General features: G+C 38.9%; 8 protein-coding genes and 1 pseudogene across 10 annotated transcripts in view; 6 read left to right on the top strand and 3 right to left on the bottom strand.

The window, feature by feature from the left end:
* The window catches only part of LOC117613915 (cytochrome P450 71B36-like), a 1,792-nt gene extending 703 nt beyond the window's left edge, over window positions 1-1,089 (top strand). Inside the window, exons 1-2 of the mRNA XM_034342530.1 lie at window positions 1-253; window positions 339-1,089. The exon at window positions 1-253 is cut by the window's left edge and continues 703 nt beyond it. Coding sequence (XP_034198421.1) covers window positions 1-253; window positions 339-962 — 877 coding nt within the window. The 3' untranslated portion in view covers window positions 963-1,089. The remainder of the gene's footprint in view (window positions 254-338) is intronic.
* A 24,443-nt stretch (window positions 1,090-25,532) lies between these two features.
* On the top strand, window positions 25,533-27,370 carry LOC117632443 (annotated as a pseudogene).
* Window positions 27,371-27,645: 275 nt separating this feature from the next.
* On the bottom strand, window positions 27,646-31,073 carry LOC117632434 (myosin-9). The gene is made up of 5 exons (XM_034365907.1): window positions 29,283-31,073; window positions 29,104-29,180; window positions 28,835-28,946; window positions 28,549-28,665; window positions 27,646-28,162 (listed from the first exon to the last, which is right to left on the bottom strand). The coding sequence occupies exons 1-5, from the start codon at window positions 30,687-30,689 to the stop codon at window positions 27,806-27,808; spliced, it is 2,070 nt and encodes a 689-aa protein (XP_034221798.1). The 5' UTR covers window positions 30,690-31,073; the 3' UTR covers window positions 27,646-27,805.
* A 1,669-nt stretch (window positions 31,074-32,742) lies between these two features.
* Window positions 32,743-36,527, top strand: LOC117615404 (E3 ubiquitin-protein ligase RGLG5). 2 transcript variants are annotated; one of them, XM_034344482.1, is made up of 13 exons: window positions 32,743-32,818; window positions 33,229-33,617; window positions 33,936-34,020; window positions 34,118-34,258; window positions 34,361-34,474; window positions 34,602-34,699; window positions 34,803-34,882; window positions 34,999-35,104; window positions 35,214-35,341; window positions 35,430-35,619; window positions 35,711-35,767; window positions 35,884-36,089; window positions 36,200-36,527. In XM_034344482.1, exons 2-12 carry the CDS (start codon window positions 33,357-33,359, stop codon window positions 35,962-35,964), a joined length of 1,341 nt encoding a protein of 446 aa, XP_034200373.1. In that variant the 5' UTR covers window positions 32,743-32,818; window positions 33,229-33,356; the 3' UTR covers window positions 35,965-36,089; window positions 36,200-36,527. The 2 variants fall into 2 exon arrangements, with proteins under 2 accessions (XP_034200373.1, XP_034200372.1); XM_034344481.1 differs by lacking the exon at window positions 32,743-32,818 and adding an exon at window positions 33,044-33,116.
* A 214-nt stretch (window positions 36,528-36,741) lies between these two features.
* LOC117615402 (protein GLE1) lies at window positions 36,742-44,078 on the bottom strand. Of its 2 annotated transcripts, none has more exons than XM_034344478.1 (15): window positions 43,650-44,078; window positions 43,371-43,538; window positions 43,106-43,267; window positions 42,718-42,838; window positions 42,094-42,242; window positions 41,475-41,646; window positions 40,713-40,917; window positions 40,477-40,586; window positions 39,998-40,068; window positions 39,404-39,485; window positions 38,942-39,016; window positions 38,341-38,418; window positions 37,560-37,691; window positions 37,320-37,445; window positions 36,742-37,234 (listed from the first exon to the last, which is right to left on the bottom strand). In XM_034344478.1, coding segments are annotated over exons 1-15 (1,890 nt in total). In that variant the 5' UTR covers window positions 43,652-44,078; the 3' UTR covers window positions 36,742-36,997. The 2 variants fall into 2 exon arrangements, with proteins under 2 accessions (XP_034200369.1, XP_034200370.1); XM_034344479.1 differs by having other exon boundaries at window positions 37,320-37,442; window positions 43,650-43,926.
* A 2,010-nt stretch (window positions 44,079-46,088) lies between these two features.
* LOC117615403 (glycosyl hydrolase 5 family protein-like) lies at window positions 46,089-49,612 on the top strand. Its single transcript, XM_034344480.1, has 4 exons — window positions 46,089-46,615; window positions 47,507-47,754; window positions 48,069-48,589; window positions 48,768-49,612. The coding sequence occupies exons 1-4, from the start codon at window positions 46,187-46,189 to the stop codon at window positions 49,211-49,213; spliced, it is 1,644 nt and encodes a 547-aa protein (XP_034200371.1). The 5' UTR covers window positions 46,089-46,186; the 3' UTR covers window positions 49,214-49,612.
* Window positions 49,613-49,797: 185 nt separating this feature from the next.
* Window positions 49,798-51,396, bottom strand: LOC117616556 (cytochrome P450 86B1-like). The gene has a single exon (XM_034345911.1). The coding sequence runs from the start codon at window positions 51,394-51,396 to the stop codon at window positions 49,798-49,800; it is 1,599 nt and encodes a 532-aa protein (XP_034201802.1).
* Window positions 51,397-53,356: 1,960 nt separating this feature from the next.
* Window positions 53,357-56,705, top strand: LOC117616547 (protein SIEVE ELEMENT OCCLUSION C). Its single transcript, XM_034345898.1, has 7 exons — window positions 53,357-53,524; window positions 53,929-54,021; window positions 54,102-54,545; window positions 54,752-54,863; window positions 54,947-55,068; window positions 55,393-55,881; window positions 55,981-56,705. Exons 1-7 carry the CDS (start codon window positions 53,357-53,359, stop codon window positions 56,599-56,601), a joined length of 2,049 nt encoding a protein of 682 aa, XP_034201789.1. The 3' UTR covers window positions 56,602-56,705.
* A 2,580-nt stretch (window positions 56,706-59,285) lies between these two features.
* LOC117616533 (protein SIEVE ELEMENT OCCLUSION B-like) lies at window positions 59,286-62,972 on the top strand. Its single transcript, XM_034345875.1, has 7 exons — window positions 59,286-59,901; window positions 60,027-60,149; window positions 60,308-60,759; window positions 60,869-60,969; window positions 61,060-61,199; window positions 61,474-61,965; window positions 62,111-62,972. Exons 1-7 carry the CDS (start codon window positions 59,350-59,352, stop codon window positions 62,762-62,764), a joined length of 2,514 nt encoding a protein of 837 aa, XP_034201766.1. The 5' UTR covers window positions 59,286-59,349; the 3' UTR covers window positions 62,765-62,972.
* The last annotated feature ends 6,962 nt before the right edge of the window (window positions 62,973-69,934 follow it).

Here is a 69,934-nt window from a genome sequence, read left to right as displayed (position 1 = left end):
TGGAGCCGACTACTTTCCGTCTTGGATCGGGTGGATTATAGACAGGGTTTCCGGGGTGCATAAAGAGTTCGATAGGATTTCGAGTGAGTTGGATGGTCTTTTCCAGCAAGTGATTGATGATCATCTCAGGGCTGGGACGGAAGTGGAGAAAGATCATGAAGACATAGTTGATGTGCTGCTTAAGATAGTGAGGGAGCAAACTGGGTTTGGAGCTGCTCAACTTGGTCATAACAACATCAAGGGAGTTCTCTTGGTAAGCGCTGTAAATTATCTTACTTTTTTTTTTAGGGTTTGATTTTGATGGAATAATTAAACTTACTTTGAAACTTGCAAATTAGAATTTGTTTTTAGGTGGAATAGATACCAGTGCAATTACAATGGAGTGGGCGATGGCAGAGCTAGCTAGGAAGCCGAAACTAATGAAGAAAGCCCAAGAAGAAGTCAGAAGATGCATTGGAAACAAAGGAAAAGTCACTGAAGGAGATACAGACGAGCTTCAATACCTCAAGATGGTAATCAAAGAGACCTTCAGACTGCATCCTCCAGCTCCATTGATTCTGCCAAGAGAAACCATGTCCCATTTCAAAATCCAAGGTTATGATGTCGACCCGAAAACACGGGTGTTTGTTAATGACTGGGCAATTGCACGAGACCCTGAGTCTTGGAAGGATCCAGAAGAGTTCGTTCCAGAAAGGTTTGATGGCAGCTCCATTGATTATAAAGGGCAGCATTTTGAGTTTTTGCCATTTGGAGCTGGTCGAAGAATTTGTCCTGGGATGTACATGGGAACAACAACGGTAGAGCTTGGACTTGCAAATCTTCTCTACTGGTTTGATTGGAAATTGCCTAATGGGATGAAGGAGGAAGATATCAGCATGGAAGAAGCTACTGGCCTTGCCCTCACCATCTCTAAGAAAACTGTTCTCCACCTTGTACCCGTGAAATTATCTCTGGAAACATAAGGTAGAGGAGCTTCTCTACATAACTTAGGATTTGGGATGTTCTTTGTTGCTTGTTGTTATGATTATATAAAAAATAAAAAATAAAAACTACTTTAGGAAAGAAAGATTTGATTGGGTTGATGATAAAATATCGGTGCTTTTCCATGTGCGCTTGTGTTTCTGAATGTTTAAGATTTTATTCATCCAATAAACAAAGGAAGAATAACAGCACAAAAGAAATTTCAAGAGAAAAGCAATACAAGGCAAAGATTCATTCAACTGTTAAAACATCAAATAGACAAGTCCAAGTAATTTCCCTTTCCATTCCAATTTTGATGCCATTTTTCTTTTTACTGTTCTTATTTTGGAAGCTGACAATAAATACACAAAATTAAAAGTATAAAGATGGGGAAAAGGTGATAATCAAGGAAGTCCAGAGCGACTGACCCCTTCAAATTTCAGCTCAAGCACTGCCATGTCAGCATTACTTAGAGCATCCACAATGGTCGTTCAATAGTTCAATGCAATAATTCAATTATTTTGGTATATATTGAATTGAACTACAATTTTATTTACAATGGTATTGTTCAATAGCTTCATATCAATAGTTAATTGCCGTATTTTTTCTATTGCATTGAACTAATGCATTGAAAAATGAAAAATAAAACAACCATTGTAGATGTTCTTAATGGCATAATCCATTAATTGCTGTATTTTTTCCATTTTTACTTAGCATGTGGGCCCATCCTATGATTAACCTATTGAAATTGCAATAGAAGGTTCATCATATAACATAACACCTTTTATTGCGATTAACTAAATCACATCATTATAAGTCAATGCAATTTAAAGCAGTTGGTGAATGATTTTTCCTCTGCTTTGGCTTCTAGATCATGTAACCAAACACACAAAGCCCCTTTTTTCGGAGGACGCGTGTTAATTCGAATGGTATATTTAGCACTTTTAATTTTGTTTTATTCTATTAAAAATTAAAAGAAAATTGGTAGTGGAAATTAGACTTTGATAAGCTTTCGTGCGAATTTGGGTAGTAAGAAAAGGAATCCTAGAGACGTTCTCTGTACCCCTTGACATGCGTACTTCCACTAAACATTTATATATTTTTTGGTCAAACCACTGACATCAATTTAACACTGTTAGCTCAAAGAAAAATAAGATACAACCAAGCAATTTAAAGAAACACATCAGCCAGTCGAGGCCCCAGCCACCCACCTCGCCATCAGCAAAGTCTCCGTCCTCTCCTTGCCGCCATTGAAGCCTCCCTCCTTTCTCTCTTCAAACTCCCCCATATCCAGATCGATGCCCTTCGTTTTGATTCCACTTGATTTATGCAGCAGACTAGATTACCAAAAATAAAAAAAGAACCTGTTCCCTTGGTTTTGCAGACTTGATTATCCCCAAAAAAAAGAGGATATGCAGACTTGATTATCCAGATTATGATGGTTCAAATTGATTTTCTCTTGCTCCTTAGAGTTGTGCAGGCTGTGAGAATGTGAAAGTGAAATTGTTTCATATTGGAAAACTAAACAAACTATAAGAGCATCTCCACCCATAAGGAGTAAGTCTAGGGTAAGGGCAAGCAAGAGCTTCCACTATTCACGTGAATAGTGTCAGCCTTGCCATTTGTGATTCTATCCATGAGGGCTAAGTTTAAGGCAAATACTATTCATTGTACTTTATTTCCTATTTTTTTTATACTTTAAACCATTAATTTTGATAATTTTTTGTAATTAATTTTCGGACAAGATTTTTGGTTGTCACGTGTCCATTATTTTTCAGAAAAAATTTTCGGATGAGAATCTCGGTTGCCAAGTGTTTATTCCAGATAAAATTTCTAGATATTCATTAAAAAAAATTATAATATCAGATTTCAGATAAGATTTTCACCCTCTTAAATTGTGCCACGTGTCCCATGTCAGTGGGAAGTGAATAATGTGAGTGGAGAGTAAAAAATATTGGAAGGAGAAGAGTTTGTATGGAGAATTGATGTGGAAAGTGAATAATGTGAGTGGAGAGTAAAAAACATTGGATTGAGAAGAAATTGCATGAAGATTTGGTGTGGAAAGTAAATAAAATGGTTAGTTATTTATAGGGAAAAAATACAGAATATTTTCGATTTTTTTTTTTTGCAATTTTTTTACCAAAAAAACGAGGACCTTAGGATTTTTGGAAAAAAACCGATCGGAGCGTCCCAGTTGCAACACGTGGCACATGCCCGTTGGATTCTGTCTAACGCATAGCCCTACGCAACATCATTGAAGGTCTCATTCGTGAGGGGAAACTAGACAAGTATGTGCACAACCTTCCACCTCCCCCGACCCTCACCAACGGCAAATCAACATGATTTTCACCATTAGTGGTGGTCCTACATTGGTCGGGACCTCCAATAACTCCATCAAGCACTATGTCTGCTCTTCTTAAGCACATCAGGTCTTCAGCACTGAGCACGGACGCTGCCGAAGACGATCTGAAAACAGCCATGCCGATGCTTTGGTAAGACTAGCTTTGGCCGTAGAGCAGGGCATTGGTTGTAACATCCACATGGAGTTCCTAGACCAGCCCAGCACTCAGATATAAATCATTTGTACCATTGACCACAGCCCCACTTGGATGGACCCCATCCTTCAGTTATTACAAAACCAGACACTGCTTGCTGATCCTGCTGAAGCATGGCGTGTTCGTTATTGCTTCGCTCGATACCCAATCATCAATGGTGCTCTATACAAACGCGGCTTCAACCTCCCCTACCTTGTGTCTGACCCCAGAGGAAGGTAACTATGTCCTTCGGGAGATCCATGAGGGCATCTACGACAACCATTCAGGTGCTCGCTCACTAGCATACAAGGCAATTCGATAACGGCACTCCTGGCCCTCACTTCACATCGATGCCCAGGCCATCACCCAGAAGTCCGACAAATGCCAGTGGTTCACCAACATCCCACAGCTCCTTGCAGAACCATTGACTGCCATGGTCAGTCCTTGGCCATTTGCCCAATGGGGACTAGACCTCATCGGACCTATATGCTTGAGGGCAAAGGCTAGTTAAAATACGCAGTTGTCGCAGTAGATTACTTCACCAAGTGGACTGAGACCGAAATCTTAGCTACCATCACTGCAACTCGCATCGAAACATTCGTCTGTCATATAAGCCGGAACATCCAATGCCAATAATACACACATTTCGAGATACAAACCCTTAATTAATATAAAATTACTTCGAAGCGAAAATCACAAATTAAATACTTAAATCCCCAAATTCCCAGTACGTGCACGTTGAAGGAGGTATCCTAAGGTCCGATTACAAGTTTAGGAATCGTTCATGATTGTACGGTTATCGCTAATCCACAAACTTTGCATTAATGAATCTGAACATCCGGGGCTCCGATTCATAATCTGTGAAGTCCTACACGGTCCTAGGAATACCTAGAACAACATATTTTAATTGAAAAAAGATCTAACGGTCAGAACCTATCGAACCTGGATAACGCACAATATGCGAAAATCCGTTCGACAGTCAAACGACGTCCGAATTGAGATCTGCGAAATTCTACGCACTCGTGACAACCTAAGGATCTCATCGGGTCAAATTGTAACTTCACCTCCAAAATCACCCCGTTTACCGTACGAACTTGGTACAAACTTAAAGGGACCAGTTTCTTTGACCAATCGATTTTGGATCGAGCCCAAAACTTGGGCAACATCATAATATGGTGGGAGTAGCCGTTTGTTGAGTTTTAAGTGAAATTCAATTATTAAAGGTATTCAATGTCCAACCACTCTATTTACAGTACGAACTTGTTACGAACTTAAAGTGACCAACTTCCTTGACCAATTAATTTAGGATCGAGCCTAAAACTTGGTTACCAACATAATATGGTTGGATGAGTCATTTGGTGAGTTTTCAGTGAAATCCAATCAATAAAATTATGCAATCTTCCAACCACTCGCTTTACAGTATGAACTTGGCACTAACGAGAAAGATACGATTAAAATACTAAAAAAGGCAAAATCGTAATTTGGTAAAAGTCATATTTTTATATCTCTTTCTTCTCTCTCTCCGGGGGCGTCTCTCTCTCTCTCTCTCTCTCTCTCTCTCTCTCTCTCTCTCTCTCTCTCTCTCTCCAACACAGCCCTCATTCTCTCTCTTCAATTCTCTCGATTCCGATCACGGCAAGGGCTGAACCGATACGATTCGACTAGTCTTGAAGCCACGAACCCGACCCACCAATTTTTCCGGCCGGAAACCTTGAAATTCACCAGTGATATTGATTGGTTTCTCAGGTGGTTCAAGACAAAGCTACGGCCGATTCCGGCCGCCATCTCCGGCAACCAAGGTATGATGTCTCATCTATTCTTCACGCTCTAGCTGTCTGTTGTGTAGGATTTGGACAATAGTCGTGTTTAGAAACTCGATTTAGAATTTAGGTTTTGGTCAAATTTCAAAGTGAAATTCCGGCCTCTTCCGCTTGTTTATCAGGGTATGTCCAAAAACAAAAGTGGCTCCAATTGATGTCTTGAATTTAAGGTAGGAAGCTTGCCCTTGATTTTGAGATTTTCTGGCGGGTGGTATCGCTTTGGATACCCATGCGCTACCCGTGCTTGTGGCTGTGCGTGGGCAGAGTGGTTGAGCTATTTACTGTCCTAAAATGATCTCCCAATTGTCACGAGCATGTAGGTGCACTCGGATTCCAATTTGGATACCGTTTGAGCGTCGAACGGATTTCGCCTAGTGTGCAATTTTCGGGTTCGATAGGTTCGGACCGTTGGATTGAACCCGAATTCAAGTATGTTGATCTAGGAAATTCCAAGATCATATAGGATTCAACGGATCAATAAATAGAGTCCCGGATACTCCGAAAATGCCAACCCTAAGGCTAGGTTTATGGTAACCGTCTGATCGTGCGATCGTAATTAATCCGACCATCCGATTGAGACCAAACTCTTGGGACACGTGTTCTAGGAATATTGGAACCTTCAGGGACTCCTGAATTTGTGATAGGAGGTCATGGGTCATGCGGGCCCGATTGACCAAATTTGGGTTGTTTGACCCCTAGGTTGACCGTGAGTCTTTCGAGGTAGTTTTACCCTTTGAGGAGTACTAGAACGACCTTATTAACGAGTCTCGAGATGAAGTCAAATTTTTTTACTTCACGCGCCAACGGTAAAAAAAATTTGAATTACCGTGCACTAACGTCACAGCCTTCAGGCTGAAGTCCAAGAGAAGCTGGTGGGAACCAGCTCTTACTCGAGCCTGGTCTCTCATGCTGGAGGCTGTTTGGGCTTGTCAAGGGGGCCTTTTGCCCGGTTTGGGTGCACCGGTGGAGTTTTTCTAAGAGCAACTCCACCCATTTGCCCATTACCATGGCAAGGGGGCCTAGGTAGCCACTATTCACGTGAATAGTGGTTGCCTTTGCAAAAAACATTGTGTGTTTCCACCCGTTGCCATGGCAAAGGGCAATTACTATTCATTTTTTTGTTTTTTTCAAATTTTTTTTTACCTTAATAATTAGTTTGGATAAGATTTTCGGGTTCCTACGTGTCAAGACTATTCATATCTTATAATCGTATAAAATTTCCGGATAATATTTTAGGTTCAAAATTCAAATTTCAGATAAATTTCAAAATTCAAATTTCGGATGAATTTCAAATTTTAAATAAGATTTTCATCCTATCAAATCAAGCCACGTGGCATCTTTATCTGGCCAAAATTTTCTATAAAACCAGAAGCTCAGTTCATACCTCTCACACCACATCTTTTCTATATTTTCATTTCTTAGAGTTTAGATTTCATATTGGAAGATTTAAGGAGATGATTGGAGAGGCAAGAGCGAGAAACAAATGAGAGAAGCAGTAGACAAGATGAAAGGCAAAGGTTGCAAAGAGAAGAAGATGAACAAGTTGTCATAGCAGTGGCTTTGCTTGATGAAGAGAACCAAGGTCGCCGTCGTGGTTCACAAGTCTGCCGTGGTCCGAATGTAGACAGACATATGCATTCTCGAGGTAAGAATCTTTTGGAAGATTATTTTGCAAAGGCATTCTCGGCCGTGGTACTCTGATGTTGATTTTCGAAGGCGATATAGAATGCAACCCCATTTGTTCAATAAAGTCATGCATGATATTTGCAATTATGATGCATACTTTGTTCAAAAGTGTGATGCTGCAGGGGTTTTGGGACTTCTTTCGAAGCAAAAGCTTACAGCTGTTATACGAATGTTGGCGTATGGTTCATCTGCTGATCAGATGGATGAGATTGCCCAGATGAGGAAGTCCACTACGTTGGAGGCCTTGGTAAGATTTTGTGATGTGATCGAAACTCTGTACACTAGGGACTACCTGGGCAGACTTACTTTCAGGGATCTCCATCGGCTTCTACAAAGAGCCGAAGCTCGAGGATTTTCAGGAATTATTAGTAGCATCAACTGCATGCACTGGCAATGGAAGAATTGCCCAACTGCCTGGCAAGGAGATTACGGAAATAGAAAAGGCCAAAAAAGTATCATCCTTGAAGCCGTTGCTGGCTTTGATACATGGGTTTGGCATGCCTTCTTTGGAGTTGCCCGATCTCAAAATGACCTCAACGTGCTGGGTCAATCCCCGGTCTTCAATGATGTTTTGAGAGGTCAAGGCCCGAATATCACCTATTAAATCAACAATACAGTCTACGAGACGGGGTATTATCTAGCTGACGGCATCTACCCGAGGTTGACCACATTTGTCAAATCCATTTCGAATCCCTGATCCCATAAGCAAAAATTATTTGCTTCCTATCAAGAAGGATACATGAAAGACATTGAAAGGTGTTTTGGCATCTTCCAAGCTCAGTGGTTGATTATTTAAGGTGCGGCGCGTATGTTTGATGAGGAGGTCCTGAGAAGTATTATGATGACTTGCATCATCTTCCATAATATGATTGTGGAGGATGAGTATGATTACGATACTGCAGAGGTGTATGAACCGGATCCCATGAACACGGCCTTGATATGAATTTATGAAAGGCCCATGGGGCTAAGTGGAGAACTATTTCAGCCGAATCCGTTGGTTAGGGATGGTCGTTTCATGACCCGTATGGTAGATCGATATACAGAGATGCAATCTTCGTATATTCATGAAAGGCGTCAACTTGACTTGATAGAGCATCTATGGGCGGTGATAGGCAATAACGGTGAATGATGGAGCATAGATACTTTGGTTAGGTTTTATTTAGTTATGGTTTGGTTGTGTTTTATTTTTTTTATTTTTTATGGTTTGGTTGTGGTTTGTTTTTATTATTGTGCTTGGGTTGTATTTTATTATTATTATTTTTATTATGCTTTGGTTGTGGTTTTTCCTTTTAATTATGTTTTGTTTGATGTATGGAATATGTTGAATAAAAAGGTATTTTATTCAATGGAGCATAGATACTTTGTTGGATGAGTTTGTGATGTCTTGATCACGAACCCGGTGTGCTTTGTTTATTAAATAAAAAAAGCCAATACAAGTCATTAAAAATTACTACTACTAAAATAAAATACATGAATTACAACAACTTTAACACAAAACATGAAAAATACAAATAAATAAAAGGTACGCCAACAACTTTACATAACTGAAAGAAAGTCAAACTCTTACTGCAATTGCGGTCAGTCTCGATAACTCTTTAGTTGCCGCAACATACTTCCTCATTCGACTACCACAAGAAAGAGAACGACTACCACAAGAAAGAGAAGTGGAAGAAGCGAGGTAGAGGAACTGGTCGACTCATCAGGCTCATGACCTGAAGACTGCAGGTTCGAATCCTGTCCCCGCCTAATAAAATAACTCAAATTACTTGAGATGCATTTGTAGGTATTGGTCGGTTACAGCTGGTGTATTTCTACACGCCATAGATAGCATGATTGGGAAAGAGTACAGCTGATTTATCACCCTTCAGTTGAAGTAGGTTTTATTTGTGACGAAAGTTGTCACAAATAAAACCTATCGTTACGAACAAATGGCATAGAAACCCTTTACCCACATCTAAGCTAAGGATTAATGGTTTTGATCATTTAACCAATCCGTGTTGCTAGGTCCATCGTCACGGAAAAGTCTTCTTCTCATAACATCCCTTCATTCAAGCTTCCAAAATTGTTTTGTTTCAGGGGATATATGACTTGTATCCATGGCCATGGTTTCCCGATCCTTCTTGTCAATGAGTTCTTTGTGCAAAAACTCCCTTTCTTGTACAAATTTTGCTCGAAATGCCATCTCGTTCTCTTGGTGTTTCCGCTCCATTTCAATTCTTATGGCGCTCTGCCTTGCAATTTCCTCCAAAATTTTTGATGTATTACTGCTAGAATTACTCCTTTTCTTCTCCTTCGCAGCTTTTTGGCCAATGAGTCTCGGCTCATTTTCGATGGGTGAGTCTTGACTCATAGGAGTATCGAGAGGTGAATCCGATGTCCTTGAATCATGGAGTGACGTCTCGTTTAACATAACAGCGGGCCCGTGAGAATAATTATGAAGCGTTTGCAATTTTTCACCACCTCTCAACATTCATGATGGTTGAAAGTTTTGTTGCCTTGCCCAATTGCACCAAACCACGTCTGTGCTTGAATCATCTATTAACCCAAAAAAAAAAAAATTGGAAATGCAAGAAATATTTAAAATATATTGGATATGCAAGTAACATAAAAAAATAATGGAAATGCAATTAACCTTACAAATATATTGGAAGTGCAACAAATATTAAGAAACAATTAGAAATGCAAGAAGTATTAACAAAATATTGAAAATGCAAAAATATTAACAAAATATTGAAAATGCAAGAAATATTAACAAAATATTGAAAATGCAAGAAACATTAAAATATATATATATATATATATATTAGGACATTAAACTTAATCAAACGAAAATTACAAAATATTTACCTCGCTACTAAGAGTTCTCCGCTTCTATGGTTGTCCCTCGCTTTTGCCAAGACATCTCTCCATTTTTCCAACTCTTTATTCATAATTTTCCACCTACTAGACAATGCAATTTTCGTACGAGTCGACCCCGGAATTTTTTCACAAAATTCGGCATGAATTTTTTTCCACATATGACAAAATTTCATCTCATTGCCTGACACGGGACAAAGATTAATTTGGACCCAAGACTCGGACAAGAAAACATCTTCCATTGTCCTCCACGCCCCTCCGGTTTCCAATAGAAGCAGCCATAAGGATAAGAAATAAAAATACAATTTGAAAGAGAATAAAATGTTGAGTAAAGAGTGAATAATTGTAGCAGTAGAAGAAAATGTATGAGGATTGGTGTTGAAAGTGAAGGGTATTGATAGGTATTTATAGAAGAAAAAAAATCAAAATTTTTTGGTATTTTTTAAAAAAACTTTTGAATTTTTTTCATAATTTTATTGCCAAAAAAAGGCCAACCGTTGGATTGGAGGAGGAGAAGCAGATCGGAGCGCCCAGGTTGCGACACGTGTCTTCTAGCCGTTGGAAAAGAGCAGGGTTGACATCAGTGCATGCGGGTGCAAATTTTTTTTTTTACAGTAAAATTTGAACTGCGCGATGACGTCATCTTCCCCTCGGGCTCGAGCTGGGGCGAAACTTGTCTTCGGGCCAGCCCGTCTTTGTGGGTTCCACAGCCAGCTCGGGCAAGGGTGGCCCACTAGAACTGTGTTTTTCGTGCAGCCCCCCCTCTGCCTTGAGTCGGGCTCCTTGGTGGACTTGCTCTAAAAGGATGCATAAGAAGTTTGGTTACTCCCCCAATTGCCAGTTGATTTTAAGTGGAACTTCAACTTCCTTCATGGTATCAGAGCAGATTTGCCCATGTGTGAAAGCCCAATGGCCACACGTGCTCCCAGTATCAGAGCCATTAAGGGACTAGTGTGATCCCAGGCCCCCACTTCATTTTTTCTAATTATATATATACACCATATATGATATATGATATTATAATATACTAGTCTCTCCGCACGCGCTTCAGCGCCTGCGAGAAGCATTTTTTTATATAAAAAATTAAAATTTATTTTAGAATTCAAAAAGAAAATTGGTAGTTGTGTTCCATAAAAATAGGATCCATTATCTAATTTTTCTTTTAATTTTAATTTTTTTAATATAAAAAGTGTGAATTTACAATATTATCCTCATTTAATTAATAATTTCAATTCTTAATATTTGCATTAACCAATGGCATTTTCTAGTATTTTGAATGTTTTGCCATTATCTGTTTTTTGCAATTAAGATCAGCTCATGAATAAAAAAGAGCCACTGTATTTAACTCAAAATTTTTTGATTTTCTTTTGACTTTTTATAATATTTGGTAGGTATATAATTCAGATCAGCTCCTGAATCAAAAAGAGCTACTGTATTTAACTCAAATTTTTTTTTACAAATATAGCGACTTTGGAATACCATTTTCTAAAATTTACTTATTTTATTAAATTAATAGTTTGATCATTATTTGAAGGTTCACCGTCGGAATTTACTGGACTTTCTGGTTGACTCTTGGACTCAGAGTTTTCTTTTCCCATTAAATTAATCAAATCTTGTTTAATTTCTAAATTCTCGGCTTGTAACTTGTGGCTCATTTGTTTTAATTCTACTATTTCTTTTTTTTTTGACTAATTTTACTTCTATTTGCAAATCCTGTAGAGTTACTTCTTTCTTTCATTCTATTTTTCTAAGACAGTGTTCAGACTTATCTTTGAGGGAGCTTGTTGACTTGGTTCTTCCTGACCAATGACTTTTCTTAATTTTTTGAAATACTCATATTTTAATTCTGGGTTTTCAACTTTACTAATTAAATCAATTAATAATTCTTCTTGTTCCTCTTGTTATGTAAAGACATTAATTGACTTAGTTAGAGTTTTACAGCACTTATCGTTACAACCAAATTGGATTTTCGGGGAACTTAGTAGGGAATCTGAGGAGTTGTAATTTACTGAGCTTGAGCTTGCTACTGTGACGTCGGTTTCACTAGACTCAGAGTTTCTTAATTCTAAGACTTTAATTAATTTGTCTTTTTATTCATCCGTGATTTTCAACTGCTTTATTGTGTCTTTTACTTTACACTTATTAGCATAGTGGCCATATTTTTTACACTTCCAGCACTCAAATTTTCTTTTGTCAGTGGACTTTTTAGGTTTGTCATTTTTTCCTTTTCCACGTACTTTTGACCAATTTTTCTTTAGGTGGTATGTCCTTTTACTATAGAACTCATCATTATGTCGGAAGAATTGTTTCCTACGTGAATAATGTCTTCGTTTACTAGTTTGTCGGTCATGATGACTAGTTTTGGCTTTTCTGGAAGGAGGAATGGATGCTAAATTATATTGTTCGCAAAAATTTCCTAATTCATATTTGGCTGAATTCCTTTCTGACTGAATTTGTTTTCCTATTTTCATATCAACTCACATTTTCATTCCTACTTGGTTAATTGTGCTAATAATATTTCCATAAGTTAAATTATCAGAATCTATATGACCTTGATCATTACTAAGGACTGTTCTTTTTTTTTTATATTTTTTTTTATAGGCAAATAAATTAGGGAGACCATTAATAAATTTTTCTTTCCAAAAGGGTTGATTACTATCATCTCTAAGCATGACTCTGGAAATGAAAACATCTTTATACCATCTGAAATCACTTAATTTGGCACATCTTAGATTACTAAGTTGATTATGAATTCGGGCTGTAGTGTTACTGGGTGTTCCTATGAAATGCTCAATTATTGTGTATGATAAAGTGTTGACTCCATCTTCTATTCCTCTTCCTAATTGTTTATCAAAAATAGGAAGACCTTCTTCATTAAGTTTGACTACATGAATAATTTGTCGTTTTGATTCTTCAGTTAATTGTTTATCCCACCAAGAACGTAAGGTTCCGGTGAATCCTGTTTCTAGGAGGGGAACAATATCTGACTCTCTGAAATTTTGATTTGTTATGCAACTGTTGGCTACCATGGACATATTTTGAAGTTTATTAAGGATTTCTTGTTCAGAAAGGCCATCTATATTCCATTCATATAATTTATCAGAGGAGACTGAGAATTGACTCTGGGAATTTCTTTCTTAAAACTGAATATCTAGAGGGGTTGGTCTAGGATACCAATTTTTTGTTAGACTAGTAGGATTGACTTTGTCTCTTAATTTATTAAGTTTCAGATTATTATCAATTTCTAAGGTTTTAAAGGCATTTTCAATTTTTGATAAATTACTAAAATCTGTCTCATTGCTGGTTATAGACTCGTCATCAGAAGAATTGACTAAATTGGAGGACTCAAGAACTTTAAGACTAGAGGACTCAGTTTTGTCTTTAACTGGTGTAAGTTGTTCAAGCATTTCTTCTTTTTTTCTTTTTTTTTTTGGTGGGTTTTGTCGACTTCAGATCTTGGAATTTGATTAAAGGTTTTTCTTTCTGAGACTTGAGTGGCATTTGCTGGGGAACTATTTTAACTCTTTAGGCATGTGATGACTTTCAACAAAATCAAGATAGAAGACTTCTGACTTAGTGCTTTCCATAAAATTTTTCCATTCATTAAAAATTTGTTGTCTTTGTTCTTTACTTGGGTAAGCTGTATGATAAGCATTTCTTCTTTTTAGATTTTCAAGGGCATGTAAATGATCATCTAAAATTTTCCAATTAATTTTGAATTCTTTCCTAAGGGCTCTTAACTGGTTGTCTACTGGGATGGCTTTTGCTTCAAAATCAGTTTGTGTGGGAGAATTTGGGGAATCTGATTTTTCATCTTTTCTTATAACAAGGATGGTTGACTTGAGAAGTTTTTCTTAAGGACTCTAACTTTAAATCAATTAATGTTTTTTCTAACTCTAGATCTCTTTCTAGAGTAGAGAAGGATGTTGTAAAGGAATGTCTAGACGGGACATGTCTTTGAGATTGACTAGGTGTTGGAAGTTGGTGTAGTTGGATTGAAGATTTTTGAGTTGGTTGATTTCCAAAGTTAATTTTAAATGTGCCATCTAAAAATTGTTGGATGTGACAAGACCCGACCCAAATTCTGCTTTGGAATCCGAGCTGAACCCTGTGCATGTCCGAGACCTAGCGGATGTCGGGCATGAATGACCTAATTGCCCTTCCCTACAAAGCACGATAAAATAACAAGGTTGACTCCTACCGAAAAAAATCGGCAGAGTCTCCCTTGTAATTGGATCAATACCAAAACATTTACACCTGCCAAACAAGCATATATACACAACCAACTGCCAGCATACGTACATATACATTCCAACAGTTACATTCTAATTATAGGGCAAATTATCAGAGCGACAACTAAGAATTTACAAAGGAATCAATCCTTTTACAAAACAAAAAGTCATGCATCAAAAATGAAAGCGCGGAAGGTGGAAAACGGCCCGGTGGTGGATCACTGTGCACGCCAACTGCCTGGGGGCGCAAAACTTTAAAATTGTGAGTGGACCTAAAAACAAATTTTTAAGAAAAATAGCATAAGAACATACTAGCCCCACTGTAAAAAAAAAAAAAAAACAGTTATACAAACTAAATTATTCTCTTTAATACTGAAATCAATGCACTCATATAATTATACATATATATGCCAATCATACTCATGGTCAACATTAATTTCTTAAAAGCATTTAAAACAGTTTAAAACTACCACCTAGGTGTACCCCTTTTGTAATAACGCAAAACAAAAATTCTTATTTAATTAGTAATTTATTTTGAAGAATGACAATTTTGCTCTTAGAATATTTTATTGAGAAAAAAATTGACTTTTTGATCGAAAAGGAATTTGACAATTCCACTTACACCATTGCGTAGAGCACGACGAAACGAGTCCGTAGACACGGAGTGGACTAGAATCGGAGCTGTAACGAAGAAAATACGGTTAAAATACCATGAAGGGCAAAACGGTAATTTGGACAAAAATCAGATTTTTATCTCTTCTCTCTCTCTCTCCTCCCTTAGTTTCCTTCCCTCTCTCTTTCTTCTCTCCTATTCCAACTGCCCGTCGCCTTCCAGGGATCACCAGCGCCGCCACGGGCCACCACCGGCCACGGAACCGGTGGCGTTCGAACCGCCGCCGTCTCCCCTTCCTTCCCCAACCATTCCCCGCCTGCGACACGAGCGGCGCTGGCCGGAAAATGTGAAAAACCGACCGGTGTTCACCAAAACTTCAACTTGCTCGTTCTCCCTCAATTCTTCTCCAAATTTATCGAGTAAGGTACGGATTCTTACCTATTTTCCATGCTCTAGCTGATGGTTGGATGGGTTTGCATCAATTTTGACCGCAGATAACCCAGTTTTCGAATTGAAAATTTGGCCCAGTTTCGGCCTCCGTGATCGGCCACTTCCGGTCAGTTTTTGGGGTGGGTCTAAGAACAAAAGTGGCTCCAAATATGGTGTTTTACCTAGGGTGGGAGTTTGGAGCCGTGGTTTTAAGTTTTTTCGGCGAGGTGTAATCGCTTTGGACACCCATTGCTGCCGGCGCCGGCGCGTGGGTGAGGGTAGTGCAGTGGCACTGTGTGTTATTGCGATCCTCAGGTTGTCACGAGCGCGTAGGATTTCGCGGATCTCAATTTGGATACCGTTTGAGCCTCGAACGGATTTTTCATATTGTGCGATTTTCGGGTTCAATACTATTGAACCGTTGGATCGTACTCAATTTCAGATATGTTGTTCTAGATAATTTTAGAATCGTGTAGGATTCGACGGATTGTGAATCGGAGTCCCGGATACTCCGAGATCGCGAACCCTGGGGCTAGAGTTTAGAAATTTTACGATTACACGATCGTGGTCAATCCGATCGTCAGTTTCAGGCCAGACTTGCCGGACATGGTTGTTTAAATGTGAGGAACCTATAGGAACTCTCAGATTAGTAATTGGAGGTCGTGGACCCCACGGGATTCCGTATCGACCAATATGGAAGTTTATCCCTTAATGAAGACTCGGGTCTTTTCAGGCAGTTCTAAACATCTGAAATGCCTAAGTGGGCAGAAAAGTGACTTTAAAGTTAGTGCACGCATTTCGAGAAGCCGGGGGTCAGAATTTTTTATTAAATATTTATACCGAGCAGTTTATTTAATTAAATATTCGTGGTTGTTTAACTAGGCACCCGGGACCAGGCAGACCCGCAGGAGGGACCTTCAGAAGGTCTAGTTAGCTCGGACCAGAAGTGAGTGGATTTTATATAAATGAGTTTCATTATTTGATCTTGAATAAGTTTTATTGATTGTGATTTTTCCTAGCATGAATTGTGAAGTTAAATATCTTTATTTTTATGCTGCTTAGTTGATTATGCTAAAGAGATATAGAAAGCAGAGTTTGAGATTTGTATCAGATAAAATGGCAGCATAGTTTCAGATTTAACAAAAATTCAGCTATTTATCAGATTTTTCAGAAACCTTATATTTTCTTATGACAGCAGAGTTCTTGATTTAATAAAGATTCAGTTATTCATCAGACCTTTCAGAAATATTATTAGATTTATATACTATAGTTTCTCAGAAGTTTTATATTTTCTTAAACCACCGTGGGTACCCAGTACAGAAACAGTTTGTTTTCAGTATTTGTGCCTTCAGATATGACGATGTCTACAGACATCCAGTTTACCTTCAGTTTTGTCAGTGCACTTGACATTTGCCTCATGAGTTTCGGGGACTCCCGGACCGTGAGTGCCAGGATTGCGGATCAGGCTGACTACGATCCCCTGAATCCTGCCAGTTTGCGGCTCGGGTTGACTTTGTGTCACCGAGACCTGCCAGGATTGCGGATCAGACTGACTACGGTCCCCTGAATCCTGCCAGTTTGCGGCTCGGGTTGACTTTGTGTCACCCAGACCTGCCAGGATTGTGGATCAGGCTGACTACGGTCCCATGAATCCTGCCAGTTTGCGGCTCGGGTTGACTGTGTGTCACCGAGACCTGCCAGGGAAATTGACGGATATCAAGAATTGACGGAATAAAAAGGGTACACCTAAGTGGTAGTTTTTAAATTGATTTCAGTGCTTTTATGCGAATTTTGATTACAGTGATTTTATGCGAGTTTTCTCGATATTGAACATGTTTTGCATCTGCGTATATACTTATGTGAATGCTTTGATTTCAGTATGAACAGGAAAAGTCTAGTTTGTATATATTTATTTTTCAGTGGGGGTTAGTGTATTTTAATATTATTTTCTGAACCGTTATTTTTGTCCACTCACATTTTTCCGAATGTTTTGCGCCCTAGGTTGTAGCGTGCACATGGAATCCACCACCGGGCCATTTTGTCTTCCGCGCCTTCTTGTTTACAAAAGTGTTGTTTTGTAAAAGGATTAACTTATCTGTAAACTATTAGAATTGTTCTGATATTTGCCCTAGATTGAGAACTGGACGGTGTATTGTATATGGAAGTGCTGGCAGTTGGTTGTGTAAATATTTATGCTCATTTTGACAGGTGTAAATTTTGGGATTGAGCAAATTACAGGGGAGACTCTGCCGAATTTTCGGTAGGAGTCAAGGCTAAGTTGAAATTAAGTTGAAATTAGAAGGGCAAATAGGTCATATGTGCCCGACATTCGCCAGGTGTCGGACACGCACAGGGTCTGACTCGAATTCCAAAGCGGAATTCGGATCGGGTCCTGTCACCTTATTTCCGTCAATTCCTAATATCCGTCAATTCCTAATATCCGTCAATTCCTTGCATCACCATGGGTGATACGTATTCGCAGGTCTCAGTGACACAAGGTCAGTCCGAGCCGCAACTCGCAGGATTCAGGAGACCGTAGTCAGCCTGATCCGCATTACTCACTCTACACGAGTTCGAGTACCAAAGAACTCGTGGGGCAACTGTCAAGCATGCTGACTAAATCGAAGGCAACCAATAAAATCCGAATGCAACATTTAATCTGAAGGCAACTTATTTACCGAAGGCAACATCTGTATATCTGGGTACCTAAGGTGGTTTAGGAAAATATAAAGTTTCTGAAGAAAATCTGTTGAATAACTGAATTTCTGTAAACTCTAAAATTCTGCTGCCATTTATCTGATAATCTAATAATTAACTAGAATTTCTTTTTCTATATCCTTTAAAAGAGATTCCACTCGGCAGCATGCAAAACAAAATATTTAAAAGCGTATAACAGCTCATAAAACACTAATCTTTGAATAAAACTTATTCAAGATCAAATACTGTAACTGAACTGCTTAAATTCATTTATAAAAACAAAGAGTCTACTCACAGATGGTCCGTGCTCGCTGGAACTCTTGAAGGTCCCTCCTGCGAGTCAACTGGTGCCCGGGTGCCTGATTCAATTACCATAATATTCTATTAATACAATACGCAACATAGTACTAATTTAAAAACTCTGACTCCCGGCTCCTAGAAGTACGTGCGTTAGATTAAATTTGTTCCTATGCCCATAAAAGCTTTCCTTCGACTTGAAATAATTTAGCAGTATCTTAGGACTTAAAAAGTGCTAAAGTCCCAAAAAGTCAAGCCGGGACTTCGCGGGTTCACGACCTCACAATTATGATCCGGAAGCCTCTAGAAGTTCCAATATACCTAGGACACATGTTCCGATGGTTTGATCTCGATCGGACGGTTGGATTGATCACGATCGTACAATCGCATGATTTATAAACCCTAGTCCTAGGGTTCGCGACTTCGGAGTATCCGAACCTCCGATTCACAATCCGTCGAATCCTAAACGATCCTGGAAATGTCTAGATTAACATATCTGAAAACGATTACGATCCAACGGCTCAACAGTTTTGAACCCGAAAATCGCACAATATGCAAAAATTTGTTTGAGCCTCAAACGGTATCCAAATTGAGATCCGCGAATTCCTACGCGCTCGTGACAACACAAGGATCATTCTAGGACTGAAAGTGAGCTCCACTAAACTGCCCACATTCCGCCATGCGCCGGCAGCGCATGGATGGCTTGATAAATTTCTGGCGGTCGGAAAATCTCCAAACCGCTGGCCCAAACTCCTGGCCTAGGTAAAACACCCTATTTGGAACCACTTTTGTTCTTGGACTTACCCCAAAAACTGGCCGAAAGTGGCCGAAATTTCAAAGTCAAAATCGGTGGAACTTTGGATCGTGGTTTGATCTATCTAGGCTAAAAATCGTTCCAATCCTACCCAACCAGTAGGTAGAGCATGAAAAATGGCTAGAAAGCTGTACCTCACTCGTCCGGTTTGGTGTCCGAATGACGGAGATCGAAGGGTAGGAAGTTATGTCAAAATCGGCGACTTTCCTTCGAGTTTTCCGGCGATTTCACGGCGGCTAGCGGCGGAAAGTGGTCGGGGCTTGAAGACGGAACTGAGCTGGTCCTTTTGGCACCGACGGCAGGGGCAGGGGTGGTCGGTGGCGGAAGCTCTGGCGGTTTGAAGGTGACGGCTGGAGAAAATGTTGAAGGGAGGAGAGTTCTGCGCGACAGGTGAGAGAAAGGAGGGTTTAAAATCCTGATTTCTCAAATTACCATTTTGCCCTTCTACGTATTTTGACCGTATTTTCTTCGTTAAAGCTCCGATTCGAGCCCACTTCATGTCTACGGACTCATTTAGTCGTGCTCTACGCAACGGTGTGTGTGGAATTGTCAAATTCCTTCTCGATCAAAAAGTCAACTTTTCTTTAATAAATTATTTTAAGGGCAAAATTGTCTTTTCCTCTTAATAAATTAATAATTAACTATTAATTAAGGTTTGGGTTATTACATAAACTATGTTGAATAGGAGCAAGTTGATTTTCTGTGGTTAATGTCCAATCTAAAGGTAGGGTGACTTTTGACTACTTAATTGTATGAGGGACTCTTATATTGGCGTCGGCTTTACTACTCTGAATTAGTAAAGTTTGATCTTTGGGACTTTTATTAAGAGCTTGGAAATTCATGTTGGTTCCTGTGACTTTATAATAAATTCTGTAAACTAAGGCTAAGGGTTGGGTACCCGGTAAAACTTTATACCCTGAAGTTTTAATATTTAATGTTAAAGTCTTTAAAATATGAGGATCACTAAGGCTTACTGTGAAATCTGGGTAGCAATCAAAATGAATTGAACCATTACACAGGCTTGACTCGATTATTCCTAAGGTACTGTCACTAAAATTGGTGAATCTGGCGTCTCTTAGACATAGTAGAATAGAGGCGTTTAATCCTAATCTAGTAAGAGGTTTGACTGCAACTTGGACTAGACCAATGTGAAGGAAATTGTTCCCATCATTTTTGTGTTTCTTTATTGACTCAAGATTTAACAATTGGCATGTTTCATGTTCTTTACTTAAGGCATAGACTTGCTCGACTGTTTTCACATGGGTAGTTGACTTGAAACTAGAGAGTGACCATTTTTTCTTATAAATTGCTTGATTAGGAATTTTAGGGATATTCCAATCTTTGTAATCTATTTCATTACTAGAATCATATTCTATTTGTTCTTCATTTACTATTTCTGGGAGTTTACTAATGCTGGCTCTAGAACTGCTAGAGTTACAAGAGTTGGTTCTAAATAGGCGACTCATCTGGACAAAGTTATTGATTTTTCTTTCAAAGGGTAAGAAGGAGGCTAATTATCCTATAATAGGTTCAAAGGTTCCTGGGAACTAAAGGGTTCTCTCTCTCTCCGCTCATGCCTCACATGGGACATATTGTTTGGGATCTAGGACTTATTGTTTGGACCAAAGAGAGAATACTCGGTTGACAGGAAGACTCTGAAAAAGTTACAGATAAAAAGCAATCTTCAAACACAGTGACTTTGATCTTAGAGACACAAATTTAGACTGACTCTTCAACACTTACGGCTCTGATACCATAATGGATCTAGAACCAGATGGACAAATTAATTGTGATAGTAATGAAGCAAAGATAATACAATATGCGAAAATAATGCATGAATAAAGTAATGAATAAATGAAAATATGTATAATTGAAAACATTGAACTTAAAGAAAATCTTGATTGAAAGATTTTATTGATAACTTGCAGTAGCATACGGGGATACATACACTATATATGATATATGATATTATAATATGCTAGTCTCTCCGCACGCGCTTCCGTGCCTGCGAAAGTCTTTTTTATTTTATTTTTAAATTTAAATTTATTTTAGAATTGAAAAAGATAATGGGTAGTTGTGTTCCCTAAAAATAAGATCCATTATCTAATTTTTCTTTTAATTTAAATTTTTTTAATAAAAAAGTATAAATTTACCATCTTATCCTCATTTAATTAATAATTTCAATTCTTAATATTTGCATTAACTAGTGGCATTTTCTAGTATTTTGAATGTTTTACCATTATCTGCCTTTCGCTTTATATATAATATATTAAATTAATTTTAGGATATTTATCCTAAAATAAACAAGGTGGCTAGATAGCAACGTAATCCTACGGTCTAAAAGTAATGGCGACCAATAAAATTATATATAAATAATTGAATAAATAATTCATAAGCAAGACTTGGGGGCAATTTAGCTGGACTAATCGATCCCTCCCCTGCATTTGTTTCAAAATTAGGCTTGCAATATGACAAACAAGACCATAAATCTTGACAATGAAATCATGGTGGGCCTAAATCTTAATATGTAATCAATCACAAAAGATATTAAGCATCCTACTTTGCCTGCTTTTTTGGCTTAAATCCTAATGTGACCAATAATTTCCATCAACGTTGGAAAGTAATTAAAACATATTTATTTCAAAAATAGGGATTAGCTATAGCCAGATACTTACAAAACGCCAGCTAATTATATAAGAAAGATGGAGAAGATCTTACAGGCTTTGGACGTTTGTTTTTGGGTTTTTCCTTTATGTAGCTTCTTTTTTATCTTTAGTGTTGGGCTGGTTTTTATTTTTGCATTTTCTAACTGTGTAATCCTTTTCATTTTAATAGAATGAATTAGCTTGATAAAAAAAATTAAAATACCCTCAACAAATGCGGATAAAGTCTAAATCTAGAATATTTTACCAAATCCGTCAAATTCCCAACCACCCACCCATAAGCTATAATAACAACCAAAGTTTTCCAATTTTCTTCTGAAAGAAACAAAAACAAACCAAATCAATCCAGAAAGAGCGACTGACCCCTACAAATTCCAGCCCAAGCTGCTGCCATGGCGCATGCAATTCAAAGCAGCCCAAAGAAGTTTTTGTTTGGTTTTTCCTCTGCTTCGGCTTTCTAGACCATGTAACCAAAACAAACATAGCCCAACTTTTTTAGAGGACACGTGTTAATTCGAATGGTTTTTACCACTTTTAATTTAATTTAATTTAATTTAATTTTATAAGAAAGTAAAAATGAAAAGTGCTAATTGGGCTTTCTTTTGGATGAAAATTGAAATTAGATTTTATTTTTTATTTTTTTATAAGCAATATTAGAAGATGGGGATCAAACCTAAGATCTAGGATGTATAATAAATGCTCTTAACCACTTGAGTTATAAGCCCCTTAGACCCCATTTGGTTCATGGAAAAGTAAGTTTGGAGATGGAAAATCAATTACTTTTTCATGTTTGGTAAGTCTAGACATGGGAAATGGTTGCCCGACACATGAGAAAGTAAAGGGAAAATGAAGCCCTCCTCCCAATTTGGATTTTGTTTTCCCTCCTCATGGGAAAATGAGCCAACATTAAATGCATATTTGTCATGACCATTTTGTCCCCATTAACAATTTAGAATTATAATATATCCTTTAAATGCATTTTTTTTATTTGATTTAATGTGGTTATAATTGAAAAATTATACAAACTTTGTTTTCCATTCCTAATGAAAACGAACATGGAAAATGAAATAAAGTGATATCTCCTGGTTACTTTTTCGGCATTACCAAACGTGAAAAATGAATCTTCCATTTCTCATCCCTTGAGAAATGACATGTAAAGTGATTTCCCCTCAAATCCATTCCGTGAACCAAACGAGATCTTAGCATAACTAAAATTAGACTTGATAAGCTATGGTGCTAATTTGGGTAGTATATGACAAAAGTGCACCGTGTTTGGTTTGAGGCCACTATTTCAACTTTTTTTTGTTATAACTTATATATTGATCATTCTTACCTCCTCCATAAAATATTCACCATTAATATTGAATATTTGATAATATGTACATTTTTAATGAAAATAGGACGTCATGATCATGTCATGCGTTGTAGGAAAATGCGCATACTTTCTGTTTTGATTCAAACACGTCACTGTTGAGGCCCAAAAAATCCTTCTGCCAGTACAACACCAAGCGGAAAATCCTTATTTAAGCAACATGCCACGCTACAAGCTTAAGTGGGTCTAAGCCACGCGAATGCCTGAGGCTTGCTGAGCGGGCTATGGTATGGATGGTTAAGAGCATTCACGAGGCCCATTGATGGGCCAAGAAGTGGCCCATTTCTTGAGCCCAAACATATGGGTAAGTCTGAGAGAGAAGGAGTGGCCCAATAGCTTAGGAAAATATCCAATGGCTTGCAAACACTTGGAAAAATCCCACATCAGCCAAAATATCCAGCACCTTGATCAAATAGGCTGTTTCTAGCAGCTTGAGCAAACTCATAGGCCATTGGAAACAAAATACAAATATCCCAGCCCAGCATGTGGAAAATATCTACATCTTTGTTAAAACTAGATTGTAGCCAAACCATTAAAACCAAGTAAACCCATGTGCTGATCACCTTTTTTTACTGGCACCCTTGCCGATTCTTTCCTCTTCAAGTTTTGGTGAGAAAACAAGAAACAAAAATGGGTGGCGCCTCACCCACATAGAGGAGTCCAGCTGCCTGAGAACCTTGGAACCCCAAAAAGCTGCGTGTCTATAGGTCCAGGCTAGGGAAATTTCACCAAACAAGATCAAATAGAAGAAAGTGAAGAAAAGGAGGAAGGACGCTTGACAAAATTAAGGTTTCCAAGGCCTATAAAAGAAGCCACTTTCTACTCAGCAAAAACAACGGATCGAAGGCAAGCATCCCTCTAGAACCCTTCAATTTCATGCTTTGTTCTTCCATTTCTTCCTCTCTCTCCCAAAACCCACATCCAGAGAGAGCAAGCATCATCTCTCATCCCTGGAACACTTCAATTTCGAGCCCTATTTCTCTATCTCTTCCCATTTTCTCTGATGCTGATTGGGCAGGGAACTTCTTGGATCAAAAATCAACCACAGGATATTGTACCTTTGTAGGAGGAAACCTGGTCACTTGGAAGAGCAAGAAGCAAAATGTTATTGCTCGTTCAAGTGCAGAGGCAGAATATAGGGCAAGGGCTTCTACTGCTTGTGAACTTATATGGTTAAAAGGTTTGCTTTTTGACTTAGGCTTTTGTCAAAATCAATCCATGTTTCCCTTCTATGACAATCAAGCAGCGCTCCACATCGCCTCTAATCCAGTCTTCCATGAAAGGACCAAGCATATCGAAGTCGACTGCCATTATATTCGCGCTCAAGTTCAATCTAAAGTGATTCAAACACAGTACACTCGAAGTTATGATCAATTTGCTGATATATTTACCAAAGCCTTACCTACAGCTCAGTTCCAACGGCTTCTTTCGAAGCTTGGATCAATCAATCCTCTTGATCCAGCTTGAGGGGGAGTATTGAAAGTCAACTATAGGTCGGTTAATTCTCCTAGGTTGTCATCCTAGGTTGTCACATAGTATTTAGTCAGTCTGTCAATTTCTTGTATTTAGTCAGTTTGTGGTTTCTTGTATTTTACGTTTCCTTAAGTCAAGGAGCTAATTGAGGCTTTATCTAGGAAAGAGGTGTGGTTAGTTGTGCCTCTTATCCTATATAGTGTTCTTTCTCTGTAAACAGATATACACAAACGAAATATTGAATCTCATCAATTTCTACATAGGGCAAATACCATTTCACCTAGTACCAAAAGAGATTAACACTTCTCACCTAACCTAGGAATTACAGAGTTTAATCCTCACATCCAAATCCCAAATGCAACGAAGACACTCACAGGCTTATTACACAAAACAACCAAGAACAAATCTTTGCTCACAAATGGAAAGAACACATTAAGAGCTTACATGCATGTACAAATGGATTGGCATAATTGGATTATTAATTGACAATTTCACGTGCATGCAGCATGTATATACTCATTTTTTCTAGTTCCAAGTAGAAGCAGTTCCTTAATTTATTGTCGACAAAAAAAACAAAAAAAAAGTAGAAGCAGTTCTGAATTGAGTTTCCTTTCGTTTAGCGCACGCACTCGTATGCACGCAGACCGACTGGAGTCATCATTTTGTCAATATTCAAATTCAAACAAGGATCCGATGCAGACAAAGTTTGTATATATATATATATATATATATATATATATACACACATGTCCTCTGTGAGAGAGAGAGAGGTGATGACTCATGCATGCGTGTTGTTTTCTTAACCAAAGGTTTAAGGATACATATGGAATTGATTTTCCAAACGAAATTAGATATACACTATGATAAGTAAACAATTATCGACACTATGATAATATTGTATGCATTAATTCAATAGAGTTTCTGAAAATTAAAGCTTTTTTGCCTCTTTTTTTGGGTAAATTCCATCAACGTTGCAAAGTAAAACACATCTCTTACAGAAGTAGGATAGCTATACCCAGATACTCACAAAACACCAGCTTATATAAGGAAGATGGAGAAGATCTCACACACAAATTTCATTAACTCTCCAAATGCCTTTCATCACCCCCACTACTCATATGCCTTCCATTTCTTATCCTCCTGCTTTTTCTTTCACTCAAAAAAAATAAGCAACAACATCAAAGGCACCTTCCGCCGGGCCCTTCCAAGCTTCCCTTCATAGGCAACTTGCACCAACTTGGCTCCTCCACTCACCAATCTCTCTGGAAACTCTCCAAAACGTACGGACCGGTCATGCTCCTCCATCTCGGTCGCGTACCAACTCTCATAATCTCATCAGCTGAGGCAGCCAAAGAGGCCTTAAAAACCAATGACCTCCTCTGTTGCACCAGACACACCACGGCCGGCTCCCGCAGGCTTACATACAACTATCTAGACGTGGCATTTGCGCCTTATGGCGAGTACTGGAGAGAGATTAGAAAAATATGCGTGCTTGAGCTCCTCAGCGTGAAGAGGGTCCAGTCGTATTGGTCTGTCAGGGAAGAAGAGGTGGCCAAATTGGTCAATTCACTCTCTTCTTCCTCATCTTCTGGTGCTCCAGTTGATCTCACTGAGAAACTGTTTGTTCTCACTGCCAGTATAATTTTCAGGATTGTGTTTGGGACAAGTTTCCGAGGAAGCAAGTTTGAGCATGATACAAATATTCCTGAGTTGATTCATGACATTCAGACCATGCTTGGAGGCTTGTCTGGAGCCGACTACTTTCCGTTTTTTATCGGGTGGATTATGGACAGGGTTTCCGGTGTGCATAAAGAGTTTGATAGGATTTGGAATGAGTTGGATGGTTTTTTCCAGCAGGTGATTGATGATCATCTCAGGGCAGGGAGGGCAGTAGGGGAGCAACATCATGAAGACATAGTTGATGTGCTGCTTAAGATAGTGAGGGAGCAAACTGGGTTATTTGGAGCTGCTCAACTTGGTCATAATAACATCAAGGCAGTCCTCATGGTAAGCGCTAACTTTTGCTCTCACGTGTGGCGAAATTTAAAGCTGGACAATTTTAAATAAAAAATTAGTTCCTTGAATATTGTACGTACTTTTTTTGTGTGTGGTTTTGGTGGAAAATTTAACTTATACTTTGATACTTTGTGAATCAGAATTTATTTTTAGGTGGAATAGATACCAGTGCAACTACAATGACGTGGCGATGGCAGAGCTAGCTAGGAAACCCAAACTGATGAAGAAAGCCCAGGAAGAAGTTAGAAGATGCATTGGAAACAAAGGAAAAATCAGCGAAGGAGATACAGATGAGCTTGAATACCTCAAGATGATAATCAAAGAGACCCTCAGATTGCATCCCCCAGCTCCATTGATTCTGCCAAGAGAAGCCATGTCCCATTTTAAAATCCAAGGGTATGATGTTGACCCCAGAACGCTGGTATTTGTCAATGACTGGGCAATTGCACGAGACCCCGAGTCTTGGAAGGACCCAGAAGAATTCATCCCAGAAAGGTTTGATGGCAGCTCTATTGATTATAAGGGGCAGCATTTCGAGTTTTTGCCATTTGGAGCAGGTCGAAGAGTTTGTCCTGGGATGTACATGGGAACAACAACAATAGCGTTTGGACTCGCAAATCTTCTCTACTGGTTTGATTGGAAGTTGCCTAATGGAATGAAGGAGGAAGATATCGACATGGAAGAAACTGGTGGCCTTTCCCTCACCATCGCAAAGAAAACTGCTCTCCACCTTGTCCCCGTGAAGTTTTCTCAGGAAACATATATAACCTAGAGGAGCTTCTCTTCTATATATGCCTTTGGATTTGGGAAGTTCTGTATGCTCTGCGAGTTATGATCATATAAAATAAACTTTAAATATGGCTGAGCTTATGTAAACTGGAACTTCACTTGAATGTATAATATATATATATATATATATATATATGTCATAAGATTTGTTCATCCAAACAAATCAAAAGCCAAGCTCCAACTCCGAGTAATTTCCCTTTCCATACGAACTTTTATCGAGCCTAGGTGTGTAACCATAAATTAACAGGAATGTGAAATAATAAAAGAAAAAGGTTCGACTAAAGAATTTGGATTAGAAACCTCATCAGAGTGAGAAAAAAAATTAGAGAAACATTCCCCTGAAGAAGCATGTATACTAAGGATTCGCTTACGTTGTAAGCAGCTATGCAAAAACAATCAAACAATCAATTACATTATCTCTAAAAATAAGGGGGAACTGAAGAGCAGAAGCGTTAGAAGATTATGCGATTTTTCCTTTTTTACTGTTCTAATTTTGAAAGATCACAATAAATACACAAAATAAGAAGTATAGAGAAGGGGGGGAAATGTGTTAATCAAAGAAGAGGTTCAGAGAGCTCCATTTCATTTGAACTACTCTCTTGTTGTATATCAGAGCGACTGACCCCCACAAAGTCCAGCCCAAGCCACTGCCATGGCCAGCATACATATCTAGGTCCACTCAGGCCCCTCCTTGAGTCTTCCCGACTTTCAAATTCTTCTAGCTGACGGGTAAGCTCCTCTACTCTATCCCGGAGCCTGGATGCCCTCAAGTCTGCCAATTTCAATGACTTCTCAGCAGCATCTCTGGCTGCCATGGCAGCATCAGCTGTCTCTTCTTTGAACTTGAGTTTCTTCTCTGATTCCACAATCGCCTGCTTTGCCTCCTCAAGTTCAAGCTTAAGCGCCGACAACTGCAGGTTCCAACCAGAGTCACTACTAATTAATACTTGGGAACATGCTAATTGAAGAATGAAGATGGACTATGTCATATAAAACCAACTTTTGTCTTCACATTCAGACCGCAGCTTCCATGACCAAATAATATTCACAAACACTGTACTTGGATATATTTGAACCTATAACTCAGCCAAATCCCACTAGTCCTTAACTCCCCAAAACAGACCTCAGAGCTAATCGATCTGCTTTATACAATTATATGGACTAGTAACAATGTCCTAAGTTAAATCAACTCAGCCCCTAGATATACTGGTCTTTCTTCCACTAAGATATATATCATTTGAAAGCAAATATCAGAGTACACCAAGAAAATTATATCAGGACAAGTTTTTAAGCATACCTGTGCCAGAAATTCTTGTTCTACACCTGTGCCTGCAGCAGCTTCTTGCTCGGCTGCTGCTTTCCATCTTGCAATTTCTTCTTCAGCAGCAGCAATGTCCATCATCAGCCCTTCAACCTACACAAAGATTGGCATTACGTTACTCCACAAATTGGTTCGTGAGCAGAATTTGCTACAAAGTCCTTGCTCACATATGCTATAGATCATTTCATATCAGACAACAATGAAGCACATAAGGCAAACCAAAATCAATGATTGAACAGTCAATAGAACACAAATAACATACACTTTCATTCGCTACTCTCTCCTTTTCTTCAAGTTCCTCAATTCTACGCATTCTATGGTCGAGCTCCTTAGCTTGAGCCTCAACATGCTGTTTGAGTAAACTCAACTCTGCCCTTAATACGGTAAACAGCAAATGTAACATAACAATACCATGTCAGGACAAAGTTAACAGCATAAAAGCATATCTAGTTTACTAGTATAAATGAAACTTCAAGTTATGGCACATCAGAATTTATTTGAAATCTACTAATTTTGGGCACAACAGAGTACCTTAATTCCTCCAAAGAATGCTGCAGGTCAATGATCTCAAGCTGAGATGCCTTAACAATGTTCTCCAAAGCACCAGCCTAAATATGATACATTAATACATCAACAATGACAAAATAGGGTTTGAAAACATATCAAATTCAAAATAACACTCAAACAGACTAATAGTAACGGTTACTTACTAACGCATATATTTCATCCTCCTCTGTCTCAAGTGTATCCACTTTCCCATCCCCAACATGCTTACTAAACTTGAAATCTATCCCGGCCTCCCTTAAACCATTTTCTGCAACTTGAAACAATTCACTCGTTTTAGAAGATGGACTTGATGTGATCCTCTTTGACAATGCGCTCCTAAGTAATGATCCAATTTGTTCTTTCTCTTTAACTAACCGATTCACTGTTTCATCCAAACTCTTAATTTCGCGGTTCTTTTCCTCAGTTAAATCCCTTGTCTTTTCAATAACAATCCTGGTCAACTCATAAATGGATTCCATTCCAGCCAAAGTTGCACGTATGTTCTCCTCCATGTCCGTTTCTTGAGGGAGAAACAGGGACTCTGAAAACTCCGACTGATCCAAATTATTGGCATCAACGATTCTCATAACATGATATAGCCGGTCATGAATTTTCGAAACCAAATCCAACTGATCAAAGAGTAAAGGCCTCTGTGCTTCCATTTTCGAGTCTAAATTCGTCAACTTATCATCATACTCTCCAACTAACTGCTTCAACTCTGAAACCTCACTCTCAGCCTTACTCAACTTCTCCTCCATCTCCCGTTCAATCTCCGACACTTTGCCATTCTTTTCTGCCATACTCTTCTCTAACTTCTCAACAATGGAGGTCTTTTTCGCGACCTCTTCTCTCAAACCACCAATCGTGGCCTCCAACTGAGAAATCTCAATGGCAATCTCGTAATTTCTCTGATCCATCTGCTCCCTCGTTTCGTTTCTAGACTTGGCCGTGGAATCAATCTGTCTAACAAGCTCTTCCACAATCTCATTCGTTCGCTTAATAACTCCATAAGCAACCGCAGGCAATCCTGTCGTGTATTTCTGCGACCTTGGCAACCCCCCAACCCCAAAATTCTTAAAATTACTAACCTTCCCCGATATCTTATCGATTCCAGACATGAGCATATGAGTCGAATTCCCAATATCTGACCTCAAACCGTCCCTCTCCTTCACCACCTCGTCCAATTGCTTCGCAATCTCATCCCTCTGCTGCAAAGCCTCGTCCTTTGCCCTATGCGACTCGGCCAATTCCGCCGAGACCTTCTCGTTGGTTTTAGAAGCTTCCTCCTTTTCACGCAACGCCTCATCTCTCTGCCTCCCCCACTCGTCGCGCTTCTTTATGGCCTCGTGAGCCAGAGCCTTCAATCGATTGAACTGAATTTGAAGGTCCGATTTCGAATTCTCCACCGCCTCTCGAGCTTGTCGCTCGCGATCTAGCTCGGCGACGAGCTCGCGGAATCGCTCCGCGGAGATTTCGTCTGGCGATGCAGTCTTAATCGCGACCGGCACTGAATCGTCGCCCTCCACGTCACTAAGCACCGCATCGTTGTCTTCGTCGCCAGCACTTGCCATTTGGTACTTTCCAAATTTCCAAACTTTTGCTATCGCCGGTTGTACAAGCAAAGTCTCATTCCAATTTCCACCAAATTGAGCGTAATTTACAAATATAAAATTCGAAAATCCTAGGGATTTCGAATTGGAATCCGAATAGGTAATGGAATTAACAAATTTATGTATTGATGAGTTGGGAATTTTGGCGGTAAACAAGAAAGTGGAAGCTGTTGTTACTTCGAAGAGAGGGATTGAGAAAAGTGATTCGTACCTGTAAAAAAGATGAAGAAGAAGGAGGGGGAGGAGAAGACAGACCCAGCGACGGTGCGTAGCAGAGACGACAACGATCACTACCAACCAGTCTCCCTCTGTTTTTTCCTTTAAAGTTTGTTTTTTTGTTTTAATTTTTATGTTAATTAATCCGGGAGCTATATGATTACGGGCCGTAGCCAATCATGCGTACGTGGCGATTGCTATGTGAAAGTTATTTCCCATCCTAATTCTAATGTTGTTTGGTCCGCGGCAGGTGTATGTGCAACCGTGGTTGTGATGCTGCCACGTAAGCGGTCGGCATGAACATGCCGCTCGTCTAGCATAAGCTGTGTGAGTGACTTAGACAGTGGAAGCTTCTTCAGTACCATGAGTAGTGGGAAGAAGAAGATGACAAGTATTTCAATGTTCGTGGACTCGAAACATCACAGATCAGGAAGAGTAAGACCGATCATTGAGTAGGGCCTACCTCCTGGGCCGGCCTTGAGTAAGTGGACTTGAAAATGGGCCTGAAATCAAATTAAATGTAAAATGGGCCTGACACCAAAAAGGAAGTAGAGTTGAGCCCATATGTATTTTTTCCTGCATAGTTGTGTATTTTTTGAGAAATCTGTAATTTTCTATTCGAAAATCCTAGTGCGGAGAAAAACTTTCTTACTCCCGTTTCAGTGTTCCTCATTCTTATCTCATCCATTATGTCACTTATCAAACAAGGATAGAAATAGAGTAAAGGGTTTGCAGCTCAAGTAAGTAAGAGTATTTATTATTGTATTTGAGTTTTTTAGTTTGATTTCTCCTTCCCTGCGCAAGTAGGTAAAAGAGTAACGAAAAGGAAATAGAGAAGTGTTTCCACCAAGTTAGATCCTAAGTCACAACCTCGTAATCCCCCAAGTTACCATTAAACTTTATTTATTAATTATTTTAGAAGTTGGACCTCACGCTTCAACAATTTTGGACCCCATACCAAATTGACTGTTTCCAAACCCTTTGAGTTGTTCAAAGGATAATTTGCATTTTCCCACAGCATTTACACATAATTTTCAAATGACATATGAAAAATTATTGTTAAAAAAAACTCAAGAAAAACGAAAAAAACCAAAATAATATAAAAATTTTAAATAAAAAAACTACTCAGAAGCAAGGTGTTTATTATTTCCCAGTTCTCAGAATCCATCTTAATTAAATAAATATCCCCAGTTGCATTGTTTTACTTGTTGAGCTTTTCAATCAAGCACATTCTGATTCATTTTTCACAAGTATTCATAAGGTTGGATAATTGATTATCCAGCTATTAATTACTTGAAAATGACGATAACGACCCTTCAATCCTGTTCACACTCCCCCCAAATATAAAAGTTATCAGCTTATAATTAATTGTTGTGGATTATGATAACATGGATATCATTATCATTATCATTATGGATAATGGATTCTTATTTTAATATACAAGTTTCAAAAAAAAAAAAATTCTAGGACTTTTCCTAATGAGAGGGGCGATAGTACTAAACTCGCACGCACTACACAGAAACTAGGACTCGAACCCAAAATTTTTCTAGAGAGAACAATTGCTCCAAAGTTCCAAACCACTACATTAGTGCATCATTTGCTCCATGTTTCATATTAAAAATAGTAAACAAAAAAAGAGTAGTTGACTGAACATACCTGGTTTCCTTAGAGGCCAGGTTACGTAGATATATAGTTTTCACACATCACTAAATCTCAGTTTTTTACGAGACACGTATTTATTCCTTGTTGAATGAGTGTTGGGCTCTGATATTATTTTTAGTATTTATCTATCAGAAGTCAGAACCTGGTTTTCATATTTTCTTCCAGGACTTGCCTTGGAGTTTCTTGATGTGGTTGCTGCAGCTAACTTGATTGTGAGTTTTGGTGGAAAAATTAAATAGCAAACTTTTATGTAGTTTTTTAATGGTTTCAATGGTCGGCGTTTGTTTGAATCAGTCCCTTTTGGCTGCCTAATTTAATGTTCTTGGTCTTGATAATAATTATTCTCCGTGTGGGATTTTCTTGCTCAATTATCGTCCTTCCAGATTCATTTTTAATTTCCTATATATACTCATATATTACAGAGTTTTATGCATAACCCAAGTTTTAGTTTTCAAAGAAACAAACTAACAAAGAGAAAGACAGCAGCTTCACATACATATTATATTGTTGGTAATTTTTAACAGCCTCATTGCACTAAACATGGACAGCTTTTAGTTTTTTATGCAGTTATTATATTCATGTGAGGGAGGGCCTTCAAGGTGTTTAATAATTTCATATGCAGGTTGACATTTGAACTGCCTTGCTGGTTGCCTTGTTCTGTTTTCTTTAGCTTTGGAGGCAGAGCCCAAAAACAAGAACATATAGACTTTGCTGCATTATTCACAAGGGTTTTTGTAGATTCTGCTTCTGATGGGAGGCAAAAGCTCGAAAGATTCGAGCCCGAGGCTGTTTTCGCATGGTGGATCAACTGCTTCTTCTTCTTCATGGGATCAGTATGGGTATCCACAGCCATCACGCCCTCCACAAAACCCCTACTGCACCCCTCAGCATCACTATGAACCTTCACCATCTTTTAACCATGTGTCTCAGCCAGTTACAGTGCCCAACCCACGAAGGAGGTTGGATAGAAAATACTCAAACATAGCTGATAATTACCGTTCCTTGGATGAGGTAAGAACTTTACAATCTTGAAAAATGATTATAAAAAATTCTCCAGCATATTAATATCTAGCTTTGGCAAAGTTGACACATACAAAGTTTTTTTTTTTTTTCCTATAATTATTGTGTTGATTTTTAAACTGAGGAGATGCCTATCGCTGGCTTTATCACTATTTCTGGGTTTTCTTATTTTTTTTTTTTAATATGACTAATCACATCCAATCCAATCCAATCCATGCCATGAAAGTTGTATTTTGCTCAAGTCCTTACTTCTCCCGTCTCTGTTCCAGAAATTCAGCTTTTGATGAACATGGCTTTGATTGACCACAGGTTACTTCTGCTCTTGCACAAGCTGGCCTTGAGTCTTCTAATTTGATTGTTGGTATTGATTTCACGAAAAGCAATGAGTGGACAGGTTAGTCTCATCTTGATGCTAAAAAGTTCTTTGGTCAAAGAGCATCATCATTTGAAGGGCAATGCAATATGCTTAAGCTTTGTTTCCTGCTTAACAGGTTCGAGGTCATTTAACCGGAAAAGCTTGCATCACATTGGAAATGTTCAAAACCCCTATGAACAAGCAATATCAATTATTGGGAAAACATTATCTGTTTTCGATGAAGATAATCTAATTCCGTGCTTTGGGTTTGGAGATGGTAATTGAACGCAAAGCATTGTCTCCTCTCCTGCATTATTTCTAGTGGAACCATACTATTTGGACCATGTGAATTATTTAAATTTCTTGTATATTCTTGTAGCATCTACACATGATCAAGATGTCTTTAGCTTCTATCAGGACGAACACTACTGTAACGGATTTGAGGAAGTATTGGCACGATATCGAGAAATTGTTCCCCATCTTCGACTTGCAGGTGCTGCAGCTAGCCTCTAGTCATTACACTAGGCTTTGGCCAAAATATGTTACAAACTTACATAGTTGGCCAAAATATGGTTGATCTGTACTTTTGTTCATTATTCTCTTTTGTTTCCTTATCGCAGGGCCTACATCTTTTGCACCGATTATTGAGATGGCCATGACTATTGTTGAGCAAAGCGGAGGCCAGTACCATGTTTTGCTGATCATTGCTGATGGCCAGGTAATCTGATTTTAACCTACTTTTTAAAAATGAACTGCATTTTTCTATCATGAGGTGGTCTCATGCTTCGTATCTGCCTCACAAAACATTGTCATTGTTTTAGGTGACAAGAAGTGTTGACACAAAACATGGTCAGCTCAGCTCACAAGAACAAAAGACAATCGATGCAATTGTAAAAGCAAGGTAAACTTTTCTAGAAACATGTCCTTTTATACGCTCAGGGAAAATCTTTCATAACTTGGTTTTTGGTTTCTGATCTGTACTTTCATAATTCATATACCTTACCTTTTTATTTGCAGTGAGTACCCCTTGTCTATAATCCTAGTGGGGATTGGAGATGGCCCTTGGGACATGATGAGGGAATTCGACGATAACATCCCTGCTCGAGCATTCGATAATTTTCAGGTGATCAGCAATGTTTTGGTGTCAATTAGTTCTCGAAAAGATTGCTAGCTTGATATGTTCATGGTTTTTACATGTGCGTAATTCTGAAGGACTGGTTTTCCTTATGCAGTTTGTGAATTTTACGGAAATCATGTCAAAGAAGGTGGATCTATCCAGAAAGCAGACAGAATTTGCTCTTTCAGCCCTGATGGAAATACCTTCTCAATATAAAGCAACTCTAGAGCTTGGCATATTGGGGTAAAAATTAAAGCTTAAACTGTAATTGTTTGCCAAATTGATGTATGAACCTTTAGTAACATGAAAATCCATTGCCTTGAATAAGCAGAACACGCAATGGAAATTATCCAAACATGGTTCCCCTTCCCCCACCCCATTATGCTGCAGTATCTTCAGGCAGCAGCAACACAAAACTTTACAGCAATTCAAACAGTTTTCAGCAGAGGACAGCTCCTTATGCTGGATATGATAATGCAGGAGCCAGCACACCTTCTTCTTATACAGGATATGATAGTCAGGTATTCAAACAAGTTTCCCATGAAGCCAGGTTTAATTGTTAATTTTCTCTCAGATTTGCAATTTATTTACTCTCTTTTTTTTTGGGTACAGGTTTGCCCCATTTGTCTTACGAATCCGAAAGACATGGCGTTTGGTTGTGGACATCAGGTAGACCAATTTCTCTAAGAATGCAAGCTTTTCATAACCTTGAGTTACAAGTAAACTGTTACGTTGACATTGTTGATTTTGCTTCTCTAATTTTGGCCCTCCTCTTTGTGTGGCAGACTTGTTGTGACTGTGGAGAATACCTCGAATTGTGCCCCATTTGCCGGAGTTCGATCCAAACTAGAATAAGACTCTACTAGCTAGAGTCAGGTTTGATGCACATCTTTGAGATTTGGTACCGCTCTCAGTAGTCACAATGTGTCTTGTTCAGTGAAAACTGGAGCAAATGCTCATGTTTGATGATGTACTCGGGGCACAAAGAAAGGTAAGCCATCAAAGAGCTTTGTTATCATTTTGTCGTATAATTTCATCATCAGAAAACAAAATGCATTCAGATGAGGATCGCTGAAAACTGGAAACTTATTGGATTTGCAGGAGACTGTCTTGGTTGATGTGATTCTTGGCCCATGGCAAGATGGGATTGTGGCTAGGAGGACCTGTTAGGGTTCAAATTAGAAGCTGGTTTTCATGCTTGGCCTTGTGTATAAGGACAATTCAGGTTTAGATTAAGTTTCATGGTCAAAGTTGGCACTGGTTGAAGACACAATTCAGGGTCATCATCCTTACTTTTGTTTCCTCTCTGATAGATTGGTTTCGTCTTTCTACTATCATATTCTGAAAACAGATTAGAACTTGGCAAGAAAACAAAAAGTGAGTGTATGACACTAATTTTGAGATCCGAAAAAGAACGTGTGTTAGAATATTTTTTTTTATTTTTTATTTCTTGAAACCTGTCTCTCTGCTTCTCTCTGCCAGTCTTGAACCCAGGACCTGATGGGTTTCACTTGTAGCTTAAATCCAACGGGCTACTGGAGACCCGCAGAATGCGCGTTTACTAGATGCTCAAAATCAAAACTTTAATTTTAGCAATCACTTCAGACCAAATAAAAATAAATAAATTTAGCAATCACAAAAAAGGCGATAAATAAGTCAGTGGAGAATCAATATGAAGCCCCGAAATACAAAATCCCTCATGGGGAAGCCTGTTCAAATTATGACAATAACTAGGTTTTACTTCCTAAAAAATTCACGTTTCCTTGTACACTTTTCATATCTACCAAGAGTACAATATGTCTTGACGGCTTACAACATGACTGATTGGCAAAACTTTCTTCAACACATTCTCCAGGAATCACACAAGACCAGAAGACCTATAAATACATACAAATACAATTAGTAGTAATCTGATTCAGGCACATAAACATCTGATAGCAAAGAGCCCTCCAGGCTCCTTCCCTCAGGCTCACGAAGAAATTTGTTGTCCTTTAAGTAGGCGTCGATTTCTGCAATGACTGGGTTCAGATTTGAATCTCCTCGTTCTCTTAGTGCATTCAGGAAGTTGTCTGAGATGATGTTCAGCATCTTCCTGAATTGAGATTTGTACTTTTTGAAGAGAGAGTACCCTGCCATCTGTTAAAACATTGAATACTTTAGGTTGAAAGGGTTTTGTCCTATTTCTTTTCTACAAACAATATTAACTTCCATAACAGCTTACATGTAGGAATGCGTTAAGTGCAACAGCAGTATATCTGTTGGCAGGAAGAGCATTTAAAAACCTTGCAAGCCATGCCCAACCTTCTTTCAGGCCATGCACATTTTGGAACCCATAAATTTCTGTCTGCTAAAACATTCTTAGTTAGAAGACATACCAGCAAAGCTTGTGATCTTAGTAAGCATAGCTTAAGATGCCAAGGAAACATTTCAAACTTCAAGCATTAAGTTCATAGCGTCAAACCTGAACCAAGGCCCCATATAGTTTCATATATGACTCTAATCGTGCCAAATAATTGTCAACACTCTCAATCTTTCCTTCATCTTCTTGGAATCCAATAGCATTATAGTATGCCTCTTTTGATTCAAATGCGGACTGCAGTGAAAAATCATAACTCATAAAAAACAGCAGTAGAAATAACAAGAGAGGCACTTCCAGCAAAATAAATTCCACCTAGAATATTAGAAAAATTGTCAAAGGTCCAAAAGGAACAGTTCATAAAAATTAAATTTGCAATTTCATGGTCCCCAACGTTTGTGAACTCCAGCATCCCATTGCCCCTACTTTCATACTCAGAATTCATCTCAATTGCAGATTAACAATGAATGCACTTGTAAATTGTGGATCCAAGGATTGAATGCCAGTTCAGCATACCTACTCCTTATTGTGCGACTATGGAATAAAAGTAGGTTTTTATATATTAATAATTCCGTGACTAAGATCTAAAATTATACCTAAATCTTCTAAAATGATTGAACACTTCCGAACCTCCTCTTAATGCTTTCTAACAAAGAGAGAGTGATTTCCCATATAAATTTTAATGGATTATATAAAAAATTCATAGAATTTAAAGAAAAAAGAACTTTTCTACACACCCAGTTATTCATGAACCAAGTTGGGTAAGGATCAATAGAGATGCAAGCTTATTCTAAATGGTTTTTTAATCAACCACGTGGGGTTAGGATCCCCCCCGACCCCCTTTTCCTCCTTCAGAAAAGGGACGAGTGAGTTAGGATTGAATCACCTGTGAATAGTGCTTTGGAACTGTATAGATGCAAGCTCTGTGTAACTCAGCAAGAATAAGATCCATTGCAGTCGGAACCTGATTCACATACACAAAAATGTGGCATGGATCAATGATTTCTAAATTTTTTTAGCTTAATACAAATCTAACTGGTGTTCACAACTCACAATAGAAACTTCAACATTAACTTGATGGAGAGCCATGTTATAACACTTATATTGATCATTAAGATCTATTAAGACAACTTGAAATGCCTTCCATGGACAGAACCTGAGTTAAAGTCAACTATATGTAATCAATGTCCCATGCCAACTTGATAGACATATGCAGCTACGTTCAAGGATAGTCCCCTGGATGGTGTCTCATCCAACCTGACTGGTCAAGCCAGCAGGATTTTCAGACTAATGAATCAACTGAGAGTATTAAGCAACCCAACTGTAAAGAGTTGCTTCTTTTATAATGTAAAATTGGTTAATATCATAGGAATACTATTTCAATGATAGAGATGTCAATTAAATACATACACGAATGTGCATACACATGCACACACATGAAAAGAAATTAGTCTCTTTCCTTAACCTGCCCTCTCATCATGCTGTACCTTTGAAGTAACAAGAACAATGACATGGCCACATGCAAAAGCAGCATTACGTGGGGTTTTACAATTGGAGACAACCTGTAATATCCAAATAAGCAACCAATGAGCATAAACATTAGTACTTGTCCTATAAGAGGGAGTAGAATGTTAGAAAAGAATAATAGCTGCAGTCAACACGTAATGACCAGGAATAAAAATTTTGAGGAATGACAAAGCTTCTCAAGATTGGCTCCACCTGGTCTCCAAGAAATATCCTAGACAAGGAAAAACTGAATCCTGCCATCAGATGGCCATACATAACTGGGGGCTTACATGGTTTTCTAGTGGGAAGTGACAATTGTTCATACTTATTTTTAGCATTTATATTGTTTGCATATGTATCTGCACTAAACAAAATGAAGAATTCTCAAATTCTAGATGGTAAACTCCAGCTTTCGTCTACTGAACTCAGGCAATTAAAATTACCTTCTTCGCAAATGCTGCAACGCTGATAGATTGAGGGCAGCGAGCATCATTAAAGATATTGACTAGTTCACCTGCTTTTTGTCTGAAAAGAGGTACACCTTAGAATGTAAATTTTCTCCTTGCATTATGCTTAAGAACTTCAACCATAAACAACTAAATAACCTCAATATATAACATGGCTCAGTTTTATGACCACTGTAAAGTTTTTTTCTGAGAAAAAAAAGAAAGGTAACTGGGAAAGATATGAAAGTGCATGAACTAAATGAAAATATGGTACTAGATAGGAAATACGGAAGACTAGAGTTTTGTAGCCGATCCCACATAGTTTGGACAGGCTTTGTTGTTAATATTGGAGAAAAGAGAAAAGAAAGCATATAACAATGAGGGAAGGCGTGGGCTGTTAGCCCACATACATCTCAACTTGTAGCAAACTTCATGCTTGACCAGATTTTAGGATGCTTTATGGAGAAAACTCATAAGGCATTATTCATGTTCCCAGTCCTCTACCAGCAAAAGTAGATACCTCACAGAAAAAATAGAAGACAAAACAAATTTCAACAAACCACATTAAATAATTGAAGGGAACCACCTGACCTGACACTGTCTTTTGTTCCAGTAATTTGCTGAACCAACTTAGAAATTTGCCTCTCATACTTCCTGAAATCCTAACAAAAAGAAAAGACATGGCATGACAAACTAACATAAAGGAAGAGAAAAAAACATGTTGAAAAGTAGATTAGAATAACATGACTTATCCAAACATTGCACAAACAGGATGCAATACAATCACAATGACAAGAAATGATCAAGATAATAATCATCAGTAATAATAAGAACTAATATACAGTAATAATATAAAGCAAACGATACATTACCGAACAAAGGACAGAATCAATGGAAACATGCATTCTAATATTGAGTTCCAGAATTAGAAATTCAAACAACATAGATATTAAATTAATCAATTCTATTAGACATCAGGAAGTTGTAGACAAACAGAAAAAACAGAAGCATTGTTTCACATAACCAATAGAATAAAGCCTTCAAGGCTTAATGTTTGGGTGCCAGCAGACCTCTTTGGAGCGTAATCTCAGTGCCTGGTTTTCATCATCAAACTGTTTAAGCTTTTGTAGTCTCCCCTGCTCTAGATTCAGAGCACTTTCTGCAGCCTTGAGTATATTACCTGCCATTAAATAGCCCAGTTCATGTATCAGATGGTGGGAAACTTCTGGAAAGAAACAACTGATAAGGCCATTAAAAAAAATAGGTGCAAGAAAGTTCTTTTATTTCCCATTTATAGGAGAAATACCTGCCGCTGGTGGTTTTCGAATGGATTGAGCATTCAAAGCATTTATCTGAGGTCTGTAAGTTCCTTCTTGTGCCGATCCAGAATCAGCCCTCTTCGAGGCTTCAAAAGCTTCCCTTTCTGCAGCTTCTTTAGCTGCTCGACTCTGAGCTTCCAAAGCAGCTCTTTTTGCGTCCTCTGCTCTTTTTGCTTCCTCAGCTCTTTTTGCCTGCATACAGAAAATTCTTTCTTTTTTAACTAACTCAGTGAAAATCTACCTAAAAGTTCCAGCATATGCACCACAGTTACTTTCTTCTTTTCTTTTCTTCTTGAAAAAAAAAAAAATTTATATTGGCCAAAGCTATCAAGATCACCATAGAAACGATGTCTGGGAAGTGGAAACCAGTTATGGGGTATCAAAGACAGGGTACATGCCTAAAGAGGAATTCAGCATGAATTCAAGGAAAGAAAAAATTTGCATCGCAAATGAGTAGAATTAGTTAACCAAGATTGATTGAGATAGCAAAGGTTAGTATTCGAGCATGTAAGACAAATGCAATGAAAAGCATATACAAGGAGCAAGTTTGGGTAGAACCCTGGTTTTACCCAAAGTTCACTGGAACAGCTTTTACTTCAAATGCAATTTTAAAACAAAAAAAACCTTTCTGAGGCATCAACAGAGAATATCTAAAGCAGTAACATAATGAGGCCATTGCATGCACACCATATCTAGAAAGAAACTAACCAACAAAACAGTAATGATATAAAAAGGCCAAACAAAAAGACCTCAGCTTCTGCTTTAGTTCGTTCTTGTCGAAGTTTTTCTTCTTGCAGAGCTTTTTCCTTTCTTTTAGCATCTTCATAAGCTGCATCATTTCTTATTTTTCTTTCTTCTATTTGAGATCTGACTTCAAGGTCTCGCTGGACAGCAGTCAAGTGATTATTAAGTGCTTCTGCTCTGCAGGTGATTGAATAATTGTAATTATCAATTACATTAACTGGTAAAAAAAGATGAACGGAGATATTACTGAAACCAAGAAAGAATAAATGAAAGTTGAATTAAGCATTCAGATTTTAAGTCCTCCTTCATATAAAATTTTATATTATGTCCCATAACAAAAAAATTCCAAACAAAACTGATCACAAGTAAAGTTATATTCTGGCCAATGGCCAAAAGAAAAAAATAACAATTTTAGTAACAATATATGGATAGACATTTAAAAGACGCTCCCACAGGATTGCAGAACATAACAGAATCAGAAAGCTTAAAGAGTGATATTGAGACCTGATTATTATTGTTGTCGGGAAAAAAAAAAATTCAAAATAGATAGTCTATGAACAGAACTTTTCGGAGTAGGATCTTTCAAATAAAAGGTACCGTAAGAAATGAAACATTCGATCTTACATATTGCGTTGATATTGAGTATCAAGTTTTCTTTCCATTTCACATCTTTCTTCTCTATATCTCTCAACTCGAAAGATTGCAGAAATAGACTTTTGACTTTCAGTCTTCAGATCTGTCTCTAATGCTGATATTTGGTTCCTGATTTCTTCCTGTTAATCAAGCCAGTTAAAATTTCAATACACCAAGGATGAAAGACCACAAACATAAAACAAAAATACACACACACACACACATATATATGCATGCGTTGATGCACAAACAACAACATTCACACATAATAAAGCATGAGCTTATCTACTACCTCTAATAACTGAACTAAACTTCATCTCTATGTTAAAACCTAAACATAAACTGCACCTAATGCATCTCTAAAGTAAAATCACCAATTTATCTCCTTGGGTAAGTAGTAACCAAACAAGTTTTGGGCAAGGAGAAGTAGAGGGTTACCATCAGAAATGAGGGGTAGCTGTTTCAATAGCACAAACAACGAGGGAATGTGTCACACTAAAAATCCACATACCTAAATCTACTGCATAGAAATAATTCTCAGAAACTAGAATAGATTTTTTTATATAGAAAAAAGTGAAACAACACCAAGACGTCACCAAATCCATAGCTACACACCTTCACTCTGAACTGATGTTCACGGGATAGCTCGAACAAACTACTTTCCCCTGATTCACCCTTCTCCATCAGGCAGGGTTGGGCTTCAAGAGACGAGTCATCACCAGAGTCATCACTGTCACTAAAAGAGAGAAATGAAACCATATATCATATCGTTAAATATGGATGAAAAAAAAAAAAAAAATACTATAACATTGAGGCAAAAACTTCAATAAATAGCCAGAAAGACAGGAAAAAAACATGATATCTTCAATGGTTTACGTCATACTCAGCTTATATGATCAAGTTCACATTTAGATAAGAGAATAAAGGAAGATGACAAAATAAGGGTAGATGTCAAAAAAGGCTTTTGTATGAAGAAACAAAAGTGGGAAATTTAATTGCATACCTGAGATAAAGATCATCAAAATTAAACCGTTTAACTGCCACAGAACTTTGATCCAGAGCCTCCTCATCTTCACTGTCAATGTTGTCCATCTCATCTTCGAAGACACGCATAACAAATGGGCTAGCAGAAGTCCTCCCATTGCTCTTTGAATCGGATATATCTCTAAACAAAGTTGCATATGGGAAAGCACATGAAAGGAAATAATACTGTGATTCATTCTTGGAGGGAAAATCACAAACACACAGAGGCACAAATGCACACATACCGTGGTCTTTCTTTAGTAAAAGGCACTGAAACCTTAGAAGAGCTGTTGATCTTTCTTTCCAATTCATCTATCTCCGATAGTAGAGCTTCGAAGCTCCAATCAGGCTCAGGGTCAAGTGCAATTCCATCAACTTTTTGGGGACAACGAAGCTCCAACTTAAAAGCTCCCCTAAATGCATAAATCCCCCACAAACAATCGCGATTAAATTGTAACATAAAAATCCGAAGATTAAAATAATTCGTAGAGAATAAACTATGTCACGTTATGAACAAATCTTACATTGCCTAATACTCCGACGCAGAGCTCCAAGTATAACAAGCACTGGGTTATAAAACCCTAATCGGCGCCAAATGTGGAAACTAGCCGAATTTTGACGTTCAACTGTCAGAATACAAAATTAACCTGAAGAGTACTTTGAATTGAACCAGCGATCGTAAATTGCTGGTCTTGAGATTGAGAGCGGATGCGGCTAGAACCCGCGAACTATTTTTTCGAATTTGAGGTTGCAGAAACTCAGTTCGCGCGTTCGCATTTGTCTTCGACACTCTAAAATAACAACTTCCGCACAGTGGCGTTGAGTTTAGGACCGTTGGGGAACGAAGGCAAGTTTTCTAGTAGGGGTGGGCATCGAGACCGGAAAATCGGAATATCCAATGGAATCAGTGAAAAAAAATTGGAAAAAAAATTAGTTGACCAAAAAAGTCAACAAATCAGACCGAGAATGGACCGAACCAGTTCTGATTTTACACACCACTGTACCGGATCGAACTGGTCATATATATATATTATATAAAATTTTAAAATTTAATACCATATTTTAAATTTTATAATCACTATTTTTCTAAGTTCAACTTCAAAAAATTTATAAATGTATGAATTTGATTATTTGTTAATTTTTAAGCCAAAAAAAAGTTATTTATTATAATTTTTTTTAAAAGATTTAAAAAATTTAAAATTAATAATTCGGGCCAAAACCGGTCAGAACCGAACAGGAACCGGTCAGAACCAAATCGGCCAGTTTTTGAAATTTTTTTGCCTAAATCAAACCGATTAAATAGTACCAGTTTTGGTTTCGGTTTGAGGTGAGAACTGGACCGCGCCCACCCCTATTTTCTAAGGTCCTCTCTCTTCTCTGCGGTTAATTTACGCAACATAAACATATATTGACCCCTGAACTTTTCCAAAAATATCAATTTCCTCCATATAGAGTTTTACTTTTGCAGTGACCCCCCTACACGGTGGCCCTAAAACTGGGCCCTTGTTGATATCCATGGGCCTGATCCGTACGATATTTTATGGGCTTCATTGGGCCTCATCCCCTGCACTGTACTGTATTCACTCAACAATTTGATGTGTGCAACCGACATCAATTTTTTATTATACTAAATAAAATATGGACACGCTTCGCCTCCCCTGAAAGGAAGCATTCCTACTTTTTACAAATCACAGTTAGACACATATGCAAAAATAATTCATCAAAAATACTAAAAGAAAAATCTCTACGCATATGTCAACTTGTGATTGACAGAAAAGTAGAAGCTCCTACTTCTAAGGAAGGAGGAAAGTATTTTTCATAAAATATAAAAAGTAAAAAATAAAAAATGAAAACTGAAGACAATTTAAGAGCTCATTGTTGTTGGTTTGGTTTATATGCTGGGACTGTGGACAGCCTACGTGTAACATAAAGACAATACAATCTCAAATCAACAATAAGTGATATCTTGAAAGGAATTAAAACATTATAATGTGCATTGCCTTTTAAGGGTGCCAAAGTCCAAAAAGTCCAAATGATCATTATTTTATGGCTCCTCGTTCCTTAAGTGAATGGGTTTGGTCTTTACATTTGTTGCTTTTGCCTTTGTTGCTCATACGTGACCTCAATCTATTACTTGGCGTGTTTCCATCATCAACAAACAAGCCAATTACACATGAAACATGCAAAAAGGAACATACTATTCGTCATCCCAAAACTACCCCCACTTAATCTGGCTAACATCATCACCATTCATCCACCCACCAAACTACTAGCCTACGAGTCTTAATAAATCCTACTTTGTTCGATTAAGTCCTAATTAATCGTACTAAAGTCGCATACGAGTCTCTTAGATTTTAGGGCCCTGTGCAAAATTAGCAATAGGACCTCCTAAAACAATTAAGTCCTAGTATTGTATGCACATTTTCACATATTAAAGTTCCAATACACTTTTACGAATGAATTGTGGAAAACAAGTTTTAATCTTAAAGAGTAAGAAAAGAATCTTTATAAATATTATATTGACTTGTATCAAGCCAGAACACATCATATCAATTATCAAAACAAATAATACTAATGGAGTGTGTGTTGGAATTTTCCGAGACTTTAGATTGTTAGTTGGAATTTCCCGAGACTTTAGAGTGCTCCCAATTTATCTTTGGATTCAAGTTTTTGTAGTGTCCTTGCATGTAAGTTTCTCCTAGTCCTTCTTACATTTGGCAAAAAGAAAAAATAATAATAATAATAATAATGAAAAATATATATAACACCACAATCTGTTCTTGATATTATGTACAGTGTTAATACTTTTTTCAAACTTGTCAGTAGCTATAAAGCAAAATAAATGTAAATCCAGTAAATAGCCTTGTTTGTTTTCCCTTATTATTGGATTTTATTATGTTTTTTAAAAGCCTTGTAAAATTATATTTATTTTATTATTATTTGTAGTACATGAGTGTGGTGGGCCTTGAATTAGTACTATATAAATTGAAGATAGTTCCCATAAATTCTCAAAAAATCATCCACAGACGAACAATTAATCACAGCACAACAAACCCCAACCATGGTTGCTCATAGCTCTACCCCGATCATCTCATCCTTCTCCTTCCTCGCGATCATCGCTTCTCTTCTCACAGTCGCGGTCTTGCCTGCAACAGTCTCAGCTGTGCCACTCTCCACCAGCTCACGGTGGATCGTCGACGAGAGCGGGCAGCGCGTGAAGCTGGCCTGCGTGAACTGGGTGTCGCATCTCGAACCCGTCGTCGCTGAAGGCCTGAGCAAGCAGCCGGTGGACGCCATCTCCAAACGCATCGCGTCGTTGGGCTTCAACTGCGTAAGGCTGACGTGGCCAACTTTCTTGGCCACCAATGATACGCTGGCATCTGTCACTGTTCGACAGTCGTTTCAGAGCCTCGGCCTCAGCGAATCCATTGCTGGTCTCCAGTCCAACAATCCCTCCATCATCGATCTCACCCTCATACAAGCTTACCAGGTACGTTCGTGCCCCTGATTTTCTCAGGAAACAAACAGAACAAAGGAAAAGAAAGTGTAGACTTAGAATGCCGGAAGGAATCTTCATTTGCACTTCTTTTCATTTTTTTTTATGTTCTTTTCTTAATTCTGCGTGGGCCCCACAAACACGAGCTTTTCTCCAAGTTAAGTTATACGGCTTACTTATCGATTAGTTTAATTAGGATAACCTTGCCTTCAATGAAGAGCTACAAGATCAACGGCGTATACTGTTTTCCAAGTGTCTATTTTCAACTTCATCGTTCAATTATTATGCTAGAAAATATTTTATTTTTTGTCAGTGACGGGAATAACAAAGAGTAATTCTTTAATTAAAAGAAAATCAACTAAGGTTCATCAGTTAATTACACATGGTGACCCTAATAACCACCAGCCTTAATTGTATCTTATAAGCCAGCCACCATTATACTTGCCCTTCCACACAAGTTTTTCTGCTTTCACACACCAATAGAATTTTAGTGGGTCCGCCTAACAATTACACATCAATTGTTAGAGCCTGCTAAATCCGTCCACCATGCGAAAAAATGAAAAAAAAAAAAAAAAAAAAAAAAAAGCTTTCACACGACAGTTTTAGATTTTTTTTTTTCCCCCATACAAGTGATATGAGAATGGAAAATTCAAACACACAACTTCAGGTACAGGTAACTGCCCGTAACCATTTGAGCGGCAAGTCCTTTCCGACAGTTTAAATTTTTTTTAGTAGCTTCTTATCAGCTTAGAAATGATTAACAGGCTTTTTAAGAATGATATTATTTTGCTATATACAGAAAGAATGATATTTTATTATTGTGGGGTTTATTAAGTTAAAGCAAAGGATAATGAGTGATTATTATTTATTTATTTTCACTTGTAGGCAGTGGTATCTAGCCTTGGGAAGAACAATGTGATGGTTATATTGGACAATCAAGTAAGCAAGCCTGGTTGGTGCTGCAGCAGCTTTGATGGCAATGGTTTCTTTGGCGACCAGTACTTCAGTCCTGACATTTGGATCAAGGGCCTTACTCGGATGGCCACCTTGTTCAAAGGCGTGGCAAATGTGGTGGGCATGAGCTTGAGGAACGAGCTGAGAGGCCCCAAACAGAATGTTGACGATTGGTACAAGTAAGTGCCATTTCATTCCAAGTCGAAAATGCATCCAACCCAATAAAACGTGTAGAGGGCTTGATGGGTGGGCTAAGCTAAATACAGGGTTTAATAGCATAAATGGGCATAGTCTCAGGCCCAGTTACATGGGAACCCACCATGAATGCCAGTTGGCCAGAGCAATGTGCCCGCTTCCTGCACCAAGTTTGAATCTCCCTCTCCTTAGATTAGATTAGTTTAGATTAGTTTTAGACTATGACTTGTCTCAACAAAAAGAAAAATTAAAGGTAAATTAATTAATTATAGTATTCGTTGTGAACTATGTGTGGTAGGTACATGCAAAGAGGAGCTGAGGCAGTGCACTCAGCAAACCCAGATGCGCTTGTGATTCTCTCTGGCCTGAGTTATGACAAAGACTTATCTTTCCTTGCCGACCGGCCAGTGAGCCTCACATTTTCTGGGAAAACAGTATATGAGGTGCATTGGTATGGGTTTTCAGATGGGCAGGCATGGAAGAGTGGCAACCCCAACCAAGTGTGTGGGTCAGTTGTAAATAACATGAAGAGACAAGCAGGGTTTTTGCTGGAAAAAGGGTTCCCATTGTTTGTGAGCGAGTTTGGGGTGGACCAGAGGGGCACCAATGTGAATGACAATAGGTACCTAAACTGCTTCATGGCTACTGCAGCTGAACTTGATGTGGATTTTGCTCTCTGGACTTTGGATGGGAGTTATTATCTGAAGGATGGGGTCCTCGGAATGAATGAGTATTATGGAGTCTTGAACTGGGATTGGAGTGATATTAGGAATTCAAGCTTATCTCAGAGACTCTCTGTTCTTCAATCTCCTTTCCAAGGTATAGCGTGTTTTGATTTCTTTGTTGTGATTTCAAACGGTTCATCAACAGTCAGAAATCCCACACGCCCACATATGGCACAGTTCTTTCTTTGTTTTATTGAAGAGATTCAAATCATATACTTCATATAATTTTTTTTTTCGGGCTGTAAGATTAATAATGTGTTTGTTGTTTGCAGGTCCAGGCTTATCTCAATCCAGGCTGCATAAAATTATTTTCCATCCAGCCACAGGCCTCTGCCTCCTAAAAGTTGGATGGCTTGGGCCGTTGAAGTTAGGTTCATGCTCTCAATCTGGAGCCTGGAGCTATTCATCCAAGAAGATCCTAAGTCTTAAAGGAACGTATTTCTGCATACAAGCTGATGAACTGGAGAAGCCAGCACAAGTTGGGATTATTTGCACGACCCCTAATTCACAATGGGATACCATTTCGGATTCTGGGTTGCATCTTTCATCTAAGACATTGAATGGTACTGATGTTTGCCTAGATGTAGACTCCAGCAATACCATTGTCACAAGTTCCTGCAAATGCATAGGCAGAGATAGTTCGTGCGACCCCGAAAGCCAGTGGTTCAAACTTGTCGATAGCACAATAACTTCGACGTCTTCAAGCCCCATGCTCTAGATAAACTCAGTAGCAGAAATGCTTGGGATGAAGATCACTAACTATTTAGTGAAGCAAAGAAAGGGACTGGTGCGCTCAAGAAAGAAAATTTTAGGTACCTTAATATGTCCATACATGTCAAAAGACGCATGTATTTGTATAGAAATAAAGTATTTGTTCAACCTGGGCCGTTGTGTAAAATTATGTAGTTTTATTAGACCATGTAAAAAATGATGAATGCAAACCTAATATTATTTGGTAGAAAAAGAAATTAATGTAATTCTGAAGTCAGGGCTCACACTTTACATATCAAAGAAAGAAAGATCATGTCTACATGTCTCCAATTCATGTCACCTGTTGTGTAATGTGTTTCCTAGGATGAGAAATTAATGAATAAAAGCTTAATAAGCAATTAATTAAGCCAATCTGCCAGTGGTTGCATTATTAATTTTTGAGTTTAGTACAGCTAGGATATTAAACACCACAAAGAAACCTTGTACTAACCATGGATTCATGGTCCTACCTACCCTGAGGAACTTTCCCATATCAATTTTATTCCTGGACCTTGCCAGTTGCCACAAAAAGCTGCTCTGCTCCATTATGCATTAGACAGTACTAGTGAGCAACCTAGGCTTGAGAGTCACAAGCAACCCATTCTGCATGTAAAGTGTGGTGGTCAATTTTGGAACAACATTATGACCTTCAACAACCTTAACCTCATACCTCAATAGGATAGCAGCAGCCACCATCTTCATCTGCATGTAAGCAAACTTCTTCCCCACGCACAACCTTGGACCCCCGTTAAACACGGGGTATTTGAATTGATTCTCACTCACAAACACCCCATCTTTAATCCATCTTTCAGGCCTAAACTCCAAGCAATCTTGTCCCCATATCGACTCAATTCGGGCCATCGAGAACATGGAGTAGAGAACCCTACCTCCCTTTTTCACCACTGTTCCATCAGGGAACACATCATCTTCCACAACCTCTTTGATGTCAATTGGCACTGCTGGGTAGAGCCTCAGCGATTCTGACAATGCTGCTTGTAGATACACCATGTTCTTTAGTTCTTCCACTGTAAAAATTGCATCATGATCAGCTGGTTCTTTAATATTACTGCATTGGCGCCGCTGGCCTAAAATTTCATTCATCTCTTTGAGGATTTTGTTTTCCACTTCTGGGGTTTTTTGCACTAACCAAAAAAACCATGCCAATGCAACAGAGCTTGTGTCCCTCCCAGCTAAAATAAAACTTATGCAGAAATCTACCAGAAACTTATTCGAAAAGCGCTTTTGCGTGCCTTGTCCTTCTGGGTTTTGAGCAGTGTATTCCATGAGCCTTGACAAGAGATCGGAACGATCATTTAACCCTCCAAGCCTAACCAATTCATTCCTTCTCTCTGTCACTGCCTTCTCAGCAAACTCATGCACAATTTGAACTGATTCTTTGAGCCTCTTCTCGTATCCCATTTCGAAACGCTTCATGGGCTTCCACACAAAAGGCGGCACCATGAATCTGAAGAGAGTCAATTCGGTAGCTTCTTCAAAGGCTTTTGCAAAAGGAATTTGTGGTAAGTCAAGAGCCAAGCACCCTGGATCAACACCAAGAGCTGCAGTGCAAATGTTGTCAAAAGTAAACCGAAGAAGCACTTCTTGGAGATCAATAACACCGTTTCTAGAATTCACCACATCGTCCATCAACTTCAACAGCTTTTCGTGCACCAAAACCTGCATGGACAGAAAAGAGTGCTCCACAAACCGGCTTGAATGCATCTCTGTAGTTGCTACTCTTCTCTGCTCCTTCCACATTTGATCGTCTGCATTGAAAATGCCATCCCCAAGCAAATCACGGAACCTCTCCCTGTAGTGTTGGCCTTTTGGGAAGTTGTTGAACCTTGTTTTGAGCATGTACTCAAGTTTGGAAGGATCAATGGTTATGATCCCATGGGCCCCACCAAACCACACTCCTCTGAAGTAGAAAGTGCCCCCTGCTCTGATCAGAACCACGGTTGCCCAATCATACATGCTGTTTACATTGAGAAAAACTGAAGGTATAATCCCCAGGACTGGCCATAGCATTGGGCCCTTGTTGGTAAATCTCTCAAGCAAGCAGCTAATTATGAACAGACCCAACAAGGCAATAGCCACATCCCAGAAACCTACCAAGTTCAGAATTGCAGAGAAAGAAAGCAAGTTCGTCATTATTTGTCTGACTACTTTGATTATTAGCAGAGTTAAATAGTGAAGGATGAGAAGAGTATCAGAAATGAAGTTTCAATGGTTGTCAGCTTCATTGATATGAAAAAGGAACAAATTTAATTAATGACGCCACCTGCTTTTTTGACTCACATGCAGAGATTAAATAAGCTGTTTTCTTGGCAAAGAAACATTGGGCGTTCTGCGCTTAGTTGTTTATATAAACTATAAGTATAAACACTAACATGTTTATGAAGGGACTTCATAAATCAGCAGGAGATAAAGTGGGGTTAGAAGTTGAGGTATTAAAAGAGATGAGTTGGATAGAAATGAAGGCGATGGTTAATCCATCGAACAAACCATATGTTTTAAATGTACAGTATTCAAAATCCTCTGCTTTGCCAACTACTCCTTGGAATCATCTCACCAGGATTTTTTGTTTTTGGTCAACAATACCAGTATACCCACGCCAGTCTTTGAATCCTCTCATGTCCTTTCCCCAGCCAATTGATAATCTTTTTCTTTTTTTTTTTTCTTTTTTTTTGTGGTTTTCTCTGGCTGAGTTCTCAACTATATCTGCTCCAGCCTCCATTGATTTTTAAGGCATCAACCTTAAAATATAAACCCTACTAGGGTTGTTCCCGTAACAGCAAACGGCTTTATCTCAAAGACTCAATCTAACAAAATCTCTCAGATTATTAAAAGGGCCGTAAGTTGGATATACATTGTTGACCTGTTTTTTTAATAGCTTATGTTTTTTAGATGAGTAGCTGTCTAACAAAGGACTTTGGACATGCATGGAATTTTTGTCCTTGCACCACTGGTACTTCAAGTTCAACCTGAGAATGGCATATCATTATAGTTGGAAACGAATAAAATGTGCTAACTAAACATAAAGATGAGAATAACCCTGCTCTTGATTTCGATTATTTAAGCCATTCAGTTACTTTTCCACCATATCCGATTCAGCTGCTTTTCCAATCCTTTATTTGCTTTTCTAACACTAGGGTTTAGATTTTTGAATTGCCATGGGATGTCACCGTATGGCATACACATAAGAAATCAATTGAATTAAGACTAAAGATACTAACAATTATTGACGTACGAGATCGTCATATATATCGTGTGTTACGTCTGTTGATAATTAAAAGTTAGGATAATAATTGATGACTCTAGTATTATTTTCGAAATTTTATTTTATTTTATTTTTTGTTACTTTGTTCTATTCTTCATTATTTTTGTTCTGGAATAAAATATGTACCCTAACTCAAATACCAATTTTCAAAGGACTAAGGACGTGAGAGACACCTCTCATCTTTTGTAGAAGACACAATGCAAAAAGTTCGCACCAAAAGCGTTTATCTCAAATCAAAGACTGAAAATCTGACAAAATCTCTTTAGATTAGTAATTAAATGGTAAAGGGGCCTCCAGCAAGTCCTTTGCATTTAAGTAAGCTTTTTTGCTTCACAAATAATTGATCGGGAGTTTCAATATTTATTAAATTTACAGGGACCAAAAATAATTGGGCTTGTTTTTCACTCCCTTGGCACCAAAAAGCTAGAAGGCTGAAGGCCCTTTTCTTTCTGGGATGCTGTTTCCAGACACAGCTAATACTTCACTAATCACATTCCTTACTGTTCTGATGATCCACTTTCGGTTGTTTTCTGTAATAAGCGAAGCTCTTGCCTCTTCAAGATTAGTAATTAAAAAAAAAGTGCAAAAGGGGAAGGCTTTGAATTTGATTCGGGTGTCCAAAAAAATCATGAACATAAACTTTTTTCAAAGGGTCTTCACATATGAAAGAAAAATAAAAATAAAAATACTGTAGGCTTTGTACCACAAACAGTGAGAACTAAATGTTCAGGCGAATTTAAGTAGGTGCATTCTCGTGTTTGCATAAAGCTGAGAAGCTCATAATATTTTACTCATGCGTTGCTTGTCTCTTGGTTCACCATCACTTTGACCATGGATTTGCTTGGAAGTGACACCTTGCCAAATTCCGTATCATCTTTATCACAAGAAGTTCTAATTAAGAAGCTACTCCTTAGCCACGATCCGGATGGCCGTCATCTTGATTCTGAGCTGTTGCTCTGTGCAGTGGAGGACATCATGCTTTGTACTACCACATCCCAAGTAATTGCTCATTTCTAACACATTGTCACTCTCAGCTTTTTTTTGTCTTTTCCTTTCATGTTTCAGCACAAAATAGAAATGATATGATATAGAATATGCTGCATATGTTTCATCACAAAATAGAAATCATTGGATTTAAGGAGAAGGGTATTGCTGGTTTCACCTTGCAGTATCCTAGTTCATCACTCACACTACATAGCAGGTCATGACTTTTTAATCTGTTATTTTTTTTTAATCAACTTGTTTTATCTGCTCTAATCATAATCTAGTTAGCCATTGATCTGCACTGCGCTAGCATTTTAGTGTTCTTTATAATTAAAAAATGTATGAACTGTAGAACACTTGTAATTAACATCATGACCTTCCATCCCAAGCTTTTCATCTCATCAAACACTTACTTTCAGGTTCTTGATGCCATTGAAAAAACTCATGTATGCAAGATGGAATTTGGATCACAAGAGCCTCTCGGACAGACCTTCTGTAAAATTTCGCACGAGGTAATTCAACTTCTATCTCGATCTTTCTCTTATTCATCAGGAGGATGCCAGTTAATTCGATCTATTTGTTAACATGTCAGATACTTTGCAAGTGCTGCGATGAAGGAAGTCTACATGCAAGGACAATGCTTTTGTTTGATTTGCTTGGAAATTATAAGTGGGGTGCAAAAGTGGCATTAGTGCTTACATCTTTCGTAGCAAGTTATGGCGAACTTAGGCTCCTAATGCAGCAGTACTCTAGTAGCCCCTTGGCAATATCAGTCGCAATGCTCAAGAAATTGCCTGCTGATTCGAGTCCTTTAAAGCCTCGATTTAAGGCCTTGAGTTTGTTAGTCAATGCAATAGTGGATGTAACCAAGTGTATCATCAAGTTTGAGAAACTGCCGCTTTCACATGTGGAGCTGGATGATGAGACAAAGGCTGTTACAAAGTCTCAAATCTATATAGCTGTTTACTGGATCATTAGAGGCATCTTGATATGCTCTTCTCAAATCACAGATTCAACAGCCATGAAATCTGAGCAGGTTCATGTTCCTTCCCTTTGATCAGCCAATTAAAATATGCTGAACTTCTGATTAAATTTTGTTTACAAGTTTTACTTTGCTTAACTGCTTGAATTTATGTTCTAACTTACGTTTACGCTACCTGAAATGCTGATATATACTTAACATCTACCAAATGAATTTGCCTTAAACTGTTATACTGATGAAGGAATTATTTCTAATTGAAGTATTCAGATTCAACAATAATTGCATCATGGGAGCTCTTAAGTTTGGTGTATCAGCTGCGCAGCATTTACAGTGACCTCAGACAGCAGGTGGAAGTGTGCCATCAACAAACAGGTTATCGGTCATGTTTATATCTGGATTGAGCATACTCTTCCAACACTTGCCATTTACCATGACATTTTTGGCATAACTTGCAGAGACAAAGCTATATCAGAAGCTGTTGGATATCTTCAAGGAGACCCAAGTGGACAACCAAGAGCTTCTTCGCTTGTTATTTGCCTTGAGGGATGACTTGCCACTCAAGGATTGCTCCTCACAAGCAAAGGCATGTTTAAATATTCTATCCTGATCAGAGGGTATCTTCTAAATATTCCAAGTACTAGATGCCATCAAAAATAAAACAATTAAGAAATTGGGATGCAAAAGTACCAATTGTGCTACTTACTTCACTTAGCCATGGTACATCTAATATGATATTAAAAATTAGAACAGCCTAACGTACCATTAGTAAGTATTACCTCGTCTGATCCCCTTATTTTCGGCAGAACTACATATCTAAGAGTGCCAAAATTGAAACTTGTTTTGACCCTTCTTACAAATGTAAGTTCTACTGGTTTACAATCTTACTTGGATTTGTTAATAGCTAGGTGTCTCTGATCTGAAGAACAAAGTAGTCATACTCATGATCTCAAAGCCAGAGCTTCTTTCAATAGAGGAATCACTCTTTCTGGTTCAGCAAACACATAATCATCCTCACAAAAAAAATGCAGAAGACAGTTATAGAATTGTATGGGTCCCCATTCCAGTTTCCAATCAATGGACTGATGCCGAAGAGACAATTTTTGAATACTTATCAAATTCTTTGCCTTGGTTCTCAATAAGGCAACCCTGGCTTCTTAACTCAGCAGTGGTGAAATTTATAAAAGAAGCATGGAACTACAAAAACGAGCCGGTTATGGTTGTGTTGGATTCACAGGGGACTGTCACAAACTCAAATGCAATTGACTTGCTATTTATCTGGGGTCCCAAGGCATACCCTTTTTCAGCTTCAAGAGAAGAAGAACTTTGGCAAGAGCAGAATTGGACACTGCAATTTATGATGGATGAAATTGACCTCTTGCTGACTAAGTGGGTATGAGTCTTAAACTATGTGTTCATCCATATACTAATTGGCTTAATATTTTTTTTCCTTTTGTGTGTGCTTAAGCTCATAACATTGCATTGATTTCAGGTAGAAGAAGGCAGAAACATTTGCATCTATGGAAGTGACAGCATAGACTGGATAGTAGAATTCACTGCCAAGATGGAGATTATCAAAAGCGCAGGAGTGCAGCTTGAGATGGTGTATGTTGGCAAGAGGAACTCAAGCCAACAAGACATGAGGAACATTTCAGCCACAGTTAGCTATAAAAAACTAAGCAGTGCATTGCCTCCCATGAAAACACATTTCTTCTGGCTTCGTTTGGAAAGTATAAGAAGATCAAAACTCCGGCTAAGAAAGCCAGCGAATAGTACTGACAATGTTCTAGATGAGGCGTCAGCACTGCTAGATGCTGATGACAATGACAAGAATTGGGCAGTAATAGGGAGAGGATCAGATTCCATGATGCAGGATATAGTAAGACTTGAAGGGCCAGATCTTATGGAATGCTTAAACAAGTTTCCAAAGTGGGGTGAAAATGTGGGAGAATTGGGGTTCTTGGGTGCACTTAGACATGCCCTTGAACCATCTGTTCTTCCTGAGCCCTGTGGTCACTTTGATGTCACTCTCCCTGGTAAAGAACAAGGAGAAGGAGGGGTAGTTTGTGGCAAGTGTAAGCACCTTATGAAGAAGTTTGTTGTCTACAAATGATGTAATTGCTCCAAAATGATTGGTTTTTCTGTTTGCCTGTGAATAAATTATACATTAAATTCTCACAGGTTGTGTTGCTAACACATTTGTTCATCCATATATTTGTATTCTCCTATAATAATTACAAAACCAGAATCCAACAGGAAGACAAGGGCATTACATTTGCAACCGCACCTACTGAGAAAGACATATAAAAGAGGCTTTGGGCACAACCAGGTCCACATTTTAAAATTTCAATCTTTTAAATTTCATGAAAACTGGAGTATGAAGATCAAATTTATGGGCGTGGATATTCTTTTCCAAGTTTTGTAGGTTGTGGGCCCAACTTAATGAACCTTTTGCTTTTCTGGGTTGCTAAAGAACGTGGGGCCCCCAAGTAGACTACCCTTTTCCTCTCGCATATAGCCTTTTCTCAGTTTTTATCTTCTCATGCATAGTATATACACAAGGCTTTTACTTCTTGTTTCCTACCAAACCACAAATCATTGCTTTGGAAACTAAAAGCAAATCACCCGGTACCTCTTGAGGAGCAGGGCCAAAGTTTTGGAATCTTATACACTTAAAAAGAAAAGAAAAAAGTTTAGGAAGCTTCATGAACGCAGGTGTTTTTATTTCAATTCTTGATTTGTTTTCATTTTCTTTTCCTTCCAAGGTTCCATTCGTTCAGTTGGCTATAATATTCTACCAACTTATATGCGTTTCTTGGTAAAAAAGATCCAACATATTATACTTTGAGTACAAAAGGCACCAAACTATTTCAAAAGTATACTTGTGAAAATTAATCAAGGCCACTCTATTACTCTAATAGAATTATCGACGGTGAAATGCATCATGAAGCCAATGAACTTTCTAATTGATTTTTCTTCCTTCCGTATTCTAAATTCTTTTCTTGGTTGGTTCTTCACTTTCTCTTAGAGCATCTCCAACTTGACATTTTAATTAGTAGAAAAAGATGCTCATACTCATTCCAACCGAAATGTTAAATCTTACGTGGAATAACATTCTCTCTCTTGCTGTAATTTTTGTTGTTTCATATTGTTATGTTAGAATCAAAGACGTACAAAGAACGACATGACACAGTGGCCTCATTAAAACCTTTCTAGGACAACTTCATGAGACAAACTCCAGGGGAGGAAAGAGTACCACATATGTCATGGACTAACAAAAGAGTCAGATTCAGGTCACTTTTGACCATTACAATAAAAGAACAAATCAAAAACGAAAACTAACACATAGACCTCCAACGAGAACCACAGACCATCCCAACTGTCAAAAGAAGTCTTCTATGAGCAAAATCATAGTCCTTTGACACCCACACAAACTGCAAGGCATACCATAGCAGAAACCAGGAGAGAACACGAAATAGAACACATAAACAACAGTAAAATGGCCCCTGAGAAGCACTCCACTTCAACTCAAAATCGGACAAAGAAAACCTCCTATAACCAAGCATAGTTCTTTGAACATCGTAGAGTAGAGAAGAGCACCATATTCCAACAACAACCACCAGCGCCGCTGCTACCGCCACTGTTGAAACATAGACAAAACATCAACCACCAAGTATCACAACTCTCCTAAGGAAAGACACAATCCAACGTCACTACTGTCGCTGCCGTTGAGACAAAGACAACATCAGCCACCTAGAACACTGCAAAAACAATCAAACAAAACAAACAGACAAATAGACAAACAGACCTAGATCTAAACATATCTAGACTATCTAGGAAGAGGAAGGGGAGGAGAATAGGGGATTAGAGGAAGGGAAAATATGGGAGAAAAAGAAGGGGAGATGAGGAGAGGAAGAGGAAGATGGGCGGAGGGGAGGAGGGCCAGTGGCCACCTCCCCCTTTAGCTTCCTTGCGGTTGGTTGTTGGCAAGGAGAAAGGAGACCAGAGTGCCGTTAGGTTTTTTTTAGAGAGGAAGAACAAATTAACCAGTCGGACCACACGACACCTTAATGTGCCTAGTTGTAAACCAATAAACAATATGTAATAAATTAATATTTTAATTTGACATATTGGGTGAGAGTAATTTTTGGGTGGTCTGGGTACACCACGTGGCTAGTGTACCATCCAATAGATGTAGGACATGTGAAATATTTCCAATGCAGCAAGCCACAAGTCATAAAAAACAATGCAATGAGTTGGAAAATAATTCGACATGGCCTATGTGTATTGGATCGTACACAAAACATATAAAAATTTCTCATCAAGTAGAATGTAAAACTCTATTATATATCCAACTTAAATTCAAATTTAATATTTGATATTTAGATGCTGGGAAAAACCTCTAAGAAAATAATAATAATAAGAAGCTAGTTATCCTAAGATGAACTCTCAAAGTAACATTGAAGAAACACAACATATGTTTCTCTCGACAGCCATAATTAAAAATTATTCCTAGAGTAGGAATAGATATAAGGATTGCTAACCTTTCGTGTAGGTGAAAAAAGATTTTGAAGGCGACCAAAGACATGAATATCCAACCCCTTGTCTCAAAAATCAATATTATAAATTCCTTCCACTCTCTCTCTCTACTGGCACTTTTTGGATAAAACCCCAATGGAAGCAAGGTAGCAGCTAGCTAGCTATAGCACATTAGTTTGGCCCTCTTCTTTTTCTCTATATGCATCAACTATATAAGGCCTAGCTATCCTAGCTTGAACCAAAACGAACACACTCACAGAAGCCTTTGCTCTTCTTCTCCCCCTCCCCTCACACCTAGCTCACAGTCTCAACCTTCCTCAAAATGGCCCTCGCCCCTCAGAATTTTAATAGGGCCCCTGCACCACCTCAAATTTATAACACAACACCTCAACCAGCTGCTCAGAACTATAACACAGCACCTCAACCCGCTGCTCAGAACTATAGCACGGCTCCTGTACCGGCTGCTCAGAAGTACAACACAGCACCTCCAGCTGCTCAGAATTACAATCCGGCCCTTGCACCAGCTGCTCAGAGTTATGATCCGGCCCTTGCACCAGCTGCTCAGAGTTATAATCCTGCCTTTGCACCAGCTGCTCAGAATTATAATCCAGCATTTGCACCTGCTGCTCAGAATTATTATAAGCCGCCCACCACAACACGCAGAGGAGGAGACAGTTACAACCGTCCTGGGCGCCGCCAATTTTCAGCAACTTCTGATGACAGTGCATTGACTAACCAAATTCTGGCTACTGATCGGTCTCGTGACCGTCCCTATGATGTCAAGTCCATTCCTCTTAAACATATTCTTCAAACTGTTGACGTCATCCTTGCCCGTGTCACGAAACCTGACATCCATGGTGCCTTTCTGGTTCCGGTACGTCCATGTCTGATTATATATATGTCACTTGCTCATCTTGATCATCAGGGTTTACTAATTACGATGTTACTAATCATGCTCAATTGTTTCTGATTTTTTTTTTTGGGGTATGAATGAACTAGGGAGCTGTAGGTGCACATGATGCTCTAAATTTGGAACATGAGAAGACCCTCCATGCTACCCTGAGTAGCCTCCAAGACAACTACGATGTTCCAACCGGCCTGTTTAATGCCATCTCCTGCGAGGTTTATATTACATATATTACATATACAATAAGCCTATAATTAAATGTGATGTTCATGTGATCGTAGATAATTTGTATGAGTGCAAAACAATCTGCATTATGTTTAACTTGTTCCTTTAATTGATCTTACAAAATTATAAGTGGGTTAAATGATCACAGATATTCGGCAAGTGGCTGTCTGGGGAGGATCCCAACAAGACAACCATGGACATACTGGACATTGTGCAACACCATGATTGGGATGAGAAACTGGTGCTTGTCTTGGGAGCTTTTGCTGTGAAAGACGGTGAGTTTTGGCTTGTGGCTCAGCTTTACACCACCAACCCACTGGCCAAAGCGATTGGACAGCTTAAGCAAGTGCAAGAGATATTGGAACGTGCTGGGACTACCTTGAAGCCCAAGTTTGAGTCCTACAACAATCTGGTTAGGGCCATCATCAATGTCACCAAGTGCGTTGTTCAGTTGCATGACCTTCAGCGTGATCCACACGTGACCACCGAACATGAATCCGCAGCCACCACTGCTCATATCCCCACCGCTGTTTACTGGACGATTCGGAGTATTGTCGTTGCTTCATCACAACTACTGGGGATCACTGGCATGGGCCCCGAGTAAGTGCTTGATATTCAGAGTCTGACAATATTGTTTCTATTAATTCTTTTTATTTCCCAAAAGACAGTGTAAATTCATTGTGTTCCACTTTTATTTGGCTTCTATAAGGTATCTGATAGAGGCATGGGAACTATCATCCTTGGCGCATAAGCTCGAAAACATACACAGCCACCTCCAGGAGAACCTCGACAGATTATATGAAATCATCAGTGAGTCTAATTAATTTTTATATTAGAGGTAGCTTATCCTATTTGTTTATTCATGCCTAACTAGAAGATATTTTTAATGGTGTGATGCAGAGAGGAAGAAAGATGACGAAGCCTTGGCCGCCATTGCATACATCTTAGAAACACCACACATTGATAACGTCAAGCCTCTGAGGGTCTTGTTTTACAAGGATGATCTGCCAGCACTCTATGATTGCTACAACAAGAAGAGGGTTCGCTCTGAAACCTCACTTCTCTTCTATCCCCACAATATATATAATCAACTAGAATTGGTCAACCAAGATCATTTTCAATATCATCAGGTCAACTAAACCTTAATTAGACAAAAAAAATTTAAGAAGGAAGTACAAGTTTGGATCATGACTTCAAGTTATTAATAGTCACATTTAGCAGAAAATTCATGTCAAATTAAGTCCTGGTTTCAATAATGTTGTGCTCCCAATTAATTAACCAACCTCCTTATGCCCCCATGAATACATGAAACAGGTGGACATTGATGTCTTGAAGAGGAAGACTGTGATCCTGTTCATTTCAGAACTCGACGTCGTCAATGAAAACGAGTATATGATTGTCCAAAATATGTACATGGAAAAACGGCATAGCCCAGTAAGGCCAGAGAGCCAGTACGAGGTTGTGTGGGTTCCAATTGTGGACACGTGGACTGATGCCAAGTACCAGCAGTTTGAGGAGCTTAGGAGAAACATGGAATGGTACACAGTGTTCCACCCTTCAGTGGTCTCTCCAACTGTGATCAGGTACATCAGGAAGAAGGACAAATGGAACTTTCAAAAGAAGCCTCTGCTTGTGGTAATGGACCCGCAAGGCAAAATAGTGCACACCAACGCTGTTCACATGATGTGTATTTGGGGAAGCGTAGCCTTCCCTTTCACCAGCAGCAAAGAGAAATTGCTCTGGGAGGAAGAGACCTGGAGGATGGAACTTTTGGCTGACTCGCTGGATCAAAATCTCATTAACTGGGTACGTTCTATTGTTATATATGTTTACGTTGTTAAACTGTTAATCTGAATAGCGTGTTTAAGCAAAATCATATATTCTAACCATGAAATAGTCCATGTCAGACTCTTTTGTCAAGAGGACTAATTTTTCGGATGATGAATTTCAGATTGCAGAGGGAAAGTACATTTGCTTGTATGGTGGGGAAGATATGGAATGGATCAGGAATTTCACAAGGGCAGCAAAAAAAGTGGCTGCGGAATCTGGGATCCAGTTGGAGTTGCTGTATGTGGGGAAGAGCAAACCAAAGGAGAAAGTGGTGAAGAACATCATGACCACCATACAATTTGAGAAGCTAAGCCACACCCTCGAGTGGAACCTCATCTGGTTCTTCTGGGTACGTCTGGAGAGCATGTGGCAGTCCAGGGGACAACAGCTTCAGACAGAGGCTCTGAGATCAGGTCGTCTTACCGACAGCTTGAAAAGTGACGCGGTGATGCAGGGGATCATATCAATGCTCAGCTTCGGCTCGAGTGACCGTGGATGGGCTGTCATTGGGACAGGCTCAGCTGGCATGTCCAAGGCCAATGGGGAGCACATGTTCAGGAGCTTGAATGAGTTTAACTTGTGGAATAGAAGGGTGAATGAGATAGGCTTTGTGCCTGCATTGAATGAGTACTTGGATGGGGTGTATAAACAAGCACCACATCACTGCACCAATCTCATACTGCCCGCTACCGGGCTCATGCCTGAGACCGTGGCCTGCGCCGAATGTGGCCGGCTCATGGAGAGGTTCACCATGTTCCGCTGCTGCACTGACTGATCTACATGAGCTTGTTGCATTGCACCAGACCACCAGAGTGATTTTTATGATATATTGAGGAGTTTCATTATGGAGTTTCTACTATTTATGTATGATAATAAACGTGACATCTAAATTAAGGTGGTGCTTTAGCTAGGTGCCGCCTAGTGTGTGTTTTCTTATGATGCCATCTTATTGAAATCAATAAATTTCAAGTATTCCTTCTTAATTTGCTTTCATTTTACTTCTCTATATATGTTATTATTTTTCATGGTCACATTGCATGTCAAGATCAATATATACAGAGAAGTAGAGGAAGGGGAGAAAAAAGAGTGAGCAATTCGTTTGATTTAGAAAATTAACGGAGAGATTATCTTGATTATTTAATTTGCTGTCCTATTTGACTTGCAAAGAAGCCAATGACATTGACAAACAAAACGCAGAACCTACAAAATGTCTGATTCTAGATTAAAATGAGACACTCCACTGGCTCATCCATTCTTGTTTTATGTTCAAAAATTATAAAAAGTCTCACTTTACAACTTATAAGTAGGGGTGGCATCAATCCAGCCGAACTGATTAAATTGGCCGATTCGAACTGTAATTATCGGTTTGGTTTGGTTTTGACTAAGAAAAAGTTAAAGGGTTAAAATCCGAATTGAAACCGTATATTGGTTGGTTTGGTTTAATTTGGAACTTTTATAAACCGACTTAAACTAGACCGGACCGTCTACTTATATATTTATTTAGTTATATTTTATTTTACACTTGCAGTCCTCTAATTAGATAATAATTAGACCCTCTATTTATATATTTATGTATTTATATTTTCTTTTACACGTGTAGTCCTATAATTAGATTATATATATATATATATATATGAATGTTGAATTTGAAGTTAGATGGACTTTTATAGTTGTTGATATTTAAAATTGTAGCTATATTAGTTATTGAAATTTGAAGTTTTATGGCATGTTGAGTTTTAGGATGGTTTGATATGCTATCAAATGAAAAAAGTACGTAAAGTTGTGATTTTTTTAGTTGTAATTGGGTTAATAATGTTGAGAAATGCAAAAGAAAAGATAATTGGGCTTAGGCCCAAACTGGCCAAACCAAACCGTTTTAAATATATTGGTTTAGCTGGTTTTATTTTCTTCATAATTTTTGTCAAAACCAAACCGAATCAAACAGTTATATTATAATTAGTTTGGTCGCGATTTTAAGGTGAAATCAATCCAATCCAGACCATACCCACTCATACTTATAAGTACTTCAAATTATCCGGCTTATGATTTTTAATAGAACCTGAATAAACTGAAGTAAATGAATGGAGTAAAATTTTCGTCAATGATTCATAATATTAAAAAATTGATTGTCAAGAAAAAGAAAATTTGATAATATAAAAAAGGAGTCTTAACACATATCGAAACAAAAGGAACATGCAGGCATATACCTTTACGCTCAACAGCACAGAGAGACTGTTGCCAAACGTCAATTTTAGTTCATTACTTTAGTTTTTTTTTTTTTTTTTTTTTTTTGGGACTCACTCTCGCAGTTTGATCTTCGGATTGTTCATTCCGTCTTAAAAGTTCTCAACTAATTATCCCTTGATGAATTGTATCTTTCAATTCGGTCTGGTTGATTATAGTGGACAATTTTCCGGCTTAATTATTGCCATTTTAAAACTAAATTTGTGTAATTTAACGAGTCTAGTGATCGAGCATTTTCGCTCACCACTTTTACCCAAGGTGTATACAAAATAAAAATTTATATATGATTATACCTATAAACACATGTTAAGTATTAAAAAAGATGATAACGTTACATGACAGGACCCGAACCAAATTCCACTTTGGAATTCGAGTCGAACCCTGTGCGTCTCCGACACTTGGCGAATGTCGGGTACAATTGACCTAATTGCCCTTCTAATTGAAATTTCAACCTTGACTCCTGCCTAAAATTCGGCAGAGTCTCCCCTGTAATTTGCTCAATTCCAAAATTTCCACCTGTCAGAACGAGCAAAATATCCGCACAACCAACTGCCAGCACTTCAATATACATGCCAATAGTTCCATTCTCACTCTAGGGCAATATATCAGAGCAATTCTAATAGTTTACAGAGAAGTGAATCTTTTTACAAACCAACACCTTTGTAACAAGAAGGCGCGGAAGGCAAGATGGCCCGGTGGTGGATTTCCTTTGCACGCTACAGCCTGGGGACGCAAAACATTTGAAAATGTGAGTTGACAAAATAAAGGTTCATAAAATATCCTAAGAATATACTAACCCCCATTGTAAAAATAGTTAAGTAAAACTGAATATGTACTCTGCATTTGAGGCATACTAAACTCACAGCATTAACATGTTAAAATCAAGGTCTTTATATATTTATGTAAATATATACAATCGTACTCAAGATAAAACTTGCATGAAAGCACTGAAATCAAAACTTGCATAAAAACACTGTAATCAAACTTGCACAAAAGCAATGTACTCAAACCTTGCATAAAAGCACTGCAATCAATTAAAACTACCACTCGGATGTACCCCTGTAATTCCGTCAATTCCCCTGGCAGGTCTCTGCGACACAAAGTCTATTCGAGCCGCAAACTGGCAGGATTCAGGGGACTATAGTCAGCCTGATCCGCTGGCAGGTCTCGGTGACACAAAGTCAACCCGAGCCGCAAATCCTAGCAGGTCTCGGCGACACACAGTCTATCCGAGCCGCAAATCCTGGCAGGTCTTGGTGACACCCAGTCAATCCGAGCCGCAAATCCTAGCAGGTCTCGGCGACACACAGTCTATCCGAGCTGCAAATCCTAGCAGGTCTCGGTGACACCCAGTCAATCCGAGCCGCAAATCCTGGCAGGTCTCGGTGACACCCAGTCAATCCGAGCCGCAAATCCTGGCACTCACGATCCGGGCGTCCCCGAAACTCGTGAGGCAAATGTCAAGTGCACTGACAAAACTGAGGGTAAACTGGATGTCTGTAGACATCGGCATAACTGAGGGTCATAACTGTAGCTGGGGGTACTCACGGCGGTTTAAAATAAAACATTTTTGAAAAGTCTGATAAATAACTGAATTTTATGAAATCTGAATCTATGCTTCTATTTTATCTGATGTTGTTTGGGCCTAAAATTGGCACGCCAAGAAAGATTCAAAAAGACAAGGCCCATAGCATAGTTACTCGCCCAGCCCAAGAAAAGCCAAGCATGGAAGCCGTCATTAAGACTTCAAAGATCAGCCCACAATTTTTGTTGGGCTCAAACCCAAGAGATTAAAAACACACCCACGTGGCTACCTCAGCTTTGAAAAGTCAGCATTTTCAACTGGAATTTTTTATATGGGAAGAGACGACTCTGAAACACTGCCAACAGAAAATCAAAAGCCCATCTATATTCAGAGATTTTGCTCCAAAGCAAATACACTATCTTCCAAGGAATTCACGGGTCACGCTCTCTCAGTTAGAACGAGAAACAGGGAATTGTTCAGGAAGTACAGAAAGAAAACCAAACCGCCATAAAAAGCCCACACAAACGGTAGCGTTGGTTGAAACAAAAAACTGCCGCCCAGGAAACCAGGGAAAGGACTGCTTTAGGAGGTGACTGCTGTAAGCCTATCTGCCATTGATTGATAAAATCTTTTCTACTTTACGTTTTAGGAGATCTTTTTGCCGCCCATTATTAAAATTAAAAACACCTCCAGGAAGGTCTCTTATAAAAACAAAAGTAGGCAAAAAAAAAAGGACACTCAATTGATCAAACAAAAAAAAAAACAACAAGAAAAACAGCCAAAAGCTCACTTGAATTCCAAAAGAAACCAGCTTTAGATCAGAATTCCAAAGTTCAGACTTAGAAAATAAGTCTTCTAAAACGAGATCCCTCGTTACAAATTTGGTTCAGCAAAAACCAAGACAAGCAGAGTTTGAGTTTTCACAGACGTGCAGACCTCAGCAAACTCAGGAAGAGTCCTGCTCAAGCAGAACAACGCTCGTAGTGCAATCCCTAGTTCGTCAAGCCCTCGAGAACAGCCACTTCTGCCCCTAGTTGCACAGGTCGCTGGAGTACCAGACCATAGAGAAGTCCAGGCTGGTCCAAGGGAATGAATTCTTCCTAATCAAGAACACGAAGCCCCAGCCCGGCCAGATGACCTTGCACTAGTTCAGCAGAACCAGCCAGAACCTCAGCCCATTCCACCCTTGGAGGCCCGGCACGATCAACCTTTGGCACTTCAGCCTGAACCACCAGCAGTATTGCCATATAGACCCAGAAGGATGGACCCTAATCCATTCCCTCCACCCGCAAGAGGGAGAAGAGGCAGAGGGGGAAATAACCTTTTCGCTAATCATGACAGGAATAGGCCGGGGGCAAACTGGAGAAATCACCTAGACATCGAATAGCAGGAAGGGCACAGGGAGGAACCTCCACCCAGACCATACAGGGCGGAGCCCAGGATCGATTACATCCAGCCAGAACTGGGACAAAACCTTCCCCCCGTCAATGCTTTGAATGACATAGGGGCATTGCAAAGAATGATCAGAGAAATCATGGAACCCGAGGCTAGGAGAGGGGAAAGGCCTACTTACAGAAAACCATACCCAGCCTACATCGATCAAATACCGTTGCCTCCAGGTTTCAAAGTGCCAAACTTCACCTTGTTCAACGGGGAGGATCCTCATGCTTCCTCTGTTGAACATATAGGCAGGTTCTCCGTCCAATGCATAGCCATCGAGAACAACCCTCTGTTGAAGTTAAGACTTTTCGGCAATTCCCTCTCTGGACAGGCTTTCACCTGGTATACCAGCTTGCCAGCCAATTCTGTGCAAACCTGGGAGCAGATGGAAAATATCTTCCATGACTATTATTACAGGATCCAGCCAGAAGTCACCATCAGTGATCTAGCTGCCCTCAAGCAAAGCGAAGATGAACCGGCTCAAGATTTCATAACCAGGTTCAGAAAGCTCAAAATGAAGTGCCGAATCCCCATGGAAGAAAGACATTTCATCCAGATGGCCCAAGCTGCCCTTAAAATCTCTCTCAGGAAGAGGTTCGACGGAATGTTGTTCGGGGACCTGGCAGAACTGGCTGATAAGGCATCTAAATATGAGGAATTACTCAGGGAAGAACAGCAAAGAAGGAACTCCTCCAAAGGTACTTATTACAAAACCCCTTCTTCTTCAGTCCACCTGATTGGGGTGGAATCACAGGAAGATACAGAAGAATCAGAAGAGAGAGAGGTTTCAGTGGCAGAAATGGCAAAACTAAAGCATCCCATTAGTTGCAAAGCCCTTACAAAGCCACCTAAAGACCAAAAACCCTCACCGTTCACAGGAGGATTCGTTCCCAACAAGCCAATGCAGAACAAGGTTTACTCTTTTGATTTGACCAAGGTTGATGCTTTGTTCGATGAAATGCTGCTACAGAAGGCAATAGAAACGCCCCACAGAATACCCAAGCCAGAAGAACTCAAAGGCAGACAGTACTGCAGGTGGCACAACTCTTGGAACCATTCTACCAGCAGTTGTGTTGTTTTTAGGGACGTAATACAAGAAGGCATAACGGCAGGAAGATTGAAACTGGTAGAAAAACCTCCATCGGTCACGACAGATCCTTTCCCTCAACCACAAGTCAATATGGTCAACCTGAATTGGCCAGAACAGAGGGAAACTCAGCCAATGACAGATACTGTTTGCAGCAGAAGCAGAAGAATCATAAGGGAAACCAGTCAAAGACCGAGAGCCACCATCTCAGCTGGGGTAGTGCTCTGTAGCAGGTGCAAGTGTGAAACAGAGCTAGAAGTGGTTCTAGACAGACAAAACCAACCCACACCTAGTGTCTTCGACAGGATTGGGACCTCATTCCGAGACAAAACAAGACAGAAGAATCGTCTTAGGCCTACACAATGCGACGAAAGGAGGACAGAACAGCCCAGGAAGGAGATATCGATCAAGACACCCGGAGACGAAAAGCCTTTGGCAACAATCATAGAAGGCAGATGGTACTCCGTAGGAAAAAGCGGTAGACCAACTCTGGAATTAACCAGAACTCAGAAAAGGAGGATCCATAGGCAATACTGCACATATCTTAAGAACCAGAATAATACACAGGTACATCCAGAGACCAATTCTGCCAGGAAAGGAAAAAATCTTGAAGCACTTCCCCAGACAGAACGGAAAGCTTGTCAGTCAAGGAAACTACTGGAAACAGAACCTTCAGCCAGATCTCCTATCCATCCAGCCTCGTCATCCGGCAGTCATCCCAACATCATACAGGCATTAGAGAAATTCGAGTCTATCCCGCCACAAGGAGAAGACGACTACGCAGATGAGTATGAAGAAGAACAACTGGACTACGGAACATTTGCAGATGATCAGAATGAACCCCTCGCAACTGAGGAACAGGATGACTGGACGGAAGGTTACGAGGAAGAACTAATGGAATTTGACGAAGAATTGGACGCAGAAACAGAAGCTTTTGGCGCAGAGTTGGAAGACCTGCTACAAGGTGATCTGGGAATTAACATGGTATTCATCCTACCAGAGAAGTTCAGGGCCGCCGAGGGACAAGAAAGCACTTTGGAAGGAGATGTTTTCTCTCAAGACAGCTTTAAATGCAGATTGGCAGAAACAAAGGAGCCGCCAGAACAACAGACAGACAATCCCAGAACAGGCGAAACAGCCAACAACCCAGCTACAGAACAACTTTGTTTCTCCAAACCAACCAGAAAAATGGCAAATCACCTCAGGCCTTTGTTTACGGAGGAATTCCTATTTCCAAGGTCATGATAGATGGAGGTGCAGCCATTAACCTATTGCCCCACAGGATGCTGATCAAGATGGGCAGAACAGAAAAGGATCTGATTCCAACACGTCTGACCGTCACCAACTTCGCTGGGGGCATCACAAAAATTCATGGCATCTTAGATGTAGATGTCATAGTCGGAAGCAAAGAGTTAAAAATAGCATTCTTCGTGATAGACACTACTTCCACCACTTACAAAGCACTACTTGGCAGGGATTGGATTCACCAGAGCCTTTGTGTTCCTTCCACCCTCCACCAGCAGTTAGCACTATGGAATGAAGAAGGCCACATGGAGATTGTAGAGGCCGATCCACGGCCATTCCTACCCTCTGCCATGTGTCTTGAAGCAAGGTATTATCATGACGACCTCGGTCCTTTCACTTTCTTT

Source organism: Prunus dulcis, chromosome 1 (assembly GCF_902201215.1).
Source record: "Prunus dulcis chromosome 1, ALMONDv2, whole genome shotgun sequence".
NCBI lineage: Eukaryota > Viridiplantae > Streptophyta > Magnoliopsida > Rosales > Rosaceae > Prunus > Prunus dulcis.
The sequence above is the reverse complement of the archived record's forward strand: the minus strand, read 5'-3'. Positions and strand labels throughout refer to the sequence as shown.

Coding starts and splice junctions, on each gene's coding strand:
- LOC117632434 (XM_034365907.1), bottom strand. CDS start 30,689: ATGGCAAGTGCTGGCGACGAAGACAACGATGCGGTGCTTAGTGACGTG. Junction 29,181..29,282: donor AGGATGAAATATATGCGTTA/GTAAGTAACCGT, acceptor TATCATATTTAG/GCTGGTGCTTTGGAGAACAT. Junction 28,666..28,834: donor AGAGAGTAGCGAATGAAAGT/GTATGTTATTTG, acceptor ATCTTTGTGTAG/GTTGAAGGGCTGATGATGGA.
- LOC117615404 (XM_034344482.1), top strand. CDS start 33,357: ATGGGAGGCAAAAGCTCGAAAGATTCGAGCCCGAGGCTGTTTTCGCAT. Junction 34,259..34,360: donor GTGCTTTGGGTTTGGAGATG/GTAATTGAACGC, acceptor ATATTCTTGTAG/CATCTACACATGATCAAGAT. Junction 35,342..35,429: donor CTAGAGCTTGGCATATTGGG/GTAAAAATTAAA, acceptor TTGAATAAGCAG/AACACGCAATGGAAATTATC.
- LOC117615402 (XM_034344478.1), bottom strand. Junction 40,069..40,476: donor TGAGATTACGCTCCAAAGAG/GTCTGCTGGCAC, acceptor TCTTTTTGTTAG/GATTTCAGGAAGTATGAGAG. Junction 38,419..38,941: donor TTGTTCTTGTTACTTCAAAG/GTACAGCATGAT, acceptor TATGTGAATCAG/GTTCCGACTGCAATGGATCT.
- LOC117615403 (XM_034344480.1), top strand. CDS start 46,187: ATGGTTGCTCATAGCTCTACCCCGATCATCTCATCCTTCTCCTTCCTC. Junction 46,616..47,506: donor CCCTCATACAAGCTTACCAG/GTACGTTCGTGC, acceptor TTTCACTTGTAG/GCAGTGGTATCTAGCCTTGG. Junction 47,755..48,068: donor AATGTTGACGATTGGTACAA/GTAAGTGCCATT, acceptor TATGTGTGGTAG/GTACATGCAAAGAGGAGCTG.
- LOC117616556 (XM_034345911.1), bottom strand. CDS start 51,396: ATGACGAACTTGCTTTCTTTCTCTGCAATTCTGAACTTGGTAGGTTTC.
- LOC117616547 (XM_034345898.1), top strand. CDS start 53,357: ATGGATTTGCTTGGAAGTGACACCTTGCCAAATTCCGTATCATCTTTA. Junction 53,525..53,928: donor TTTGTACTACCACATCCCAA/GTAATTGCTCAT, acceptor ACTTACTTTCAG/GTTCTTGATGCCATTGAAAA. Junction 55,069..55,392: donor TCAAGGATTGCTCCTCACAA/GCAAAGGCATGT, acceptor ATTTGTTAATAG/CTAGGTGTCTCTGATCTGAA.
- LOC117616533 (XM_034345875.1), top strand. CDS start 59,350: ATGGCCCTCGCCCCTCAGAATTTTAATAGGGCCCCTGCACCACCTCAA. Junction 60,970..61,059: donor CAGATTATATGAAATCATCA/GTGAGTCTAATT, acceptor GGTGTGATGCAG/AGAGGAAGAAAGATGACGAA. Junction 61,200..61,473: donor ATTGCTACAACAAGAAGAGG/GTTCGCTCTGAA, acceptor TACATGAAACAG/GTGGACATTGATGTCTTGAA.